Source organism: Mauremys reevesii, linkage group 2 (assembly GCF_016161935.1).
Source record: "Mauremys reevesii isolate NIE-2019 linkage group 2, ASM1616193v1, whole genome shotgun sequence".
Lineage (NCBI taxonomy): Eukaryota > Metazoa > Chordata > Testudines > Geoemydidae > Mauremys > Mauremys reevesii.
The window spans coordinates 208,483,947-208,553,375 of record NC_052624.1 but is presented as its reverse complement, the minus strand read 5'-3'; the positions used below and the strand labels follow the sequence as shown (position 1 = coordinate 208,553,375).

General features: G+C 43.2%; 1 long non-coding RNA gene across 1 annotated transcript; it reads right to left on the bottom strand.

Annotated features, from left to right (window-relative positions):
* Positions 1 to 13,693: 13,693 nt before the first annotated feature.
* On the bottom strand, positions 13,694 to 50,243 carry LOC120399597. The gene is made up of 3 exons (XR_005595246.1): positions 50,194 to 50,243; positions 45,505 to 45,617; positions 13,694 to 14,361 (listed from the first exon to the last, which is right to left on the bottom strand). It is a non-coding gene; the product is annotated as an uncharacterized LOC120399597 (long non-coding RNA).
* Positions 50,244 to 69,429: the final 19,186 nt, after the last annotated feature.

The window sequence follows — 69,429 nt, the reverse complement described above, 5'->3', positions numbered from 1 at the left end:
ATCTCACTATGTTGTCAGCACGTCTATGGTGGCGCTGAAGTCCAGCACCTACACTCGTTGGATAATTGGAACCCGCAGAGGAGGAACACTGAAGAGTCCCTCGATGTCTCAGGGTGGAAGTAGTGAACCGCAACCCTCTGGTGATGTTGTATCCAGGAACAGGAGCAGGTAAGATGGAATATCTTCTTCCCTTTCTCTTCACTTCAGGAACGGTGGTACCCTTCAACAATGCACTGGTGCTGTGAAGGCCTGAACCACGCACGGACAGTCACTGGGATGGACTGTGCCTCTTGTCAGTGGGTTCAGTCCCTTTATGCCTTCAGTGGCGGGAAAATATGGTACAGTGCCAGCAAAGGTGGGAAACAGTCTGAGGTAAAATTGTCCTTGGAGTTGCCAGTGGCGAGAAAAGCCAGTTGGATCCAGTTATGACTGGGCCATGATAACAGTAAACAACAAGATGGCAGTTCAAACTCCATCTTGGATTGCTGCTATATATTTACAAACTACATATTGGATTTAATATATACATATTTTAACAGACTATAACACTATAACAAAACACACCCAACAGTTACAAGCAAATAAAAGTGAAAAACACTTTCTAGAGACTAAGACTTAACAAAAGGTTCAAGGGAAGATTCTGACCACACTACTTACCAGCAAAATGGCTGACCACCCCCATGGTCAGGATCTCCCACAAAGTCCAAAGTGCTTGGTTTCTTTGTCTTTATAGTTGAAAGATAATTCGGGGTTCAGCAGCCATCTCTTTTATAGTCCAGTGACCTTTGAAATGGATTCTTCTGAAGGATATCTCTCCCGCAAAGTAAAGCTCATTCAAGCTGTAAGGAAGGATACACAGAGTCTCATGGTGAAGGAAGTTTCATGCTGGTTTCTCCCTCTTCTGGTGTTTGCTAAAATGCAAACTGGTTCCTGCAATCTCCTCCCCCTGCCATGATGCTGAGTGGTTAGCGTCTCTCCTTTTTATATGGCTAGGTTTAGTTTACTTTTAATGTAAATGCATTCCCATTGTCTCTTAATGTTTCTTGGAAGTACCTTAAAAGTGGCAAAACCACATCCCTTTGGCGAGGGTGGAGTAACATCAGCCCTGCTTGGCAGACACACATTAAGACACACATTAAGAACATTGTTTCCAATATTTTGTAATTTTGCATTTGTCCTCCATACATACACCATGCAATAATATTAATGATCAGTATGATGTTAGCTTTCTATTGATATCTTATATGACACCTTTTAGATACAGGTTACGGCATCCGTGAGTTGGGGTATACTGAACTGGTCAGCCAACTGAAACTCACTATCAGATACCAGTGAAGCCTTTGCCCTCTTGTACTGAGGGGCTGTTAGGGTCACAGTCAGAAAGCTTCTCAGTGCCAGAATATGGCCAATATTTGTGATGAGTAGAATATAGCCTCATTCAGCAGGACAGGGAGTAAATTAAAACTACTTCTCTGAGGTAAGGGAAGAGAACTTGTTCCGCCCCTAGAAACTGCATTAGCTTCCAGACATGGAGGGAATGTCCTTCCCTAAGGAACCAACATAAAAGAGGGTAGGACTAGCTCCTCTCCTTCCCAATGGAAACTGTGAGCTGAAGGCAAAGGGCCAGATGGAGAATTTCTGGCAAGAAAAAAATAAAGGAGAATTCTGTATTATCAGAGGAGCACAAAAACTTTAGAATTCTGATCTGGCCATTTATATTTGTTTTAAGGCAGGGCCAGTCTGTGTCATGATAAAGCCAACACACTGCATGTGAGCACTGTCATGCAGAGTTAATTTAATCTGGCCACATCTTGTGTAGAATGTGGCAACTAGAATGCACCCCACCACAAAATGATGTAAGCAGGGTCTGAATGAATGCTTCCCTGACAGCTATCTGGGTGGGGAAGAGGCATTGGGTGTGTTTATATAAATACAGTTCGCTCCTGCTCTGCTTACATATTCAGCAGATATAGCAATGTTAAAGTGATCAACTTTGGCTGGTGTTGGGTACAAATCACCTTAGTACTGAATTCAGGAATAGTGAAATATGGTTACTAGTGTTGTAATTATTGTAGGAATACAGGAAAGCAGGACTGTGCTTAACCTGTCCCAAAGGAGGGGCCACTCTCAGTTGAAAGAACGTCGTTAAGCCAGGGACTCGAATGTCAGTGCCCTGTGAAAGTAAGACGGGTGGGGACAGGTATCTCAAAAAAAAAATAATAATAATTGCTTGCAGCTTCCAGAGCAGGCCAGTGTTCCGAAAGATGTGTGCGTCATGAACCTTTCTGGATCAGCCTGCATTAATGTCTGTGTGTACTATTGGGTTATCAGGATCCACAGGGACAACTAATAAAGAACAGGGACAGGAGTGAGGTCAAAGGGTCATAAGGAGGGAGCCTGATGGGGACACCGAGCAGAGAACCCGGACAGCGCCCACTGCTCCTCGGGAGCCAGCGGACGCCGCCCAGAGGAACGACAAGGGATCAGCCCCACAGTCGCAGGAGTCTCCGTCGGCCAACCTCCTCTCCCTGGTTGCGTGGATGGCCTTTTTAGCCAGGGCGAGGAGGAGGTTGACCAGGAGGTCCCGCGACTTTGTGGGGCCACGGATAGGGAGCGCATGGATAAGGAGGTGAGGGGAAAAGTGCAGCCAGAAACGTAACAGAATGTCGGTGAGGAGCTGGTATAGGGGCTGCAACCTGGCGCACTCTAGGTAAACATGCGCCAGGGTCTCCCTCACCCCGCAGAAGGGGCAGGTGTCCGGGACAGGGGCCAGGAGGCTACAAACCCTCATCAAGGGTCCTCCCTAGATTGGTTTAACCTGTTCCTTCCCACTGTTCAAAGAATAGAGCTAAATAGACTTCCTTGGGAGCCTCTTTGTTATGTTAAATACCCGATCAGAGCTGAAATCAGTTGTGGTAGGACTGTGTTTCGGCCCTGCCTGCTAAGAGCTGAAAATTACTAAGAGACTGATGTGCAGAGGTCACAGCAGAGAGGCAGGTGGCAGCAGAAGGCGACTGACAGCTAGTGAACAAGTGGCTGTTGCGTTGGAGAGGCACGCTGAGTGGCCAGCAAGGAGGCTGGTGGAGAGATGATGAGTGGCCAACAGGGTGGCTGGCAGAGAGATGCGGAACAAATAAAGTACCTCTTCACCCACTTGGGGGGGAAGGTGAACTCTGCAGATGCACCTATGAACTCTGGGTCTGCATTGACCAAAGACAGCAACTCTGAGTGGGGTACAGAGAAGGGTCAAGCATGTGAAAGGGACTTTGGGGTTGCTGGACTTAAGAACCTGAGGGGAAAAGGACACTGCCTGATCTACTTGGGGGTGGTCTTTTACTCATGGCTTATGTTTATGAACCCTGTTTGCAGTGTTTTCCCAAATTAACTCTGAGTTGCTTCCCTCCTTTTATTAAAAGTTTCTTTTCTACACTCAGACTTTGTGCTTGTGAGTGGGGAAATATTGCCTCTCGGAGGCGCCCAGGGGTGGTGTATAAATTTCCCAGGTTACTGGGTGAAGGCTCGAGACGGTTCTGTGTTGTATCAATGGAAAGGAACCCCTGCATATTGAACCCAGCCCTGGTTGCTGCTGGCTCCCCATGGCAGAAGGGTTACAATATAAACAGGGAAAAGAAGAAACATACTGTCTCCAGTGTTGAAACTGTGGGATGCATTTAAAGTGGGGGAGAATATAGCTACTCAAACTGTAATTTGGTCATGTGACTAGAGCTAACACTTCTACCCTTATGAAATATGCCATGGGCTCCTTAATGACCACAAGTGGTCAGGCTCTCTGTTTTGTGTCTCTTCTTAGACAGATATAACAGCCATTATAGATCTAGATACAACTAACTGCTAACAAAAGCTGAAACTTTTATATTTAATGAAGCTGAAGATCTAAGAGCAAATAGCAACTATTGAACTTGTTATGGCCAAACCTAAAGTCTGATTAAGTCCATTGGGGTATTCAGTCAAAAAAGAAACCCATTGGGCTTTACAAATCAACTCTCCTTGGCTATTATAGGAATCACTAAGTTCTGTGTGGTCCGTCAACACAAAAGTACTTGGTCTGTGTACTAAGAACAGGGGAATGAGTGGTTAAATTGAGGCAATGCTCTCTTGTCCATGTGCTTCTACCCAGTAAAGAAATGTCTATGGAACTGAATACTCTAGAACTGGATTCTGACATCCAGGTCACACCATGGCTTGAAACAAAGACTCTGCGATCAAATAGCTCTCATATCATCATCATTCGCAATTTGTAGAGTGCTTTGGGATCTTTCCATGAAGGGTATTATGAATTAAATTTTCCAAAGTGACTAGTGATGTTTGGATGCCCAGGTTGGGATACATTAAAAGGGCCTGATTTTCAGAGGATGGTTACTCAGCACTTTCTGACAATCAGGCTTCTTTGAGGTGTCTCGCGCTGGGCACCACAAAATCACTTTGGAAAATGTAGGCCTCTATAAATATCACTTATTGTTATTCCAACATATACATTTCAGTTCAGGAAGGGAGAGAGGTCATTCAATATAGGTTTTAATACACATTATGCATGAGCTGGCCATTTTATCTACCTCAGCTTAAATTTGGCCTTCTGCCAGAGGAGTAAGGTGTGTCTTGGCCCACAATTTGTTTTGCCTTTTCATGGTGGCTTAGGAGCTCCTCCTTCATTATCAAGGAAGCCAGTGCTGTAACTTCCAATGTGTCTTTTGGGACCTACCAATGCAAGTATGGCAAGTCAAACATTCTACGTTTCTTTTGTCCAGGGAAATCAGGTTGCAAGGAGTAAGGGTTGTATCTTTTGGGCTCATTTCCCATTGTCAGAGCAGTGTGTGTGTTTTCCCTACGCTGGGACTTTGTAGCTCTTTGTTCTGCAAGTCTTTGGGTTTCCCACTGAATTAAGTCTTCTTATGCTGCATTGAGTTTTCTACTAATGGCATTTCCAAGCAGTGAAGGTGTTTGAGAGTCCCTGTGTCACAATGTGGTCATTTTATCACTTTCTGGAGCCTCTATGTAAAGTTTCTCAGTTTATTAAAACTGACAAGGTCAGAAGAACAGTGAGCTATAGGGGACTTGCATAAGCCTCATCTCTTGTGAGGGGATTCTGCAGGGTGCAGTATCTGAGATATCCACATGGCTTCTCAAGGAAACCACAGGATGCTCATTCCAGACACCTTTTGGCCAGAGTCTGACTGCTTCAACAGTTTATCCTGGCGCTGGAAACCATACCCAAAGGGTGAGTGGTTGTTCATTGGTGGAAACTTGAATCTGGGTGATCTGACTCACTGATGTAGAAGAGAAAATTACAACATTTTGAATAGTTTAATCCAAGCTTGGAGTCCTTAACAATTCTCTCCTCCTTTTGGGACTAAAAAGGCTGACTGTTGGCAATTTCCCCAGGTTTCAGGAGTGTTAACCAGAGATTGCCTCCTATGTGACATGCATCTCAGTGATGAGCCTTCCTATAGCAATAGGGAAAGAAAAAACTACTGGGGTTTTGTTTAATACAATTCAGTTTTATAGTAATTTTCTATATATGCAAGTGTTTTTTCTTCTGTATTTGTGTTCCATTCTGGTTTATCGTCTCTATTTCTAGAGCAGGCATACTTGTTATGGCTATATAATATAGATTGATCTATCTCAGTTTAGACCATTCAGACAGATAATCACTGGGACATATTCTGATCTAAATAATACCAGTGCAAATGAGGAATAACATCATGGGGGCCATGAGTAACAGTTCATAGCAAAGGCTGGGTCTCAGCCCCTGTACCTAAATATGGATTTAGGCACCTTGTTTTAGGCACCCACATTTAAAAATGTCAGTCTTAACTTCACTGTGCTTCAGTTTCCCCATCGATAAAACAGGGATATTAACCCTTTCCCACTTTTACAAAACATGTTCAGATCTAGTCATTGAAAATCACTATGGAAGTGTTAAGTATTATTATTAATAATAAACAATAATGGTGTTGGCCTTGGGAACAGACCCTTGTTCAGTCTTCCTCATTCAGAAAGATGGTCTTTGTGACAGAGACTCTTGAGAGAGCGAGAACTAAAGCAGTGGTAATAAATGGGGAGAACCTCAAACCTGTATTGGGGAGCCGGATGGAGCTTTGTTTTTTCCCTCTGTTGGTGGTGTCCCTTTAGAAAAAATAAAAAGGTTTTTGCCTAAATAAAAGTTTTACAGACAGGTTCCCTGTCATATAAATACTGCACCATTATATTAGGCACAAGATTTACTCTTCCCCTCATATGTATATAGTAGCACTGGATCTAAACGTCTGTAGATAGGCTCATTGTATATGGTAGACAAAGAAGGGCTGTTTCTACTCAGCAGCATGACAGACATCAGGCAATTGTGTAATGTTTTATATAGGCCACGATCTTTTTTAACCAGTGTGTATTGTTAAATAGGCAGCATACAGACAGCATACATATTTTAATATTATTGTACTGGTTGTGTTAGCCCCTATAGCAGTTCAGTCTCAGTAGATTAATTCCTTCAGTGTCCTCTGGAGGTACAAAGTGCAAAGTGGTATCCATATGGATGTATAACATACATCCTTCTCATGTATACAAATTAATGGCACTGCATTAGCATGGGCTGCTCTTTGGTGCTGATTTCTTCCTGCACTCCAGGGATTAAAGGTGCCTCACGCTATCCAGATGTTCAGTGGCTCCTGTAAATGAGAGATTAGCTATTTTTGCTACTGCTGCTCTTTCCTCTGCTCCCTTTTTAAAGCTGATATTTTCCTTAGGAACTTGCTTAGTGTCTGAGTCAGAGGAATCTCTTCCCTGAGGTATATCAATCAATAAGCTGCACAAGAAGAGAATCAAAGTGTAGAGGAGGTAAACCTGGGTTGTATTAATTTGTTTACAGGACTTGCCTTCCAGGGACTGATGCATTCATCCCATGGTTTCACTTTATCCTGTGAAATACAGATCAAACACAGTGGTATTTTTCAGTGTAATAATAATAATAAAGAAATCCATGTTCTTGCAAACGTGTCTTTTCTTAATGCTAGACAAAAGTGTCCCCTTTATTTTCAAGCTGGCCTTTAAGCAAGAGGTGCAGGTATCAGAAACAGGACTGTATCTAACTCCCAGATGCCACCAACAATGACTTCCCAGGAGAGAAATAAGAAGAGTAGCCAAAATGGATTCCAATAAATGAATGCCAGTTTAACATCTACCAGGCCTGTCTTTTGTATACATAGGTGTACTCAGGATCCTGCTGTTCCAAGAGCTGTTCAAGCATAGAATAAGTAGAGTTCCAATGAGACGAAACCTTCTGCCTCAGCTGGCATTTAACAAGCTGTTTTCTTGCTACAACTCAGTCAGGATTGTTCTAACCTTCACTGAATCGCTAGATTTCACATCCTACCCTAATACATACATTTCCAATGCTCTGGTTATCACACGGGCATTAAATGATGAACCAACTTAAGCAGAAAGCAATGTCAGGTATCTATTACTAGAGCTGCTACCATCTTTCATGACAAAGGGGAAAGAGACTGAAAGTAAGCCAGGCACCATGCTGCTGCTGCTGCATTTCTTCTGTGGTCTTTCCTGGAGCATAATCTTTTGCAAATCCTGAAATCTACCACACTGTAGGCCAAATTCTTCCTAGTGTAACTCCAGGTAGATATTTGGCACTCCATATTTTGTGTTATTGACTATATTGGATATGTTGGTGATTGAATCAATCATCAGTAGCCCAACAGGCTATAGACTTAAACCTGAAAAGATTTGATTTTTATTTGTTGTTTATTTTGATGGATAATACTCTCTATTTTATTTGATTTTTATCTTTTTAAGTTCTCTCACCAACAGGCAATTAAAAACTTTCAGACCAGTGGTGGACAACCTGCAGCCCATCCAGGTAATCCACTAGTGTACTGCCAGACTGTTGGTTTACATTTGCACGGCCACCCGCAGCTCCCAGTGGCCGTGGTTTTCTGTTCCTGGCCAATGGGATCTGCGGGAAGTGGCGCGGGCCACAGGAACCTGATTACCTGGATTACCCTGATGGGCCGCGTGCGGCTCACGGGCCGCAGGTTGCCCACCACTGCTTTGGACGCCCTGTGAACCAGTGCTGTGGAGCTCCAGGACAGGTTGGGGAATATAGATCTCCAGCTTGTCCTTGGAGGATTCTGTCCTTCTGTCTCCCCCAGACAGGATTAAAGGAGACTATTGTAATCCTAGAGCTACAGGTGAGGTGAGAGAGAAAGATGCCTGTGAAACAATGCTTTTGGCTGGGGGACTTTAAAAGCATGTGTGATAGCCTCCATCTTGGCTAACACCAAGGATTTAACTGGAGACCACCAGAGCTCAATGCATAAGTCTCTACAGCTTGAGCTAGAGAGCCAGGCTCTGTAGCTGGGGGCCATAACAAACTCTTATCCTCTGTGGACCAGGCACAGAGAGGGACATGTAACATACACTCACCAGTGGGTTATACTTCCACCCCTTCTCATCGCCGATTGTCCTGGGGGTGAAATATTATTTACCCTGATGAGCCCATTGTTTCCTGATGACAACTCCATTTTGGACCTCAGGGACCCTAGGCCATGCTTTAGTGAAGAAATATATATCTCAGAGCAAACAGGTAAAATGCTGATCTCCATAAGAAATTCTCAAATCCCTTCCAACCTGCATGCAATATAATAAGATCATCCTCTCTGTACTTATAATGGCTGCTATTTCCTTGCTTTTCCCATGACACTGGAACCTGGGGATGGAGTGGGAGCAAGAGAGAGTGCACAAGGTGCTGCAGGTAGATTCATCAGAGTACGAATCATTTAGGGCATGTCTGTACTTCAATATGAGGGTGTAATCCCCAGCTGGAGGAGACATACTCATGCTAGTTTTGATTAAAATAGAATGCTAAAAGTACAGTGTAGCCGCAGCAGCACAAGCAATGAGAGGGGCTAGTTGTACCCATTCAACACACGAGGAAGGAACTTGGGGCAGCTAGCCCCTCACGCTGATGTGGCTACACTCTATTTTTAGCATGCTAGCTCAGTCAGAGCTACAGCAGGTATGTCTCCTTGAGCTGGAAATTATATCTCCAGTTAGAAATGCAGACATACCCTAAGTGTAGAATAGCTGATCTCTAAGAGCCTCCCGTAGCCTCTGTCCATCCCAGTATGCTTTTCTTCCATTTCCATTACAATTTATGCACATTTGTTTTATACTGAGGTATACAGTTCTAAATCTGATATGTTTACACCATTAATTGTCTAATATTAATATTTGGAGATCAAGAGTCAACAAATCAAAATACTTAGGATTCAAGTGGATGCGTTTTTTTCTACAAACCAATTCTGAATCAGGAAGACATCACATACCTAAGTGAACAAAGGAAAAAGCCTAGAAGCGGGTAGGAACAAATATCAGTGGTGAGCTAGCATGTCACTTTGTTGCAGCGGCCAATACAGTACTACAAATCCCCCAAACTCTTTTGTAAAACAAGCTCTGTTGAGGTTAGAGGAGCCTCAAAAGCAGATGAAAAGACTTCTGGTTCTGATCTCAGGAACAGCAGTACATGTGTGGAAGAAGGACAATAGTAAGCCATGGTGAAAAGCACCAAGAACAACAAGGAAAGTTAATGATCAACCCAAGAAATCCCAGCCTCCCACAATTTATTTTTAATTTAATTTCACCTTTTGGTGCTAACAAAGCCTAACAAACATAGGGTGTGGGCTTTGTAGTGCAAAATTGGAAATTGGGTTATCTGACTGAAGAACCATCCGTACCTCGATTTCATTCAGGAACTATAAGCCATAGTGACTAGGAACTCCTCTGGATCTTGTGGATCTCTCCTGTGTTAACCCCAGATGCCTACAGGATGTAGAATCAATAGTTGGACAAAAAAAAATCACTATCATTTTCTGCCACCACATCAAAAGCATGATGGTCTGTCAAAATGGTATTCTCCCCCACAGCTCTTTGGAAGCTCACAAGTTCCATTGGATTCCGAGGATACACCATTAAAACAGGTCTCTCACCCTCATAGGAAAGATGTACTGTGATCCCCAACTAACAGCCAATGATAAAGGAGTAACCTTTACACCCTCCACAATCTCCAGTCCCCACCAGAATACCAGGTTACAGTTTGACCAGCTAGATGTTGAGCCATATGCTTCTTGGGCAGTGCCATGCTTGTCATGACACCCATACAATCTTGAATTAGCCTGGAAGAATTCTCTTCTACAGGGATACTGAAGTCACTAAGAAACAACACAACCTCACTTTCTCCCTGATCTGACACTTCTCTCTCTCTCTCTCTCTCTCTCTCTCTTTCTATATATAATTATATAGTAAATCCTTCTCCCTCCAAGTCCCTTCTATACTATCAGCCTTTTCTTCCCACTTCCCAACCCAGCCCACAATCCCGCACCAAACTCCATCTTCCTCTCTCTGTCACCTAAAATATCATTGGACACTCCTCAGGGCTGAAACCACGTCTTCCTCAGTGTTTGGAGAGTGCCTACCACATCATGGGTGCTACCACAGCATGGGTGCTACCACAATTTAGGCAATAAATTACAGTAAAAATCACCTTGATTCTCATCAGCCTCTCCTTGAACTCCAGTGGCTCCTTGTTTTTTGAAATACTGTATCACAGAAGGGTGATCTCAGATGTAGCATTTTCTCCTCTGGGCTCCAGCCAGCTGTTCTGCTCTGCTGCATTTTTCTTCATTGGCAATTTATTGGCTACCCTACACCTATTTTATTTTTTCTCTTAAATTCCTCTGTATATTAAGAATTGTATCCCCTCTGGGCAAGCCTTATATCTGACTCACCTGACAATATATTTCTGCTGTACTTCAGCAGGAATCGGTCAATGGATAAGAATCTCTTCTTCCCTAAACCTGCTTCATTGTTAACAGCTGTGTGTGTTAACATCAAAATATAATGTTCTTGGGAAATGAAACTGCTTTTCCATTTCAGTGCTGCATCTATAGCTGGCTTATCTAGATCATCTCAGAAGGCTTAGGAGAATGATCTCAAACACTCCTTCCTCCCCACTCACCAATGGCTTCTCCTTCCCCTGTTTCCCAATTACCGTCATTATACCTAGCAGCTCCTATCAGTATTCATTTCTATGCTTGGCTTTGTAAAGCAGGTTTAATGCATGTTACATTTAAATGAGCAATGGGGCCAGAATGTTTGGTTTATGACTAAAAACAACTGTGTCACAACTGATTTCTTTTGCTTTGAAATTTAGAGCTAGATTAAGGAAGGATGGAGCTTCCCCTCTTTTTCCCTCTTCATTCCATCTTTTAGTTAATCCTTGCAGCTAACAGTACAGGAGTAGCTTTCTTTATTTGCAAATTGTCCATTCCTAGGACTAATCAAAACTGGCCACAGGATGTCACTATTACTCCACACACATACAGTAAACGAGATGTTTGTTTATAGAAGGGCAGTGTCTGATTTTCTCAACTTTCATCATGGAATTTCAGGACAGACACTTAGATGTTAGTTTCCAAAAGCCATAGCCCTATTCACTAGAGCTGTGCAGAATTCAGAGAAATTTGGCTGACAGGGTTAATGTGAGGATTTTTGCCTGGGTTCAAACCACCCTTGGGGATATCACTGAACTCAGCTAAATATGATGTTGTTTCAGGTCAAAGTTATGGAAAGCCTCTGAGTATCAAATAGTTCCCATATACAACACCAAATCAGCCCAGGTCCCTTCAAACTCAACTCAGATTTATAAACCATGTGGCAAAATAGAGTTTCAAGTTTGTAGCAAAACCCAAAGGCAGGCTACAGATTCATGTTTTGGATTTACTTAAGAACGGCCATACTGGATCAGACAAATGGTCCCTCTAGCCCAGTATCCTGTCTTCTGGCAATGGCCAATGCCCAGATGCTTCAAAGGGAATAAACAGGGCAATCATCCCCTGTCATGCAGTCCCACATCTGGCAGTCGGAGGCATGGGGACACCCAGAGCATGTAGTTGCATCCCTGACCATCCTGGCTAATAGCCATTGATGGACTTGTCTTCCAGGAATTTACTTAATTCTTTTTTTTAATCCAGTTAAACTTTTGGCCTTCACTACATCCCCTGGCAATGAGTTCCCCAGGTTAATTGTGCCTTGTATGAAGAAGTGCTTCCTTTTGTTTGTTCTTAATCTGCTGCCTATTAATTTCATTGGGTGACCCCTGGTTTGTGTGTTATGTGAAGGGGCAAATAGCACTTTGTGTTATTCATGATTTTATAGACCTCTATCATATCCCCCCTTAGTCATATCTCTTCCAAGATGAATAGTCCCAGTCTTTTTAATCTCTCCTCATATGGAACCTGATTCATACCCTTAATCATTTTTGTTGCTCTTCTCTGTACCTTTTAGATTTCTAGTATATCTTTTTGAGGTGAGGTGATCAGACCTGCACACCGTATTCAAGATGTGGGTGTATCATAGATTTATATAGTGGCATTATGATTTTTTTGTTTTATTATCTATTCCTTTCCTAATGGTTCCTAAAACTGTGTTAGCTTTTTTGACTGCTGCTGCACACTGAGCAGATGTTTTCAGAGAACTATCTTTGAAGACTCCAAGATCTCTTTCTTGAGTGGTAACAGTTAATTTAGAGTCCATCATTTTGTATGTATAGCTGGGATTATGTTTTCCAACGTGCCCTGCTTTGCATTTATTACCATTGAGTGTAATCTGCCATTTTGTTGCCTAATCATCCAGTTTAGTTACTTTGTAACTCTTTGCCGTCTCCTTTGGACTTAACTATCTTGAGTAATTTTTATCATCAGCAAACTTTGCCACATCATAGTTTACTCCATTTTCCAGATCATTTATAAATATGTTGAACAGTACTGGTTCCAGTACAGATCCCTGGCAGACACCTCTATTTACCTCTCTCCATTCTGAAAACTGACCATTTATTCCCACTCTTTGTTTTCTGCCTTTTAACCAGTTACTGATCCACGAGAGGACCTTCCTTCTTATCCCGTGACTGCTTACTTTGCTTAAGAGCCTTTGGTGAGGGACCTTGTGAAAGGCTTTTTGGCAGTCCAAATATACTATATACACTGGATTACCCTTGCCCACATTTGTTGACCGCTTCAGAGAATCCTAATAGATTGGGGAGGCATCATTTCCCTTTACAAAAGCCATGTTGGCTCTTCCTCAACAAATCCTGTTCATCTGTGTGTCTGAATATTCTGTTCTTAACTATAGTTTCAATCAATTTGTCTGATACTGAAGTTAGATTTACTGGCCAGTAATTGCCAGGATGACCTCTGGAGCTTTTTAAAAAAATTGGCATCACATTAGCTATCCTCCAGTCACCTGGTAGAGAAGCTGATTTAAGCAATGGGTTTAAGCGGTAGGTTTATTCTGAATGTTTTGCCTAGTTCTGCTCAATGTAGGGTCCCACAAACTAAAGAGAGAAAAGCATTTTTAATTTAATTTTTCCATTTACAATATTGCAGCCTCAGAAAAAAGAGTAAGCATGTGACTGTAAACTGGGGCTGAGCAAAAGTCAAACAGTACAGCAACAGGCAAGAATGTCTGTTTATCATGGGAGAATCTTCATAAATACATATCAAAACAAGATAACATAATAAGCAAAAAGAGTAAAAAGCATACTTCTCTGGCCTGGGGAATCCACCCTCAGAGCCAGGGTAAGGGAACCTTGCTTTTCCCTGAAAATTCTCCTCTGCTGAACCCATTCAATATCCCATCTTCTTCTTTTTCTGAGGATTTATGGTCTGATATGCCTTAATTCTGATGTCTTCCAGGATTCTCCATCTTTCTTCCACACTAGTAAATTTAACATTCCCACCATCTCGTCTCACTCACTCACTAGATTTCTTAATTCCCCAAACTATGCCTTCCTGAAATCTATTATCCTTGCACTGCTGCATCCTGTGAACTTATTCTTTACTATGCTAAATTCAAAAAGCTCATGGCCACTGGTACCCTATTACCTTTCTCACATGGGTGCTGTAAGGCTGAATGCATTAATGCTTGCCAAGAGATTGGAGAGGCTCCGATGGAAAGCACTACAGAAGTGCAAATATTACTGTGTTCTTTATCAATGCCTCCTTATGGGTAAGTAGAAGATCCAGGATGGCTTCCCCACTGGTTGAATTCTCTATTGTCAAGATCACAAAGGGGTTGTCGTCTTTATAATTTAGGAACCTTTTCAATATGTATTTAGCTTTATCTGTTAACCAGTAGATTAGAAGATGCACTAAAATCCCTGAAGAAAATGATGTCCTGTGGTTTCAAGTACCTCCGGGGGTAGTGCAGGTGAATTAATTTTTGTTCTCTCTCCTCCAGTGCTGTTGCTGCCATGGCAATAGAAGTAAAGGATCAACTGGCCTATAAATGGAAAAACTGTTAAAAGAAGCTTATGGCCTCATGACCTAAGCTAACAGCATCACAATTACCCACCTGCCTTTGATCATAATTGAGTTTCCTTTTCCTTTCCCACCTCTTCTGTCTTGTCTGTGTTTGGTCAGGGAAATTTACTTGTCTTGCCTGCAGCTGTTAGTTTTGTCTTCACAATTTGCCTTAAGAGGCAACACATAATAGCTGCATTGCCCCAGGAGATAACCAGAGAGGAAATTGTGACCCTAAGGGTATGTCTGCTGGAGCAGGAGGTGTAATTCCCAACTCAGGTTGACATACCCATACTAGCTCTGATTGAGCTTGAATACTAAAAATAGGCACATAGTCATGGCAGTGCAATGGGATGAGCTAACTGCCTGAGTAGGTACATAGTTTTCTGATGGGATTGTACTCAGGTAAGTAGCCCATCCTGCTGCTCATGCTGGGGTGCCTGCACTTCTATTTTCAGCACGCTGGTTCAATCAGAGCTAGCACGGGTATGTCTATCTGAGTGGAAATTACACCTCTAGTTCCAGTGTAGCCATCATAAGAACGGCCGTACCGGGTCAGACCAAAGGTCCATCTAGCCCAGTATCTGTCTACCGACAGTGGCCAATGCCAGGTGCCCCAGAGGGAGTGAACCTAACAGGCAATGATCAAGTGATCTCTCTCCTGCCATCCATCTCCATCCTCTGACGAACAGAGGCTAGGGACACCATTCTTACCCATCCTAGCTAATAGCCATTTATGGACTTAGCCACCATGAATTTATCCAGTCCCCTTTTAAACATTGTTATAGTCCTAACCTTCACAACCTCCTCAGGTAAGGAGTTCCACAAGTTGACTGTGCGCTGCGTGAAGAACTTCCTTTTATTTGTTTTAAACCTGCTGCCTATTAATTTCATTTGGTGACCCCTAGTTCTTGTATTATGGGAATAAGTAAATAACTTTTCCTTATCCACTTTCTCAACATCACTCATGATTTTATATACCTCTATCATATCCCCCCTTAGCCTTCTCTTTTCCAAGCTGAAGAGTCCTAGCCTCTTTAATCTTTCCTCGTATGGGACCCTCTCTAAACCCCTAATCATTTTAGTTGCCCTTTTCTGAACCTTTTCTAGTGCTAGAATATCTTTTTTGAGGTGAGGAGACCACATCTGTACACAGTATTCGAGATGTGGGCGTACCATAGATTTATATAAGGGCAATAATATATTCTCAGTCTTATTCTCTATCCCCTTTTTAATGATTCCTAACATCCTGTTTGCTTTTTTGACCACCTCTGCACACTGTGTGGACATCTTCAGAGAACTATCCACGATGACTCCAAGATCTTTTTCCTGACTCGTTGTAGCTAAATTAGCCCCCATCATGTTGTATGTATAGTTGGGGTTATTTTTTCCAATGTGCATTACTTTACATTTATCCACATTAAATTTCATTTGCCATTTTGTTACCCAATCACTTAGTTTTGTGAGATCTTTTTGAAGTTCTTCACAATCTGCTTTGGTCTTAACTATCTTGAGCAGTTTAGTATCATCTGCAAACTTTGCCACCTCACTGTTTACCCCTTTCTCCAGATCATTTATGAATAAATTGAATAGGATTGGTCCTAGGACTGACCCTTGGGGAACACCACTAGTTACTCCTCTCCATTCGGAGAATTTACCATTAATTCCTACCCTTTGTTCCCTGTCCTTTAACCAGTTCTCAATCCATGAAAGGACCTTCCCTTTTATCCCATGACAGCTTAATTTACATAAGAGCCTTTGGTGAGGGACCTTGTCAAAGGCTTTCTGGAAATCTAAGTACACTATCTCCACTGGATCCCCCTTGTCCACATGTTTGTTGACCCCTTCAAAGAACTCTAATAGATTAGTAAGACACGATTTCCCTTTACAGAAACCATGTTGACTATTGCTCAACAGTTTATGTTTTCCTATGTGTCTGACAATTTTATTCTTAACTATTGTTTCAACTAATTTGCGCGGTACCGACGTTAGACTTACCGGTCTGTAATCACAGTTCTCTCCCTAATTGCCCCTGTGTTCTGGGGATGAAGCCATTGGCTACTGGTCTATATTGGTAGCAATTAACTTCCCCCTCTATGCCAGTTCCACATACTGGGGAGGAGGGTAAAGTCAAGACTCGCCCTCTCCCCACCCACCTGCATGGGAGCAGTAGCAGCAGTCCCATAGAGGCTGCTTCCCCCCATTCCATTCTGGAATTTGCCATGCATGTGGGACAGGAACAATCTTGCCTTTAGTGTGTAGGCTGAAAATACTTAGGCCTGGTCTACACTAGGCGTTTAAATCGGTTTTACGAGCGTAAAACCGATTTAACGCCACAACCGTCCACACTAGGAGACACCTTATATCGATTTTAATGGCTCTTTAAATCGGTTTCTGTACTCCTGCCCGACGAGAGGAGTAGCGCTAATATCGGTATTAACATATCGGAATAGGGTTAGTGTGGCCGCAATCGACGGTATTGGCCTCCGGGAGCTATCCCACAGTGCACCACTGACCGCTCTGGACAGCATTCTCAACTCGGATGCACTGGCCAGGTAGACAGGAAAAGCCCCGCGAACTTTTGAAATTCATTTCCTGCTTCGACAGCGTGGAGAGCTCATCATCACAGGTGACCACGCACAGCTCATCAGCACAGTTAACAATGCAGTCTCCTGAGAATCGAAAAAGAGCCCCAGCATGGACCGCTCGGGAGGTACTGGATCTGATCGCTATATGGGGAGAGGATTCAGTGCTAACAGAACTGCGTTCCAAAAGACGAAATGAAAAAGTATTTGAAAGAATTTCTAAGGCTATGACTGCTAAAGGCCACAGCAGGGACTCCGTGCAGTGCAGAGTGAAAGTTAAGGAGCTCAGACAAGCCTACCAGAAAACCAAAGAAGCAAATGGAAGGTCCGGGGCAGGTCGAAAAACATGCCGCTTCTATGATGAGCTGCATGCAATTTTAGGGGGCTGCGCCACAAGTACCCCACCCCTGACCGTGGATTCCGAGGTGGGGGTTGTAATCTCTGCCATGTCTGAGGATTATGCAGACGGGGAAGATGAAGAGGAAGAAGAAGAGGAAGACCTCGCAGAGAGCACACAGCACTCCGTGACCCCCAGCAGCCAGGAGCTTTTTATCACCCTGACGGAATTACCCTGCTCCCAGCCCTCACAAGCAACTATTGCAGAGAATGATGCCCTGGAAGGGAGCTCTGGTGAGTGTACCTTTGCAAATAGCAAACAGTGTTTTTTAAGCAAGCCTTTTTTAATGATTGATTTGCCCTGAGGACTTGGGATGCATTCGCAGACAGTATAGTTACTTAGAAAAGTTTGTTAACATGTCCGGGGATTGAGAGGAAATCCTCCAGGGACATCTCGATGAAGCGCTCCTGTAGGTACTCCAGAAGCCTTTGCAGAAGGTTTCTGGGCAAGGCATCCTTGTTCCGCCCACCATGGTAGGACACTTTACCATGCCATGCATGTAGCAAGTAATCAGGTATCATTGCGTGGCAAAGCATCGCAGCGTATGGTCCCAGGGACTGCTGGCATTCAAGAAGCATCCGCTCTTTATCTTGTTCTGTTATCCTCAGCAAAGTGATATCGTTCAGGATAACCTGGTTAAAAATCAGGAATTTAAGTAAGGGGGGTGGCCATTTTTCTACTGGGTTCGTGGAATGCAGCAGCTTAAAAAAAACACTTTCCTGCACGTAGCGAGCGGGGAGGGAGGGTGAAATGCCGATGATCTTTTCTGTTTGGTCACCGGCGGCGATCTTCCCAAGCTACCGGACAAGCAGTGGGTGGGGGAGGAAGGTTGTTGATTAGCAGGAGCTAGCGTGGTATTAGCCATGCGTTGGGGGAGGGTAAATCACTGAGACAGTGGCTTACCATGGCCGCATGCAAGCTGAATCCTGATGCCTGGACCTGTGTCTGTGAGATCTGTAACCCCAGAGATGCAAGCAGTCACTATTAAGATGAAAAATGCGACCTTGTAGGGAAATCACATGTGCTATGTAAGGTGAATAGTGCTTTTCACTGTGAAAGAGTATAACCATTGTTCTGTAAAATGTATCTTTCTAAATATTTATCTCCCTCATGCAGCTGCAAATTTTTCAAGCGTCCCTCCTCCTTCCCAAAGGCTATCAAATTTAAGGAGGAGGAAATATAAGTAGCGAGTTGAGATTTTCTCGGATATTATGGAAGTTACACGCAATGAAAGAGCTCATCTGAATGAGTGGAAGGATGTGGTTTCAAATTACAGGAAAGAGGCCAGTGAACGTGAGGACAGGAGGGATGAACGTGAGGACAGGAGGGACAACCGAGATGAGAGGTGGCGGCAGGAAGACCGGCAGGAAAATCAGCGGTGGCGGCAGGAAGATCAGCGGTGGCGGGATGCAACTCTGGGGCTGCTGCGTGATCAAACTGACATGCTCCGGCGTCTTGTGGAGCTTCAGGAACGGCAGCAGGATCACAGAGTGCCGCTGCAGCCCCTGTATAACCACCCTCCCCTCACCATGTTCCTTAGCCTCCTCACCCAGACGTGTAAGAACGCGTGGGGGGAGGCTCCGTGCACCCGCCCACTCCACCCCGTGGACAGCCCAACCAGAAGGATGCCGTTACTCTGAATTTTTTTTTAATGGCCTTCTCCATCCCTCCTTTCCTCCTCCCAAAGCACACCCTTACTTCTCTCCCTCTTTTTATAATGAAAAATAAAGAATTCATGCTTTTAAATGAGAGTGACTTTATTTGCATAAGTAAGCTGTACTCGAAGGGGAGGGGAGTTGCTTACAGGGACTGAGTCAATCAAGGGGTTGGGTGTTCATCAACAAACACAGCAGTCACACTGTACCCTGGCCATTGATGAAGCTCGTTTTCAAAGCGTCTCTGATGCACTGCTTCCTGGTGTGCTCTTCTAATCTCCCTGGTGTCTGGCTGCGCGTAATCAGCGGCCAGGTGATTTGCCTCAGCCTCCCACCCTGCCATAAAGGTCTCCCCCTTACTCTCACAGAGATTGTGGAGAATACAGCAAGCAGCAATAACATAGGGGACATTGGTTTGGCTGAGGTCTGAGCGAGTCAGTAATGTGCGCCAGCGAGCCTTTAAACGGCCAAATGCACATTCCACCACCATTCTGCACTTGCTCAGCCTGTAATTGAACAGATCCTGACCACTGTCCAGGCTGCCTGTGTATGGCTTCATGAGCCATGGCATCAAGGGGTAGGCTGGGTCCCCCAGGATAACGACAGGCATTTCAACATCCCCAACTGTTATTTTCTGGTCTGGGAAGTAAGTCCCTTGCTGCAGCCGTTTAAACAGAGTAGTGCTTCTGAATACGCGAGCGTCATGAACCCTCCCTGGCCATCCCGCGTGGATGTTTGTGAAACGTCCCTTGTGATCCACCAGTGCTTGCAGCACCATTGAAAAGTACCCCTTCCGGTTTACGTACTGGGTGCCCTGGTGCTGCGGTGCCAAGATAGGGATATGGGTTCCATCTATCGCCCCCCCACAGTTAGGGAATCCCATTGCAGCAAAGCCATCCACTATGGCCTGCACGTTTCCCAGAGTCACAACCTTTCGTAGCAGCAGCTTAGTGATTGCTTTGGCTACTTGCATCACAGCAGCCCCCACAGTAGATTTTCCAACTCCAAATTGATTCCCGACTGACCGGTAGCTGTCTGGCGTTGCAAGCTTCCACAGGGCTATCGCCACTCGCTTCTCTACTGTGAGGGCTGCTCTCATCTTGGTATTATGGCGTTTCAGGGCAGGGGCAAGCAAGTCACAAAGTTCCATGAAAGTGCCCTTACGCATGCGAAAGTTTCGCAGCCACTGGGAATCGTCCCACACCTGCAACACAATGCGGTCCCACCAGTCAGTGCTTGTTTCCCGGGCCCAAAATCGGCGTTCAATGGATAGAATCTGCCCCATTACCATCAGGATCTCCAAAGCGCCGGGGCCCGCGGTTTGAGATAATTCTGTGTCCACGTCCTCATCACTGTCATCGCCGCGCTGCCGTATCCGCCTCTTACTCGCCTCGGTTCGAAGGTCCTGGTTCAGCATATACTGCACGAGAGTGCGCGAGGTGTTTAAAACATCCACGATTGCGGTATGGAGCTGAGCAGGGTCCATGCTTGCTGTGCTATGGCGTCTGCACGGTTCACCAAGCAAAAAGGGCGCGAAACGGTTGTCTGCCGCTGTCAGGGAGGGAGGGAGGGGTGAGGCTGTACCCAGAACCACCCGCGAAAATGATTTTTGCCCCATCAGGCACTGGGATCTCAACCCGGAAATGCCAAGGGGCGGGGGAGGCTGCGGGAACTATGGGATAGCTACGGAGTAGCTACCCACAGTGCAACGCTCCAGAAATCGACGCTAGCCTCGGACCGTGGACGCACACCACCGATTTAATGTGTTTAGTGTGGCCACGCACACTCGATTTTATAAAATCTGTTTTACAAAACCGGTTTATGCAAATTCGGAATAGTCCCGTAGTGTAGACGTACCCTTAGTTGCAATCAGTTAATATTTCCAATCACTTATAAAGAAAGAAATTCCTGCACAGTTGTATTCCTGCACCATTAGTAAAATGGATTTACATCGCGTGTGGGGTTATGAAGGAGTTCACCTTTGACAATGAACAAAGGACCTTGAAGTCTGTATCCAGCTAACCACAGGAAGCACAAAAATACCAGCTATTTAATCCTTAAGCCATGACAGTTCTCTGAGGCAGATGCCCACTGTCATTGCTCCTTTGTTTTCCATTCCTGTAATGGGCTGGCTTTCCCCTTTAAGGGTTAGAGGCCTGGAGCCAGCCAGCCTAGTTACTAAGCAGCCAAACCTGAGTGGGGACCAGGAGATTCCTCTATAAGAGCTGCAGGGAGGCTTAGGGAGTGATAACTAAAGGAAGCTGTAGCAGAGACTTTAGAAGAGCTGCTGTGAGCAGGAGTTTATATGTGTCTCCTGCAAGAACCTGGACTGGGTTTGGCCTGAAACCCAGATCCAGAGGGCTGCTAAAGGCTGAGGGCCAGGGAGAGCAGACTCCCTGTGAGTATAAAAGACTCCAACCAGAGAGGTTGAAGAAGGCTGAGGGCCAAGAAGAGCAGTGTGTGTGTGTGTGTGTGTGTGTGTGTGTGTGTGTGTGTGAGAGAGAGAGAGAGAGCGCGCCACTCGGCCGGCACCGGGGCCAGAGCCACAGGTCCCGAGCTGAGCTGGGTTGGAGCCGCTCAGCTGGGACCAGCCCGAGCCGGGGGTGCTTGGCTGGGACCGGGCTGGGGCACTCAGCTGGGGCCAGGGGGAGCCGCTCAGGTGGAGCCGGACTGGGCCGCATGCGCCGTCCCGCCCCGCCTGGCTTACCTGCCTGCTGCTTGTTTCAGGCTTCCCGTGAACATTTGATTTGCAGGAAGCAGGGGAAGGGGAGGAGAAGGAGGGCGGAGAATTCAGGGGAGAGGGGGAGGTGAGCTGGGGCTGGGGGCCGGGTGGACAACTGCCCGAGCCTTTGTTAAATTTAAAAGCTTTTTAGAACTGGTTGTCCTGGAACAACCGGTTCTAAAAAGGCTTCTAAATTTAACAACCGGTTCTTGTGAACCGGTGCGAACCGGCTGGAGCTCACCACTGCTCAGCACTGCAACATCCAAGTTCCTTTGTGGATCCCACCTTAGATCTCCAGTGTTATTGTTCCTTAACTTATGCTTGGCACTAGAAGGATTAGCACTGCTCCCACCTTCAGCTCACTTCCCAAGTCTCTTAAAGGGAAAATGCAGACGAAAAAAATGGGCTAATTAGTTTTTTTCCTTGTTATTCCTTTTGTACCAAGAAAGCCCAATTGGATTGGAGGGGTTGTTTTTGTTTGGGCGGGGGGCATGTTTTTAACATGAGAAATTTCGGAAATTTGGAGAACTCAAAAATTGAAGAACGAATGAAATGATGCATCACAAAAGCAAAGGACAGGAAAGCGGAACAGTTTAGGGGAAGGGATTTCTAAGCACATTGCTTTTAGTTATTGTATTGTATCGTATTTAACTACAATTTCTAATTAACATTTTGGAGAAAGTAGTATTTGTTAAAGAGTCAATTAACGTGGAAGAGCTAACAACATAAATCCTCTGAGATACCTAACGTGTCCTCCAGCAAAATGAGAGAGGTAAGCAGAACCTCAAACTTCTTTTATACCATAAAGGAACAAAAAAGGTCACACACCCAGTGTTTTAAAAAGTTCTTTGCAGTATACCTTGAAGGGATTATTATACATCAAAACTGCCTTCATGGCTTTCATTTGGTCTTACATGAACTAGAGCCTACAGGAAATCCCAGCATTCTTCAGGATATCTGGTAGCCTCTTTGGGGCTTCTGAGAAGTACCATATATACCTGATTTGGTTTTTCATTGGACCCCAGGTGCCTAGGACAATATTTTTCATTATAGTAATTAATCAGGATGACTTCCATCTTCTTTCTTTCTCTTTGCTTCCTTTCAGTGCTTGCTTCTTTGTCACAAGTTCAACTGCTGTTCTTCCAGCAAACTGCTTCCTGAGTCTCATCCTTCTATTTTATCAAGGATGGAATACCTATTGTGCACACCAAAATTAAATAGCTCCATAGACACTTCCACCTCCGTAGTGCTCCCTTAGTGTCACATGCCTCCACCTTCCCTCATATTCCACCTCTCTCTCTGAGGACCCCATTCAGCAAGGTACTTACACAAGTGAGTGATTCCACTGAAGTCAGTGGGACTGCTCCTGTTCTTAAACTTCTGCAGGTACTTACGTACCTTGCTGAACTGGGGGCTAAACCAATAAGTGAGCACTCAACAATCAGAAGCAAAGGGCAACGGTGGAGAAATTGTGTGTGATTATCTGAGTGCTGGAGGGGCACAAGGTTAGGAAAAAAGTAGGAAGACCTGCATAAAGGTATTCATCCATTTTAAATTAAATCTAAGCGGTCAACAGGCCCAGGCTGATAGGGTGGCAATAGATGACTGAAGGCTATCCAAATCAAGGCATTGCACATATCCCTAACACTTTATTTTTAGCTCCTATATTTACATAGCAATCTGACATCAGGACCCTTCTCTGATTTATAAAAGCAATACAGTTAATGCTGAATTTAGTGTTTTAGATGTTAAACACCTTTCAGATATTAATTAATAGCAAGCCACCTGTCTCCTGGTATAGAACCCAGAGAGGAAGAAGAGCCCCTGGCCAATATATTGTGACCTGCTTAGTCTCCATTAGCTTAAGTACTAACTGAGTTGCCTGTAGGTACCAGCAGAAAACACAGCGAGTATTTTTAGAAATTATTTTTGAACGCATAAAAATTCAGAATGCTTTCAGCTGACACTTTGTCATGTAGTGTCCTAATAGATTTTCTTTGGCTTCCTTTACTATTTATCCACTAGATGGTACCCTAGCCTTATCTTTTCCACTTTACCAGTTGCACCAGGGCACTGTCTATTGTGATCAATGATCCATTTCAAGAATCCTCTAGCTCACTTTCTTAGTGTCAGATTCTACTGTCAGGGAAATATTTACACTTAATTTACAACATTCAGTGGATGTCAGCATTTAAGCGGGGAGGTACAACTTCTAAAAATTCCTCCCTATCTGAAACCTGTATGCCCCCTTCTCAGATCCACCTTTGGAAAAGGTTAATAGATCCTTCAGAAATATACAGCCGGTGTAACCAATATGGATCCCTGCTTCTGGGGCTACATGAAAGCATGTTCTGCTTGTTCATTATTCCTTGTTCTGGAAGCAAAATACAAAACAGCTTCTTCAAGCATATTCATTAATCATTAAATTAAGATCCTTCTAATGTGGCACAGCATTTTCTGTATCGTGTTTAGCCTTTAACTGAAAGGCCAGATACCCAGTAGAAAATCTAACACAACCCTGGACAATATTTTCCAAATATATAATCAAAAGTAAGACAAATATTATGTAATTCCTTCATTGAGCTCTCCTGTGACTCTTCTAAAAGGGATCAGGATGATCATGAACTTAAGCACCTTTTGAGTAAACCCGTTTCCTTGACCTAGCTTTCCTACAAATACACAGAAAAGAAAAAGAAAGAAATATATATTTTATATACACATCATAATCTTGGTAGGTGTTCAACTACCATAGTGATGGGAACCATATACCAATATAGATAAATACCATCCCCAAGATTTTAGAAAGTAGGAAACATTAATGATTGCGATATTTTGTGGTGTGTGGCATGCACTTAGTTGAAGTAAAAGCATGTCACACAGCTGCTTTTTATTTTTCTGTGTGTGCTCCAATCTCTGCCCTAGCACTGCCACCTGGCAGGAGGGCACAGACAGCAGCAGGTGACTGCCAGATCTTTCACTTTAATGATATGCACTTGAGGTACCACAAATGCTGCAGCTCTCTCCAGTTAGCTTCATAAACATTTTCTATTTTTATATCTATCCCTTTCCATAAAATCCACTCCAAGACAGATCCACCAATCCCTGCTAGGGACTGCAGATGTCTCCCCAAAAGCCTCATGATCAAGAGATTTAAAGGCAGCTCACAGATCTCAGATACTGAAGACAAAGGAACTCAGGCACCACACTGATAGGCATAGTATTAAAACCTAGATAGATAAGATCTCAGAGAGTCAGCATGGACAACTGATTTTCACCCTGCATCACGAGGAGATCCTCAACAACGTAGCTAGCACAGTTAGCGATACTCAGGCTTGAAACCAGATTGAATGGAGTCAAGGATATTTCCAGAGCTGTCTCACAAACTTCTCACCCTATTTTCCTAGAAAAAAGGAGATTGAATAGAAACCTAACTGGAAAGATTCTTTGTGTGGATCTGATAGTACTTGTACACTTTAGATTATTTTTACACAGAAACTGAAAATGCTTCCGTAGTGTCTGCATCCCTTTTGTGTGATACACAGTTGTTAAGAGAACACTTAGAGTTATTACAGTGCTCATTCCATACTGCCTTTGCCATTTTTATATTATACGATGGGGAATGAAGCTCACTTATGCAACACAAAAGCCCTTCAGAGTTCTAACTAGTATAATATGGCTCGTGTAATATGATTTCATAGCATGTGCTTTGAGTGAATAATATATGTAATATATGTAAATAAATTCATAATAGAATTTAAACTTGTGATTGGGTCAATTTGCACAGATCTAGGCCAGATAGAAAGGAAATGTATTGGAAGGTTATGTACGTCTTTCTGCATTCACCAGCAGCAAAGCATGGTTAAATATTGCAGACTTATGCTAATAGTGTTTAAGTGCTATCTAGATTTGTATCACACCGAATTAAACTCTAACTATGACTTTTCTGTGCTTAGGGAAACTGATGCTTGTAGTTACATCTGTTAGCCTTTAAAGGATCCCTACCTGCTTTTCTGCTTATGTTTCCCTGACCCATTCACTCCGTGTTGCTACCCTGGGCTAAATCACAAGCACTGTCCCGCTGCATTCCTACATGCCATCATGATGACTAGGATTAGAGGGGGAATTGCAGTCAATTACAAAAAGCCTTCATCAATTGTCAAAATTCAAATACTAACGTGTATTAACAGAGAATGCATGATGTCGTGGTGTGGTGTACCTTTTTTATTGGCATGTATTTGAGGTGGCTGTGCTATTCACAAGTGTCGAAGCAACTAAATTAACTGTAAAAAGAATGAGTCCTTGTGGCACCTTAGAGACTAACACATTTATTTGGACATAAGCTTTCGTGGGCTAAAACCCACTTCATCGGATGCAACTGTAACTGCTTAGGAGAAATATCCAGGCATTATTGCTGAACATTCAGTGCAAACCTCTGCTCAGTGTCTAGTGGCAGTCAAACATCTCCCCCCCCCCCCAACCCCCCACACAAAAAAACAAAAAAACCTCTTAGGGTTTTTAAAGAATGGAATAAAAAATACTGAACATGTAATGCCATTATAGAAATCAATGATATGTTCTCATGTGGAGTACTGTGTTCAGTTCAAAAAGGATACAGCAGAGGCAGGAAGCAAAATGAGTGGCGGTATGAGAGGGAATCAAAAGATGGTTTGGAAACAAAAGGAAATGAAGACTGGACACGATAGGTGTATGAAAAATAATATAATATAACATAATTATAATTAATTGGGTGCTCATATTTATCCTTTGTGATAAAACAAGAACAAGAGATCATTCAATCATTTAAGGCAATACATTTAATACTGATAAGAGGAGATACTTTTTAAAAAAAGATATAATGTAATAACCTTATGGTAACAAAATATCTTTATTAATATTCTGGATGATGGGATGAATTGCACCCTCACCAAGTTTGCAGATTACACTAAACTGGGAGGAGTGGTAGATACACTGGAGGGTAAGGATAGGTCCAGAGCAGGGGTCGGCAAACTACGGCACGCGTGCCAAAAGTGGCATGCGAGACGATTTTTCATGGCACGCGGGGCGGGCTGAGCTGCTCAGCCCGCCGCCGCTCTGGGGTTCCCGCTGCTGGCCCCTTGCCAGCCGGGGTCCCACTCAGCACCCGCTGCTGGCCTGGGGGAAGGAACCCCAGGCTGGCAGTGGTTTGAGACCCCAGCTGGCAGGAGCCGGTGGTGGAAACCCCAGAGCGGTGGCAGGCTGAGCTGCTCAGCCCACTGCAGCTCTAGGGCAGGGGTGGCTCTAGGTATTTGGCCGCCCCAAGCACGGCAGGCAGGCTGCCTTCGGCGGCTTGCCTGCAGGAGGTCCCCGGTCCCACGGATTCGGCGGCAGCCTGCGGGAGGTCCCCTGAAGCTGCGGTACCAGCAGACCCTCCGCAGGCATGCTGCCGAAGGCAACCTGCCTGCCGCCCTCGTGGCGACTGGCAGAGCGCCCCCCGTGGCTTGCCGCCCCAGGTACGCGCTTAGCGTGCTGGTGCCTGGAGCCACCCCTGCTCTGGGGTTCCTGCTGCTGGCCCCTTGCCAGCCGGGGTCCCACCCAGCACCCACTGCTGGCCTGGGGGAAGGAACCCCAGGCTGGTAGTGGGCTGAGACCCCAGCTGGCGGGAGCTGGTGGTGGAAACCCCAGAGCTCTGGCGGTCAGCCCCCGCTGCTCTGGGGTTCTGGCTGCTGGCCCTTTACCAGCAGGGGTCCCCGCAGCCCCATTCACCTTGCTTCCAGTTGAAGTTCCAGCGCAGGCCCCCTGCCAGACAGGGTCCAGGCCTCCAGCCCTGCTCAGCCCTACCAGCCGCCAGCTCCACTCGCCTCAGCTGCGGATCAGGGGTTCCAGCTGCTGACCTCCTGCCAGTTGGTTATCAACTTATAACTCAGAAGCCTGTGTGCAGCTTAAAGTATCTAAATAGGTGCCACCAGACACTGGAAAATTCAGCAAGGAAAAGCAAGGGCAAGGATCACACTAAACTAATAAGATCTGAATTTTAATTTAATTTTAAATAAAGCTTCTGAAACATTTTGAAAACCTTGTTTACTTTAGATATAACAGTAGTTTGGTTATATATTATAGACTTATAGAGAGACCATCTAAAAAACGTTCACATGTATTACCGGCACTCGAAGCCTTAAATTAGAGTGTATACATGAAGACTCGGCACACTGCTGCTGAAAGGTTGCCGACCCCTGGTCCAGAGTGACCTAGACAAATTGGAGGATTGGGCCAAAAGAAATCTGATGAGGTTCAACAAGGACAAGTACAGAGTCCTGCACTTAGGAAGGAAGAATCCCATGCACCGCTACAGGCTAGGAACCAACTGGCTAAGCAGCAGTTCTGCAGAAAAGGACCTGGGGATTACAGTGGACGAGAAGCTGGATAGGAGTCAGCAGAGTGCCCTTGTTGCCAAGAAGGCCAATGGTATATTGGGCTGTATTAGTAGGAGATTGCCAGCAGATCAAGGGAAGTGATTATTCCCCTCTATTTGGCATGGTGAGGCCACACCTGGAGTATTGTGCCCAGTTTTGGTCCCCCCACTACAGAAGGGATGTGGACAAATTGGAGAGAGTCCAACAGAGGTAATGAAAATGATTAGGGGGCTGGGGCACATGACTTACGAGAAGAGACTGAGGGAACTGGGGTTATTTAGTCTGCAGAAGAGAAGGGGAGGGATTTGATAGCAGCCTTCAACTACCTGAAGAGGGGTCCAAAGAGGATGGAGCTAGGCTGTTCTCAGTGGTGGCAGATGACAGAACAAGAAGCAATGGTCTCAAGTTGCAGTGGGGGAGGTCTAGGTTGGATATTAGGAGGGTGGTGAAGCACTGGAATGGGTTACCTAAGGAGGTGGTGGAATCTCCATCCTTAGAGGTTTTTAAGGCCCGGCTTGATAAATGATTTGGTTGGTGTTGGTCCTGCTTTGAGCAGGGGATTGGACTAGATGACCTCCTGAGGTCTCTTCCAACCCTAATATTCTATGATTCTATACAATTTAGACTAAATTCTTAAAAGCAGCAAAGAATCCTGTGGCACCTTATAGACTAACAGACGTTTTGCAGCATGAGCTTTCGTGGGTGAATACCCACTTCGTTGCACCCACGAAAGCTCATGCTGCAAAACGTCTGTTAGTCTATAAGGTGCCACAGGATTCTTTGCTGCTTTTACAGAACCAGACTAACACGGCTACCCCTCTGATACTAAATTCTTAGTACAATTCAAAAGAGGATATTTTAGAGTGTTTAGATTCTAAATCTGGATCTAAATCTTGTGGTTTGAGCTCCATAGATCTACCATATCTATATCTGACAATATAGTAGGCTAGTTGAAAATGGCTTTAACATATTAAAAAGATTACTATGTTAACATCATTTTCAACTAGTCCATTAGATTGTGAGTAACCTGGATTAGATGTAATATGTCTGAAATCATATGCTATGGCAAATCTTTTAAACTCTTGAGTGATGATGGACCTCAATTTCACATCATGACTGTATTGGGAATGCCATGCCTCGCAAACATTGATTTACTTTTATTAATGACTTGTTTGGCACATGTGTTTTCTAGTATGGATATTTCAGGAATAATGAAAAAAATAATCAAGAACTATAACATATGTAATCTACCAAAGTCTTCCATTTTTAAAACAGATATTTATTACATGGAAAAGTGCCCTCTTTATTATGTGTTAATATTTGTTTCATCCACTTTGCTGTATTGTGCACCAGGCACATGATTACAAATTACACACCTAATGTGTTGTCACATAATAGCTAAGTCTGAGAAAACAGTGGCATTTAAAAAAAAACTGTCACATGGGGCAGCAGCAGCTGTTAAGGGTCAAGGGCTCATCTATGCATAGAGTTATTCAGGAATAGCAGTTCTAGTTTAAATTCACACCCTACCTTAATCCTAATTAACTTTGCAGTGTAGACAAGCCCTAAGAGATAGTCCACACTGGGGATTTTGCACCAGTGTAGTAGCTACACTGATGTGACTTCACCAGCCCAACCCCTATTATAGATGTGCTGTAGCAGTGTAAAAAGTGACTCATGCTGGCACAATGTATCAACACTAGTAGGTTACATCAGTATAGCTATAGTGGGGCAAGACTCCTTATCTAAGACAAGCCCAACATGAATTCTGTGAGGCAATTTAAATATTCCAGGATATTTTATTGTCAAGGCAGGTCAATCACATTGTAATTTATTCTAATTAGCACTGTTAAATTCTTCCCGTGCAGCCAGCTGCTAGATTCTTCCCCTGCAGCTGTGTTATATTAAAAAAAAGTACAAAAATCTTTTCTGCTTTATGAAAATTTAAAATAAAATTATTTCTAAACTGGTCTTTACAGTCAGAAGCTCCAGTCACTGATCATTAGAATGAAGGACAAACAGTCTAGCACAGTGGTGGGCACTCTGTAGCCCATCAGAGTAATCTGCTGGCGGGCCGCAAGACAGTTTGTTTACATAGACTGTCCACAGGCACAGCCGCCCACAGTTCCCAGTGGCCATGGTTTGCCGTTCCCGGCCAATGGAAGCTGCGGGAAATGGCGCAGGCCACAGGGACGTGCTGGCCACTGCTTCCCACAGCTCCCATTGACTGGGAACAGCAAACTACAGCCACTGGGAGCTGCAGACGGTCGTGCCTGCGGATGGTCAATGTAAACAAACTGTCTCGTGGCCCACCAGTGGATTACCCTGATGGGCCACGTGCGGCCTGAACGCTGCAGGTTGCCCACCACTGCTGTAGCATCTACGCCAGCTGGATTTTAGAAAGTAAAATCTGATCCCTGGAACCTAAAATAATTAAATAATGCCAACTCCCATTGCAGTGAATAATCCCCCTGCAACCAGACTGCAGCAATGTGCACATCACACCATGATGTGACTATTGGATTCTTGCAGTCTGAGTGCTATTCCACCCATTTTAGGTACTTACGTGCCACCACCCTCCCACCAGATTATCTGAGCACCTCACACTATTTAATATATTTTCCCTCACAACACCTCCCAGGTAGTAGGAAGTATTGTTATCCTCATTTCACAGATGGGTGGAATGAAGCACTGAGGCGCAGATCCTCAAAAGGTATTTAGGATTGAAATCTCTGGAAGTTAGGAGCCTAAATACTTTTGAGGATCTGGCCCAGAGTGACTAAGGGACTTAGGCCAGGTCTACACTAAAAAGTTAGGTTGACCCAGCTACGTAGTTAAGTCAACCTAACCCTGGGTGTAGACCTAGCTACCTCCTCTCTGGGAGGGGAATTAATTACAGCAACAGAAGAATCCTTCCCATCACTGTAGTGAGAGTCTACACTGAAACACCACAGCAGCACAACTCGGCACTTTTAGCCCAGTGATGTGAGCTCTCAGTTGGGATGTGGGAGACCCACTCTGTCTGATATGGAAAAGGGATTTGAACTTTGGTTTCCTCCCAGAGGAGGGCCTGAACCACAGGACTATAGAGTCATTCTTGCTCTCTCTCTGGCCCATGAATCAAATTTCTGAAGCTATTGAGTAGAGCTGGTTGAAATTTTGCCATCAAAACTTTTTTTAAAAAAAACCCTAAAAATGGCTTTTTTATCAAAATGAAAAATGCTCCCTGAAAATGTTTGGAAGAGGAAGAGAGAGGTATTATGAGGAGGAAGAGAGGTGTGGGAATGGTCGGAAAGGTCTCCTTTACACTTGTGACACTAGTTCTTGCTGTGACTGGACCCAAGAGAGTTTCTATGCGGTACCAGCATGGCATGAAATGTTGGCACTTCAAAGGTGACACACCTGCTACTTCGTGCAGCCCTGGAGAGCTGCATCTGAGAGACATACATAGAGCTCTCCCTCCAGAGCTTCTGCAAGACCACTGCCTACATTCTGTAAGAGCTCTCTGAGAAGCCCCGGGAAACAAGGAGATCCCTGAGGACCCCTGTGGCTGCAGGTGAGGCCAGGGCTGCTGGGCAAGCTGAGGGGGAGCAACAAGATACCCTATGAGGATATTTTGCCCATTGAGCATGGACCAGCAGAGAAGCAATTAACTGATCAGGTCCTGAAGCTTAAAGGAAGGGGTTCACAATCCAGATCAGTTCAGAAACAGAGATGAGGTTCAAACTTACTTTTATGCTATAAGAGCTACTTTGTCCCTTTCACTATTTACTAATCGTCAGCTACATAGTGACATGCTAACTCTCCTTTGGGATAACAACCATATAGATTTTTCTGACAAAACAATGAAATGAAAAAAATTATTGATTTGACAGGAACTCCAAGATATCAAATCCAGATACAGATGCAAAATTTTGCTGGCAAAAACCACAGTTTGACAGAAACTCAGACAACTCCATCAATAGTGAGTGACATGATTGTACATCCAGAGGGAGTGTACAAAGTAATAAACAGCTTTTTGGGGGTTTTGAGGAAATGCCCCATGAGAAACACAGGTGATAAAATTGTACTGGATTTTCAAACTAGACTCTAAACTTGAATGTGCATGGAAACCAATTAATTGTGAATCTGACTATTTTATTTGCAAGCACAAATATTTGCTTGTCTGTTCAAATGAGTGTGCATGTGAAATTTGCCTATGGAAATTTGCGAGCCAGTTTGAAAATGTGGCATAATGGCAATAAGGATTTTCATGTAATTTATGAATAAATAGTTGAACCTTCTGGACTGTGATTAGCTGAAGTCCTTATCTTGTTGAAAACTTGTAAAACATGTACATGATAGATCCATTATTATTAATCATAGTATTGTTATAATTTACTGTTTACCCTCTACAAGAACTCATATGCCCCAATCAAGATCAAGTCCAGTGAACAGGCAATGTAGGAGCATAATATAGAAAACAGCCCCCGCCCCAAAGAGCTTAGAATCCAGGGGCTCAATTATGAGTAGCCTTACACACCTATGAAAGATAGTTAGGGGCAATAAAATCCCACCCCTCTTCATCTCCTGTGTGGGCTATCTGCATCACCAGTCAACACTGGGAAGGGAGAGCAGCCTCCATTGGGTCACGATTCTCCATCCTGAGCAGGTGGGCATGCAGTGGCTGAGCAGGAGCTCCATCCCACCAACACTCCAGTCAGTGCAACTGAGCTAGAGCATAGGGACATATCATATGACGTGAGTCAGGTGTAAGGCTGGTTTAGATTATTTCCCTCTTGGAACAAGCAGGGAACCAAGGGCCAGTTTTGATCTCTGTGTCCTAATCTGTTCCAGGCTACTCCTGGGGCAGTGCCATTATGTGCTGTTAGCATAGAACATAGCTGAGGAAGGGGGCAGCCATAGGAACACAAGATTACCTAGATCTGAGAAGTATAGGCATCGTATTTTTATTTTATTTTTAAATATCTTAGGTGAACAAGACATTAATCAACCACCAACAGACAACTTGTCTAGCAATTAATATTGCTAGAGGTTAACAGGTCAGAAATCTGCCTTTCAAAAATGGTCCCTAAATATGGATTTAACACAAGCCTCCGACAATTCTAACATAGCTATAACTACTGGGAAAACAAATATATATTTACAAAAATGCCTGACTGTTTACATAGTTGTCTGAAGTGGCTTGGAAGTGGAGATTCTTCAAATAAGGTGATGCTGGTTATGGGTTACTCATGGTGAAGATATGACAGAGCCAACATAGAGTAGAAAATCATACTGGAACAATGCTGATTTTGTTGTACCAAATAAATGGTTTTCACAGCTAAAACATTTTTTGTGTATAAAAATAAATATCTATTTTAAAATGTATTGTCATTAATAAGCATTTATAAACCCCTGTATAGTATTATGTACCTGGCACTTTACTAAAAAGAGAGAAAGACCTGGCCCCCATCCCAGAGAGCTCAAGATCTAGCACTTACAAGAGACAAGGGAGGGTGTGGAGAGATCACTGGGGAGGAAACTAATATAGGGCCCTGGTTTCTGAGCATCTGAGGTTGGACTTCTGGAATGGGCTAAATCCTCACTGAGAGAGAAATGTGTGGCCTCGAACCCAGCATCTTGTATTCTAATCCATTAATAAGCTTTTAGGCCCAGATGCTCAAAGAGGTTTAGGTGCTTAACTCCCATTGTTTTCAACGGACGTTAGGCACCCAATCCCATTGAGGATTTGGGCCTTAGATCCAGGTTCTGCAAAGCACTTCAGCATATAGTTACGTCCCATTGACTTCAATGGAACTTCACGTCATTCCTTGATAGTGTGCCTAACATGTAATATAGTGGGTAAACAGCTGAATCTCCAGACTTCTTTTGATCTGGTGTTTGTTGCAAACATGTCTTCTTTGGGTAATGTGTTTGTTCAACAGAAGTTTTGAGCACAGGCAGCTATTAATTGTTATTTCAGTTTCTCTCCACAGAAGTTTGGTAGAATTCATGGTAGATGAAGTTTTTTACCTGCAAGAATGCCTTAAAATGTAGGGGGATCAGAAGAGTACTAATAAAATGCCATTTTTTATTTTATGTTTAGGAGGGAGCAGTGGGCTGGTGGATAGGGCCCTAGACTAGGAATCAGGATACCAGGGTTGTGTTCCCTGCTTGGCCACAGACCTACTATGTGATCTTAGGCAAGTTATGCTGCCTATCTTTCCTCTCACATATTTTGTCTGACTTGTTTATTTAGACAGTAAGTGTTTGGGGCAGGGACTCGTTCTCCCTATGTATTTGTACTCTGGCTAGCACCTGATTTTTGGTTGGGGCCCCCAGATGGCTAAAGTAACACAAAGCAACTAGAAAACTATGCAACAGATTATACGTGAATAGATCAGAGATAGAATATGCAGTAGGTAATTAAAGTAAACTAGAGGTAAAATTGTGTACAAGATCACTTGTAATAGGAATACTCCTGACCCCAGTATACTACTAGACTTAGGGTTAAAATGTGTCATTTAGTGTCAGCTTGTGTTGGGGGGATGACCCCCATGCGCACTTTCACAATTCCTCCCCCGTGGGAAGGGGAATACCCTGTCTTCCCCGTTCCTTAGCACTGTACAACACGCCCCCTTCCCAGTGTGTCCAACCCTCTGGCTTTTTTTTTTTTATTAGAGAAAAAGGTGAGTAGGATGCTGAAAAATAGTTTGATCTATAGAATTCCCTCCCAACAATTTTCTGAATTAGTAGAAGTCAATCATGGTCCTTGGGTCTAGCCAGTAACAAATGAATCTAAACGGTGTCATTAGATGGATGGCAACAAGCAAATAAATGCCTTTATATGTCGAACACTTTCCTATTGCTACTGTTGTGCAATGTAACATTTATATATAGTAACTGGAAGATTAGCAATCGAGTGTTGTTCTCTACCCTGGAGAGTGGGAAAACGACAATTCATGAAGCACGCAGATGGCTTTTCATCTGTAGGGAAAAATCAAGCAACTCTCTTTGCACCAGCCTCTGATGCTGCTAATGCTCATAATTACTATATGTTTTCATAACAACATATTAAGTTTTTGCCCATTTGAGTGTTTCCATTAGATTTTGTTTACATCCTAAAAAAACCTTAGTCCTTGGCCACACTTCCTGAAGTTTCCTTTACATTTTTAGTTACAACTGGACTGACTGATTTTAAAGCTAAATGTATTTCTTCTACTGAATAGCATCTAATTGCTGCACAACCAGAGGACCCAACTCTTTAAATTTATACAACAGGTGTAGTGCTTACTGTAATCAGACTGCAATAGGACACCTGACAAAAGAAAGCATGTCCCTGCCCTCGTAGGAAGTGGGCCCAAAGGTTGCAGCAGTGGGCCCAAAGATTGTGTTTGTATGAAAAAGTCTTCTCCGAACTTCCACTTGTTGGTGTCTAGACTAGTTTGTTTAGAAAAAGAAATTAAAAATTGAAAATCGTTTCTCCTTTCTGGGGACATCTAAACAGAGGATGAATTCAAGTCCTTTTCCTTAGACCGTCAAGAAACAGCCGATAGAATAACAGACTTACTTTATGCACAAATAAGCAAAGTCTCAAGAGAAATGCAAACCCAGGAGCTTACATATGAAAGTGGCAGGAATGCACAGAAAGACAATGTTTCAACCCATCAGTCTTGATAAAGGCCCAGATGTGTAGAAATGTCAGCTTTATGTGTGTTCCAGCCACTCTCAATCAATCTACTTTCCTATGTGGGTTACTTGAGTGCATCTTCCCCAAAGCCTTTAAGGCTCTAAATCTTGTGCCCAGAGTGATGCCATTATTTTCATGATAGAATTGATCCAGGCAGCCATCAACATTCATTTTCATGGTACCAGACTGGTGGGATTGTACTTTTCAGCTCAGTGGTTCTGCAAATATTCATTGTAGTTGAGATGTATTAAATAGTGCAGTGGGCTTGATTCTCTTTTACTTGATATCAACAAATCTATATTACTAGGTTGTTGTAGGGTTTTTACACATTATTCATTTGATATAATTTATTGCTTAAAAGCAGAAGACAACCTATAACTATAAATATAACTAATTATAAGTCTCAAATAGGGTTTTTACGATGATGTGGATTGGGCAGACAGACTATATTGATCATTACATACATTTAGTTATTAAAAGTGATGTAGCACTTGGGCAAGGTTCACTGCTGTGCTACTTCAATTTTGCATCAGCATAACAATGAAGTTATTCCCAGTGGTGAACCAGGTCCCCTGTCTAAGGGCCATGGGATGCCTTAACATCCAGATCCAAACCCAAACTTTCCCAGAGTTCATAGGAGTTCAGATCTGGGCCCATCACTAGTTAAAATGAAATTTCTTTTCCCAGCATTTTCTCAGTCAGCAATATGCTAGATGGCACTTTAACATTATGGTATTATTTGATTGGGAAGCCACCATTTTAGATGGCAGGGAAGTATCATCAGGTGTCTACTTCAAACACCTGTTGGTATTCAAGATGATTTTCGGACCGTACTGTATTTGAGATAAGTGGTATAGACTGGGACAGGAAGATACTAGTAAGAGTAAAAGGGAACGTCTATAATGCAGCCAGATATGCTCAAAGTAACACTCGTAAACAAAAAAAAAATGAGAGAGTGTAGACTCAGATGGCTTGGGTATGTAAAGCGCAGTCCTGAGACCTATGAGGGTAAGAGAATCCAACAAATCTAGAATGAAAGGGAAAGACAGAGAAAACAATCAAAGAAGAAATGGTGGGATGTCATAAAGGAAGACATGTTACCATTTGTTGTGATAGAGGATAAGGCATTGAACAGAGTGCTGTGGAGAGAAAGGACCCATTTGATGGGATTACACCAAGGAAAAAGATGGTATTGGAAAGCCCAAAATCTTAAGTACTGTATACAGTAGATTTATTAATAAGGAAACTGCGTGTTCCAACTATAGATGAATCTACAAGTTTAGATCAAATTAAAATTTGTTCTAACTTTTCTATGACTCACCCTGAACTTAATCATGGAGGCCTCAATTCAGAAGAGCACTTAAGCATATATTTAACTCCCATTCAAGTTAATGGGACTTTAGCATATGCTTAAGTGCTAGCTCACTCTCGGCCTTAGTTACCTAGTGTTCATTGTTCCCACATCTCTGTTTTGGTTGAGAAGAGAAAAGCTGCCTGAATACGCTGAAGATGATAGGTTCTGGAGGTATTTCTGCCTAACCAGAAACAGGAAATACTAGAGGTCTCATGAAAGAACCTGTTCTCATAAAGGCCTTGATCCAAAGCCCACTGAAGTAAGTGGAGGGACTCACATTGACTCAAATGTGCTTTTAGCCCAGATCCAAGAAGTACAGTTCAATTTTGCAGACACAGGAGATTCAGATCCAGCAGTTCTCAAACTGTAGGTCGGGACCCCAAAGCGGAGCTTAGACTTTCTGGGCCTGAGACCAAAGCTGAAGCCCAAATCCCACTGCCCAGGGCCAAAGCTTGAGGGTTCAGCCTGGGGTGGTGGGGCTTAGGTTACAGGCCTATCACCTGGGGCTGAAGCCCTTGGGCTTTGGCTTTACTCTCCCTCCATGGGACAGGGGGTTTGTCTTCCCACCCCGCATTCGCTCCACCCTCCTGGGGGTCATGTAGTAATTTTTGTTGTCAGAAGGGTCTCAAGGCGCAACAAAGTTTGAGAACCCCTGAGGTAATCTAAAGTAAGAATTTGAAGATTTGCGGGGAAGGAAAGTGGGACCTAATGCAAATTGAACAAAACCATTTGAAGGTGACTATCACTACATCCAGCCCTGTACCAGTGGCATTTACCAGTAGTGTCATAGATTTCCCAAAGTACCCTTTTTCTCTGCATAAAAATGTACAGAAGCAAATACTGAATCAGCTTGTTGTATAATAAAGGGGTGGGGGGAAATGTGCAGTTTTTACCACTGTGACTAGATATTCCTTTATTTCCTTTCAATTTAATATTCAGAGAGTGTGGTTTTCAAACAGAAAGCCGTTTTCTTAAGGGATAGCAACACTGCAGGGTTTGGAGTTATACAATTGTGTAAGAACATTGAAAAGGCTGCATATGTTTCCCAGTCAAATAGTCTTTCGAGTAACCATAATGGATAACTCATCACAGTCCCCTAACCCAACTTGAGGTGAATGTAGTATTCAGAAAGCACTATTGTCTGCAGCACTGTTGCAATAACAACATTTATTTATAAAGATTTAACATTTTCTCCACAACACTCTCAAATTCTGACTTTACTCCGTGTATCAGTAGGGCATCATTTTAACACAGATGAAGTACAGAAGCATGCTACCATTTAAATACTAGCAAAAAATGGTTGGTTGCACCATTTCATCTGTTATACTACATAGCATTTTGAAGGGTATCTTAGGAATCAAACCACATTTCCTCAATTTTTCCCTTAAAGGTCGACGGTTTGAATTGGGTCAGTATGTGCTGACATTTCCCCTCAACCAGAGCCACTGCCCAGCAGTGTGAGAGTACTGTTTAAGATGCTCCTAGGTCTGCTAAGGAAGTGATCTGATTGGCACATTGTTCAGTTTACCAAGGTCTATCTGAAACAGGATTTACAGTACTGTTCTCTGCTATATCAGGCACTGAGGAAACAGGCATGGTGGCAGGGGAGAACATGAGATAAAGATTCCAGGAACATACACGCCAAGACATCATTCAGCATGCACACCAACACCTGAGAACCACAAACACAGGCTAGAGAGAGCCACAAGGAAGATGTGAGGAGGGGGAAAAACAGCAAGAGAGGAGGTGTTCCTCCCCCTTGAAAACATAGAGTCACTCTTTCAACCCAGCACCTGAGAGGGAATGAAGTATCCTAGTTGTGCTGGTTATGAGGTGAGCACCATCTTCCTTCTTGTCTCCATGTATTGCGGGGACACATCTCAAGGTGGTGAATAATGTTAAGAAATTTGGGGTCACTTGCCATTCCAAAGAAAAACGTATGTTGGAGGAAAGGTTTTGCTCCATTTACACAGGCTGTGCTCTTTATTCTGCACAGACTTTGCACAAGCAACAAGCACAGGGCTCAGTTATTGTAATTCCCCTTTCTCAGGTCTCAAAGCATGACTTCTCTGTCGCTCACTGTTTATTCAGAATGCAACAGTGCACGTACTCACTGGCTTGAGCTTCCATCATCATATTAAGCCCACTCTGTGTTCTCTGCATTGCCTGCGTATAGAGTGGCAGACTGCTTTTGTTATTAACTATTATTTCTTATATTGTGCTAGCACATAAGGTCTAGCGGAAATCAGGGCCCCACTGTGATAGGCACTGTTATTGTTCAAAGCCCTGCATGGTAAAACAGGTGAAGAAACAATAACTTTTTCTGAGAAAACATTCCACCTGCTTTGTTAAGTGGAGTTGGTCCTGGATGCATTCAAACTCTCCTCCTGAAGATCATGTTAAGGACTACTTGAGTTTTGACACTGCTCACCATTTACAGGTTTCACCCTGAGCCTCAGGTTATCTGGCTATCATGCCCTTGTTCTAGTGGGACCTAGAGTGTGGAACTTGCTCTCCCCTTAATATCCATCACAGCCCATTCTTCTCCACCTTCGAAGAGTACTACAGGTGGGATTTTCCAAAGCCCTCAGCACTGCCCTATCTCTGCTCCCCACTGAAGTCAGTAGCAATTTTGATGACAGCAGAGATAGGCTGATGCTGAACCTATCATTTTGCTTACTCATTCTCTGTTGCAAATCTTTTCTCCTCCTGCTATATCGCCACTGTGGTCTCCATATTTATTAACTCCCCTTATTTCTTTTTTCTCTTCATTTTAATGAGAGAGATTTTTATTATAGTCATATTTTATGTTGTTCAGCACCCCAACTGCCTTAGCAGGAGAGTGGGGGATACTGTGCACTTTATAAATTCATTATTATTAAATAGGAAGGCTTTATTAATACAAATATAGTTAAAGTCCACATAATCTCTGGGGTATGTCTGCAGTATGATTACAGACCTCATACTTATACAAAGCTATTGATTTTTCTTATGTCCTCTATTCTCAAATAGCTTAATCTGTTGCACATAGGTGCTATTTTAACATGTTCCTCTTCATTATGCTCAAGTTTTGAATAAAATTGTATCTAGGGGGAGAAGAATCCTGCATATTTTCTCAATCATCAATAGAAACTTATTTCCTGGAAAATTCTTGTCCTTTTGGGAAGCAGTAAAATGACACTTACACTTGGTTTTTGTTACGTGCTCTACATTATGTGCCATTTCACTTCCACCCAAGCTGATGATGACATAAATGAACCTTGCAAGCAAAGAAGAGATTTTCATCCCTAGATGAATTCATAAGAATGCTGTGGGTATTTTTAAACAAGGTCTGCTTTATCCATTGTTATCACTTCAACAATAGCTTTGGGCTGTTGGGAGTTTATGCTCTATGATTTATTTGAAAGTTACTCATGAACCCTTCATTTTTGTGGCTTCCACTCCCCACCCCCTTCCAATTTTTTAAAATAGTTCTTGTGCATTTGGAGATTGGAGTATTTCTCCTAGAATAATGGGTTCAAGCAACTATGAACAAATCATTTCCCTTTCTCTGCTGCACAGGGCTTGAACCTCAAAAGGTTCTGCTGCATCAAGATAATTCACAGCCACAGTCTTCAAAGAGGTTTTGGAATTCCTCAAATCCATGTTCATAGTGAGTAAAACTATTAAAGGAAGGGTTAACTAAGACCCAAAAGGGGCATGGTGTAGTGAGCCACCCTGCAAAATACAGGCAGAATAGTGGCCATATCCCCTCTGCACCAGTTATACAATATGCTGGGACCACTGGATATGTATAAAGGTGGATTTGCAGACCTTGCCCTTGTACTGCTCCAGCTCACCCCTTGTGAACTTTTACACTGGATTATGTGGAGCTGGCATGGAAACACTTTCCACAATACATAAGGGGCATAGGATCCCTGTGCAGATGCTCTGCTTGCAGAGTCTCAGCACAATTCACATGCTGTGGAGAAACTACTGTAATGGTTCTCTGTGCTATGGGTTGATTTCACCATATCACCATTTTTGGTTTCAAATGGTTTGCTGTGTCTCAGATGGTGGTGGAAGAACCACTTGTGGTTCAGCAGATTAATTTGGTGAAGCAATTCACACAAACAAGTTTATCCAAACCTCATTGCTCCACTTATAATTTAAACTTGGTTTTACAATCCAAAGCTACATCAGACTGTATAGACACTGATGAGAGGGATGTTTTAATTTGTAGATTCACAACTGTAGAAATACATTAGAAAAGCCAAAGATTGGCACTGATTCCTATGAAAAATGATCCAACATGATAACATCCAAGGACAGAATCTTCTCCTTATACAAGGGCATGAGTGCCATTAACCTTACTGACAATTATGCGTGCACTTTGAAAGGAGAATTCATCAGCTCATCTCTATTTCCTTGGAAAGCCTGGAGAGCTCTAAGGTTGGCTAAACAAAATAGTGACCCCATTTACCATTTGTAACACATCTTGTGATTCTCAATGTATTTTAGGAATTATCTTACGTGAGCTGATCTTTCTCTCAATCTGCTGCTGGCTGGCAATTACCAATGACCAAATATGACCTGCCAATTGTGGGGAATGTGTCAGCCCTGTTAGTGTCAGACAAAGAAATTATAATAAATATTTGCTCAGTGATTTTATTTTTTCTAGGTAGTCCGTTTTGATTGTTTAGCACACTACCTCTGACCTAACGTCGTGGCTGTACAGTAAAGTAAATGCCATTGATTCAAATGGGGTTGATCATTATTTCAAAAGAAATCTTGCAGCTTATCATACTCCGTTATCTTTGTGTTTGGACTGAGGATTATATTCTGAAGCATGGTCTAGCAAGGCTAATATTGTACACTATGTTCTCACCTTCACATATACTTTGAATACCTTCAAACTCCAATGCAAATTCATGTCTGAATTGTCCTAATCACCTGAGCGCAGGCCGTATAGCTGAACAAATTTTTACTTTGAACCGTACAAAATCTAATATTGTCACTTGAGGCCATGTCTGCTTTCTTTATCATACTGCAGTACATAGTTTTCTTTGTCTACTCTACAACCACACTGAGACAAAAATAACATGCTACTGTTTGGTGTCTCACTGGGCCAGAAAGGCTAAATGTTGCTGAGCATCAGCCAGTGTTGAAATGTGAGTGTAGTAGATCTTCACTTCTCTTTAAAAAAGGAGTCACATGGTACCAGGAGCCTTCATATCTTAGAGATCCTGCTTTTTGGTGTTGGGAGGGGAGTGGCAAATGAGGAGAAGACTGATAATTCACAGTTTAGGCACCACAGACAAAGAAAACAAAGCCATAGATAAGTGATAATGTCTTCTGAGTAAGTGTTCCAGATTCCAGGCCTGGACCACAGGGCCACAGTCAAACCCCCCAAATTCCTTACAAGCAGTGGAAGATCAAGCATAGATTCATTCCTGAGACCTGCTGGCAGGAAACCTAGGGCTGAAGAGAATTTAGATCGACAGATCAATCTGAGGAGAGGGTCAATTGCTGGCGAAGAGTCGACCCAGAAGACGCAGAAATTGGCGATTCGGGGGTTGGCTGGCTGCTCTCTGTTGTCTCTTGTGTTTGAATTTAGTACACCACCAATGTTATGCATTACGAGGTACGATCTGAGAAACCCCATAATGCATTATGTAGGAACATGCTAAAACCAATCACAAGGGGCAGCCAATGAGAGGAGGGCACTGAAACAGCTGCGTCCACCAGAAAATCATCACAAGAAGTGACCGCAGAAGTGTTTCCAGTGCCCTTATCTGAGGGAGGAAAGACCATCCCCATTCCACTGAACTCATCCCTTTGAGTAGTGAGTAAGCACAGCATAAGCCACCGCTGCACAGACCATTCTGTCCTAGCATCCCTTTTCTTCCCAGTCCAACTCTGCTGCAGTGCCTATTTATAAGCCAAGCAGCAGGATCATGAGGAACTGCAGCTGCAACTCCTTTGCAGCACTCGAGCAGGGGAAGCTCCTGACTTGCAATGACCACCTCTGCTACATTTTCATGAATGCTGCAGTAAATGATAAGTAGCTGGTTGTAAAGTGGGGATGTTCGGAGGCTCAAACTTTAAGTTCAGTCCCTAAAATGAATTGGAAGCATCTGGCTGTTTTGCTGTCAGTGGGTAATGATGCAGCCGCGTCACAAACCCAGATGTGATTCTACATTTCTGCAGCTGTTCTGATGGGAGTTCCAGCACCCGAAACATCTGCTATTGGGAATCAGAGACACGATATTCACACAGTGGTTTAGGGCTGTTTTTGTTTTCTTTGAGTTTTTTCCCTTATAAAATGTGTTTTGTCTCTATAATGTATCTTCCTATTTTTTACTGGAAGTGTTAATATCCTCAACAAGAGGTTCTCTCTCTCGCACTCACACACACACAAAACTCCTATGTTTCAGTAGCCTACGACACAAAGGTCAGGAAATTCAGAGTGAAGGCTGCATGTGTGTCACAAATGAGGTTTATGGGGATTGACATGATAGAACATTATGGTCTGTCATGTAAATATATATATGGGGAGCTGTTAAAATGAAGCCATTATTGTCTGTTGCATAAATATGTATTTACACAATTTTAATAATGCAGAGATTGCAGATTTAGAACATGGGTGGAAAAAGCTTTTTGAAAATGAGTCATTGCATAAGGGCCTTTTGTGGAAAAAAAATCAGATGATCTAATTTATCAAAACAAAAGTGAATAGACGATCATACCACAAACTCAGTAACCAAATCTGAGGATTATTCAGGTGGGATGAAAGTGTCTTGAAAATCAGTAAGCCTCAGGGAGTGGGGGGATGGTATATGACTTTATAATGCTCACATTGATTTATTAAAATATGGTGGGGGGATTGCTCTCTGGCTGAGACTTTTGAATGCCAAATTTAATCCTGAAGTGAAAGTTTATGATTGCATTGTATAAACTCATTAAACCCAGAATTTCTTATGGAAATGCTGATTTAGCACAGTAGCATGAGCAGAAAATGTTATAATTCTTTGATTTCCTGTCACTGTGGACAGTTAATAAACTCAAAGTAAATAGGACATGGAAAATCAATATGAGGGACTGTATTATTCCAGCTGCTACCATACTGTTAATTACACTTTATTTTTTATTGAGCAATTCAGCACAGACTTTCTGGTGTCCTGGAGGCCATCTCCTGCTTTGGAAAGTTAATCTCATATTTTAGCAGCAGCAAAGGACATGCTATCCCACTAAGGTTTCTGCATGCTGATCGACTCCCAGACATGCACCACAGTGATACTAATTGTGTCTCAGCTGTGGCTTTTATCTCACGTTATCATAGACACAGAAGGTGCTGTGAGATAGCAGTGGTGGCTGGCATGGCTGGGAAGGGAGGGTCAGTCAATATGAAGGGTGTGAACTGTAGGAACATGAAAGTGTGCTCTCTGCTGTTGCCTCTCGGGCTGAGAGGGTTACTGAAATGAGTGAGAGGTATCAAGGAGAAGGGAGAGACTAAAGCAAAACGGGGAGAAGACAATGAGAATGAAGAGATACAAGGTGGTAGCAGGGATTGAATAGAGAAAGTTCGGAAGATGGGAGAGAAACAGCAGGAAGAGGAGGATAAACAAGACAATATGGAAAGGAAAGAGAGAAAAGCTTGAAGGAAGGAAGAAGGAAATGGAAGACAGGAAACTGAGATGAGAGAAGGGGGGCAGGAAAAGAAAGAAGAGAAAGGCAGAAGAATTTCTTCCCCTAGGAACAGTAGCTCGACTCATCTACTGAGAGCTTATGCTGCCTTGAGAAGAGCCATTTCAAGCTGTGGTGAGATTCATAGGAGGAATTGGGGAGCCCTGAGTTAACCATAAGAAAGCAAAGGAGGAAATGGAATTCAAGTGCAAATATAAGAGGGGAAGAAAAGGGAAAATGGAGAGAAATGGGAGATGTCGTTCTCTTTTTGAGAAGACAGGATGTCCCAGTTTAACTTTACAATGTATTTTTGGACTGTTTTCAGGACAGAAGCCCTTCTTCCATGCTAGATTTCAGGTGAAGCTCTAGCAAAGCAAACTCAGCTCCTTGCTTTGGCATCTCAGTCAGCAGTAATTTATATTGCTGTTCCTCCTTAATAAAATCCATCGTGCACTCCAAAAGAGTAACTAGGACACTTAGTTTTTATTCCACATGCATCTCATTTGTCTTCAGCAGGTTCTTCCATAATCTCATCATTATTGCTATCACCCTCTGAGGACAGCTGACTTGCATTAATCAGCTAGGCCTCTCTCATCCCTCACTAGATTCTTTACAGTTTTACTGTGCCCTTGGGCATCCTAACTTTACTTGAAAAATTAATAAACCTCCCCTCTCTTATCTTACCTTATTAATGTCTGTCTTTGTAACCCATTATCCGTGCATCTCATCAGTGACCATTTGAGGATGTGGTGAGCACCAAAGGATTGCACCCTGGCGATGTAGCACACAAGAGTGCCCTACATAAATACAAAAAAAAAAAAAAAGTTCAAAGACCAGCATAGTTGTTTACTAGTTTGGATGGCTGATGGAATGAAGACATGGGAATTGTTAGGAACCAAATAAAGGCCATAAAGGCCCATCCAATAGTTCCCTCTTGCCTTATCCCTCTTCTCATTTAGCCCCCCTGCCCCTCCAATCCTCTTCCCGCACCCCTTTCTCTCTTGTACACTGTTAAATCTGACTCGTTAGTTTTAAATGTTTTGAAATACTGGTACATTAATCACTTGTGTTTGCACACTGTTTATGTGGGTTGTTGGTCATGGTCTGTAGTTATAGTGGCTGTCTCCCTTGCTTACTTAAAAGTACAATCCAATTGAAAATAAAGATTTTGCAGGTTTGCTCATTTCACACAGTGATAGCAGCTGGTAAGTGTCTTTTGCAATTCATCAGAGGCCTCCCAGACCACCTGCTCTTGGCATCCTGCAAACAGCTGGCTCTGTGTAAGTACCATAAGCTATTATCTTACTCAATAAATAATGAAATAAAGAAAGCAGGACAAAGCCATTTCTTTGTCAATAAAATAAGTCCATCGCCATCCATCCCTTCTCTTCCAGCAAAGAAGCCTTCAAGTTAAGATAATTTGCTGTTTAAGCAACACCGTACATCAAAATATTGAGATAAATCAACACCAAAATCTAATGCACTTTATTTTCTTTATAAAAAATCTGCTGCATTTCTGAAAAGGCCATAGGGAGCTTTTGTGGAATTTCAGCTAATGTCACCAGATGTCCCACTTTTCAGAGGTGACTCTGTTTTCTGAGGACTGCCCCACTTAACTTTTTAACTATGAACTTTTGTCCTCTATTTGTGCTCCCAGCAGTAGACTCCAGGTCACTTCCCCCTCCTGGTGCTGTGCTATACTGCAGCAGTGTCTTCTAGCAGCATGGCGGTGTGCTGCTGCTCCACCAGAGAGGAGATGGGCCACAGACTGCCACTGGGAGCAGAAGAGTCAGGGGCAGCTTGAGCTCAGAACTGGTAATGGTTTGCTGTGATTGGATAGAAGTCACAGAGCTATGAAGGAGAACTAGACAGCAATGTCCCAAAATCTTCCCAAGGATGTGTCTAGAGTTTAACAAGAAAATACTGCATTTTGGAACAAAAAAGAGAGACTTTTAAATCTGGGAATTCCACAAGGTGCATCTAACAGATTTTTGTACTATGAGTAAAAATAACAAATAAATGCAATCTGTTGCATGAATGATTTATACCACCCCATTTTAAGTGTAGGGACTATTTTGTTAATGGCCTCCTGGTTTGTGCTTGCTATAGCTTGAGGTTGCAAGTCATGGTGGTTAGCTATCTAACGACCTGAATTGGGAGGAAACTAGGAAGTTCAGGGTCTTACTATGCTTTGCAAACACAGGGCCACCCTTCCTCATACACAAGGAGACCTGATGCTGCAAGCAGTCCCTTTTTCTTTAATAAAAACAACGAGGAGTACTTGTGTCACCTTAGAGACTAACACATTTATTTGGGCATAAGATTTCATGGGCTATAACCCACTTCATCAGATTTTAGCCCACAAAAGCTTATGCCCAAATAAATGTGTTAGTCTCTAAGGTGACACAAGTACTCGTTGTTTTTGCTGATACAGACTAACACGGCTACCTCTCTGAAAACTTTTTCTTTAATGGCAGCGTTCACGGAGTATGATACTACTCAGTGTCAGCAAGAGTGACAGAATGTGACTTACAGTATTGTGGGCTCAGGATGATAGGAGAGGCTTAAAAAATAGATTTTTAGTGTCTTTTCAAAAAATACTCCAGTTCTGATTTCCATAACATTTTGTTTACACCATGACAGCATCCATGGGGTGAGTTGTTAATAATATTTAACATACCGGCTCCTGGATGCTGGAACAATTTGTACAGTGGGGATGCTGAGAGCCATTGAACCAAACTGTAATAAACCCTGTGTATGATGGAATCCACTTCTAGCTGGGGTGCTGCAGCACCTCTAGTTCCAGCAACTGTGAACTGGCTTGACTGACTAGAACTAGCCCCCTGCACAGGCTACCTGGACACGGAGCCACGCACTCATTAGTAGGTAGCTGTGGACTGAGATGGATGGGATGGGGGACCGGTGGAGCCTTGGCTTTGACCCCAGTGCACCAGCCTGCACAGCTGAACTGAGGTAGAGTGCTGTATTTGCTCCTGGTATAGGTCACTACCCTCCCCACTACCGAAGCAAGGGGGAGGCAGGAGAATGTTGTGCCTCCTGGGGCTATTTTTGGGGTGGTGCTGCTGCTTATGCACTGTCCCTTACTCTGAGCAGAGTCAAAAAGCACAAGCTATCCCATACCGTTTTATAGACAAAAAGTTAGTTTTTCTCACAACCCTTACTGAGGTGTGGAGGGGGGGTATTATCCCCAAGCCGAAGATGGGGAAACAGGTTAGAGAGTCTGAGTGACTTGTCAAGATCACAGAGAAAGTCAATGGCAGAGAGCTGGGACCACAATTCAAGAGTTGCTCCCAGTCCCCCATCCTGTGCTCAGAATTCTAGCGCATTCCTAGAATGGGTCTGTTTGCTGTAAGAGCAAGGACCATTCATAACAGGAACTAGAGAGGGAATGGGGGAAGAGAATGACCTTTGAGGTAATCCACCTAGATGCTCCCATTCTTCCACCCTTCCCCCAATTTATTGCCCCTTGCTCTCCAGGCTTCCTCAGGCAAAGTCTGGCTGGATGCATTTTCCTTTAGCATTTTTAATTGCCGTGTAGATGTAAGCTCAGTGCACTTCTCTCTATGTCTCTCCTGTTCTGCTGTCTTGGACAGGAGGTGCTCAATGTGATGGAGGAGCTGGATGTGGAGCACTGAGCTGCAGGTCAGGAACAGGAGCTCTCCATCAGTCCGGGGGTGGTGGCATCCCATCCCCTTACATATTAGGGGAGCTTGAAGAGAGACAGAAGGGGAAGGACAGGAATGAGTGAGAGGCAGAGACACCTCACTGAGGAGAGGAAGAGAGAGAAGGGGATACAAAGGGAAGAGAGGAGAATCAGAGGGACAGGCAGAAGAAATTCAGAGGGATCAGGGAGACACGGGCAAGCTCAGGAGAGGAGAAATGACGCCCTCCCCACATAAGACACCAGAGGGGGATGGTCCTGTCATTGCCTCCCCCAAAGTATCTTCTGGTGATATGGTAGCAAAGAGGTAACTGTATGGATAAGCCTCAAACAGCTCAGGTGCTTCTGTGAACCCACATAGGCTCCACAACCACCCCAAAGAGACCCTGCCTCCCCGGAAAACAAAAAAACAGAGAAGAGTCAGGGTCTCTTTGGGGTGGCTGTGGAGCCTCTTTAGGTTCATAGAAGCGGCTGAGCTGTTTGAGCCTTACGCAAGCCAGTCACAAATACCAAACACTTTGAGCTTCCCCAGTCATGGTATTTTATGGATAATTTTGCCATTAGGGCAATGAGCATTGCAAATTGGCTACTATGTATTTTGGCAGTGTTAGCACTAGGTTCCTGTGCTCATACTAAACATGGGCCTGAACCAGAACCCCAGTCCCAAGTGTTCCTCTGCTTTGGGTATCAGCTTCCCCCACCTCTCTCTTTAATTTTCACCTTTTTCTCTTTTTTGCCACTTAGCATTTTCTGAAGTGCATGGCTGGAAGCTATGGTTTTATGATATTTTTAATACGCTGCATGCTTATTGAAAGAGCACCTTATAAAACTTCAATCTTCAGTGAACCTCCTATAAACTGGTTCTGTTTTACATCAACAGGCTTCAATTTTTTCCTGGCCATCATCCCCACCCCTTTTAATAAAACAAGGCAATCACCAGTAAGGATTTCTCTTGTGTACGCTGGTGCAGCCTACTCAAAATTCAAGACAGACTGCCTTTATTTTATTATTTCACCGAGACTAAAATCCTCAAGATACTATTTTCAGTTATAAGAGCAGCCCGGGTAAACAGTGAAGTTGGAATTAAGAATGTCGCTCTTGACTCAAAGAAACTTGAATAAAATGAACATGGGACGTAGTATAACCTAGCCAGGAGCACAGAAAATAAGCTAATAAAAGCAAGGAATTCATTACCAGTAGGCCCCAACTAAAACTCTGGCTCCACACACTCAAAAACTGTGACAAAGTTCAAATCTGAATTTTGTTCTGCCCTTATCCATATAATGGGTTGAAACAAACCTCTGGATCTAACTATTGAGCAGTATGGCTTTACAGCGAACCTGTGACTCACTCTCGTGAGGATGTTTGGTTTAAACCATCCTCCAACAGTCTGGATGCCTCTCTGAAACATAACTCAACTGCCCAAAGCATTGTGGTCTGCAAAACTGGGCTGGAATTATTATAACTGGCTTTTTTGTGAGATTTCCAGTCCTTCCTACTTCCAGTCAGGCCAGAAATTCTATAAGAGCACCCTTTCTTGCATTATTTCAGCCCTTCTGTTTCTAGCTGGATACTATTATATCACGTATGTACATTACAGTAGTACCCAGAAACACTAACCAAGATGGGGACCCCAGTGTGCCAGGCACTACACACAGACAGTAAGAGAGTCTTTGCCTTGAAGAACTTACCTTCAATGTCCCCTGTTCAGCAAGGTTTGTAGGCATGTGACCATTCCCATTGACTCAATGGGACTACTCACCTGCTTAGAGTTAAGCAGGTGCTTGCTAAACCAGGGCCCAAATAGACAAGGCAGACAAAGGATATAAGAAAGGAAGTATTATCTCCTACAAGTATTGTTGATGTTATTTTTATTTTTATTATTATTAGAATTACTAAGATGTTAAGTATCATTCTCACTTGTGTAGGCCTTTTAAAGTATCTCCTGAGCTCTATATTCCATGTGAGGGGCTACAGTACTTATCTCCCTTTTCTCGAGTGTTATCATTAACAAGGAAATGTGGCATAGCTGTCTGCAAAAGCAGCTGAAGCCCACATACTTTAGTTAAAAACTGAAAGTAAATGGAGGCTCTGGAATATCAATGGGAGGTAGCACTCCAGCTGCTGGTGCAGCACTGTTAATTACACAATACTTTTTATTGAGCAATTCAGTGGTAATTCTTACTGCTACTCCTCCTTAATAAGATCCATTGTGCACCATAAAATAGTAACTAGGACACAGTTTGTATTCCACATGCATCTCATATCTCTTTAGCAGGTTCTTCCATATCCATAATCTCATCATTATTACTATTACCCTCAGAAGACAGCTGACTTGCATTAATCAGACAGGCTGCCATTCCCTTGCCAGATTTTCTGCAGTTTTATTGTGCTTTTGGACATTTTAATTAACTTGAAAAATTAATTAAAAATCTTACCTTATTAATACCCCCTTCTTGCCACCCCCGTTTTGTAACCTATTATCCCTGTTTATCACTGACCATTTATTCTAGGGTCACCAAAAATGGTGCCAAAATGAGTGACCACACAGGAATGCCTAAGTTAATGGTAAAATGATAAGCTGGTTTGAGAAATGCTAAAAAGGGTTTCTTAGTATTGATTTAAATTATATCAGACCAGGAGAGAAGTTGAAGAGATGACTAGAGATCATTAAAGTTTATTCTAGTTTTCTCTCACTGGCTGTACTGCAATATCCTCAGGTCTTTACTGGAGTTTGTCTGAGTAAGAACTGAGCAAACTGAAGGCCAATTTACTCAGCATGAGTAAGAGTGGACTAGTCGCTAGGCTACATCTATATTTGGAGCTGGGGGTGTGATTCCCAGCTCACATAGACACCACTTGCCCTAGCACTCATAGAGCTAGCATGCTAAAACTGGTAGCGTAGCAGGCATAGCATAGGCAGTGGCACAGACTAGGCATGCCGAGTATGTATCCAGGGGGTTGAGGCGGGTAGCCCATGCCCTTGCAACCCCAACTACACAGCTATTTTTAGTGCGCTAGCTCAATGCAAGCTAGCGCTAGTACATTAATGTGAGCTGGGACTCGCATCCCCAGCTCCAAGTACTGACATACACAAAATCAGGCCCTGAGACTTGGCTATCAGTAACATAAATTAGAGTTTTATGACTTTCCTTATGGAAAAGAAAAATGAAAGAGCGAGTCTATAGAAATGACTCTATAAAACCCTACAGTTACGTTTAACATAGTGCGATCCTTCCTATGGAATTTTTAAATCTGCAGAATTTAATCAAGAATGCTACACAATTCAACAGGGGGGGTTTAAAGATTCTAAAGAAGTGATATAATTCTCTATAACATATATAGCACTATTCCATAACTGGGTTTTTCATGCCTGTCTGCATTGCCTGCCACATTTTTATTAGGAACTCACACTATTCTTATGAGATAGTCAGATTATACTACCCTTACATGGGTTGAACAGTATCACACTCCAAGAGCAGGTCCACTGAAAGCAATAGGATGGCTTTCAGAGTAAGGTACTACTCACCATGAGTAAGAGTGGATCAATCTTGTCCTTGTGATTTACATTATGATAGCAGTCAGATGCACCAATCAGGATCTGGGCCCCATTATGTTAGCTACTGTACATAGGCATATGAAGACATAGTGCTTGGTTTGCAATCAAAGGGCCAGATTTAGTGTTAAAACATGGTCATTTTTTAAACATCCTGCAGATTCTATGGCACATTGGCACCCAGTTCAATGATAAACCTTCCTAGCTGAAATACTTACTAACGGCTAAATGTCAGCCTGTTAAGCACGAGTAGGGGACACATAAACCAGCTCCTCGACTTGGAACAGGTCCACCACTGCTCATTAAAAGGGCAGAAAGCTGCTCAAGGGGGTGAGGAGCTTATTCGCTCTCCTTGCAGCCTGCAGAGGGAGCACTAGGGGGTGCAGTAACCTCTGTGGGTTTCCATAAGGAAAGTGAGAGGGGCAAGAGCAGTTCCCTTAACAGCCCCCTTCAATCATACTTAGTATCTTCTGGGAGGTGGTGGAGGCAGATGGAGATTGGAGGGTCAGGGGATTCTTTATCCTCCTCATTCTTGACTGCCTAGGGCAGTGGTTCTCAATCAGGGATGTGTACCCCCAGGGGTATGCCGAGGTCTTCCAGGGGGTACATCAGCTCATCTGGAAATTTGCCTAGTTTTACAACAGGCTACATAAAAAGCACTAGTGAAGTCAGTACAAACTAACATTTCATACAGACAACAACTTGTTTATACTGCTCTATATACTATACACTGAAAGGTAAGTACAATATTTATATTCCAATTGATTTATTTTATAATTATATGGTAAAATGAGAAAGTCAGCAATGTTTCAGTAATAGTGTGGCTGTGACACTTGTGTATTTTTATGTCTGATTTTGTAAGCAAGTAGTTTTTAAGTGAGGTGAAACTGGGGTACAAAGACAAATCAGACTCCTGAAAGGGGTACCGTAGCTCTGGAAAGGTTGAGAGCCACTGGCTTAGGGCTAGGATTGTTAACAGCCAGGAAGGATGATCTACACTGCAGTTAGACATCCACGGCTGGCCTGTGCCACCTGACTTAAGCTCACGGGGCTTGGGCTGCAGGGCTGTTTAATTGCAGTGTAGACTTCCAGACTTGGGCTGAAGCCTGGGCTCTAGGACCCTGAGGATATGTATACACAGCAAAGAAAAACCCACAGCTGGCCCGTACCAACTGACTTGGGCTCATGGGGATCAGGCTGCGGGGCTATTTCATTGTTGTGTAGGCTTCCGGGTTCAGGGAGTCTAGGATCCTGTGGGGTGGGAGCATCCCAAAGCTCGGGCTCCAGCCCAAGTCCAGAAGTCTAGATAGCAATGAAACAGCCCCGCAGCCCAAGCTCCACGAGCCCGTGTCAGCAGACATGGGCCAGCTGCAGGTATTTAATTACAGTGTAGACATATCCTCTGCCTCAGTTTCCCGTCAGTAGAATGAAGACACTAGCACATTCTGACCTCACCAGGGTGAAGAGAGGAAAAAGATCTTAGACTGTGAGGTGCTCAGATATTATGTTAAAGGAGGTCTTATAACTACCTTAGATAGAACTGTCAGGGCTGCAAAGAGATTTAATATTAAACCTAAAAGACGAAGACAAAGGCTACCCAGAAAACAAAACATATTTACTAAAGTAGCCACAAAATAATTCTAACTCCAATCACACAATGGAAGATTCACAGAACTCCCAGTAAATGGAAGAACATGGGTGAGAGATGTCAAAATAGCCTGTGTTTTTAAATCATTTTAATAGGAGAGACTTGCATTTTGATAGATGTTGGCATTTCATGCATCACAGTCCCCGCCCACCTTTAGATAAGGTTAAACATCCAGATTTCCAGAAGAGAGAGTCACAAGAGTGACCATCTTAGCTTCATAAGGAACAAAAAGGTCTTTGAGGTAGTTAAAAGCTATACATCCTATCACAGCCAAGAGAGAAGGTACTGAATTATTTAGTAATCTCAGACCGCTCCAAAGGAGAAGAAACTCATTGCAGGGCTCCATGGGACTTGGATGAAGTTATGTGGGTAGGAGTATTATATATTTATTCACCATGGACTTTGATCAATTATTTACCTGTTCAACTGCCACTGACAAGATCTCTGAATGGTGAGGTCTCTGCAGTAACCAAATATAAACATTCCTTTAATTATTTACGCAGGTGAGATCCTAACCTTTTAATATAGAAATCTAGTGCTATGTTCCCTAAAGTCACCTGAATAATGAGATAGCCTCGTGTTATATGGACATAACTCAATCTGTTTTCTAGCCACCTTTCTGGGCCTAATCCTACTTGCTTTACATTAAAGTAATGGGATTAATCGTGCGAGCCTGGGCTGCAGGATCTGACCCTCTCTTTGTGTAATGCAGTTAGACCTTTCCCAGGGCTATGAGAGATGGGGGCAAATGTATAGTTTCTGTAGTGCTGTGTTTTTGAATTATTTCACTTCCAGCTGTGAGTACAAAAAGCAACAGTGCTACCCACTAGCCAGCGGCGTTAACTGCATGGAAGCAGAAGTTGTGTGCGTCCCTAAACAGTGTATTCTTCTCATTCTGTTTAAATGAAAGGGCCAGATGCCATCTCTAAACCTTTTATAAGATTCTTCTTTTGTAAAACTCCCTCCCTGCCATAGTTTATCCGGTTGCATTTGTATATTATCAAGCAATAGTGACCTCAAGTGGCCTATGTAGTTGCTCACTGGTATATTTTCCACTGTGTATTCCCAGAGGAAGTTATCCATTGTCACCAATCCATTTTGTAAAGAGAAAGCTGAAATAAATCCAATATTGATCATTTGTCCAGTTAGGTCATATCTAATCAGTGCCTCCACGTCATGATTTAGATTATGTTTATAGATTATAATCTGATTGCCAGTAGATCCTCTAATTTTTCACTGTATGGTAGTTTTAAAATTCTCTAGCAAAAATGTACCTGCATAATCCTATTGTCTGGAACACTTCGGGACCTTATACTCCCATCCAATCTGTAACACAGGGAAGAGCAAAAGAGTCGAGTATTATTTATTATTTGTACTGTGATAGTGCCGAGCAGCTCCAGCTAGGGATCAGGGCCCCATTGTGTCAGACACAGCAAACACATCACAAAGAGATTGTTCATGCCTCAAAGAGCTTGCAGCCTAATATAAAATGAAAACCAACAGGTAGCTATAACAAACAGATGGAAGAGCAGCAGGTAACAATGGGATGATAACAGCATGATAAGTAGTGATCCTAGCCCACCAGCTGCCCAAATGGTAAGTGGGTATAAGCCCCTAAAGAATAAAGGCACATAACCCCTAAGTCTGTGGAATGCAGTCACACTGACAGTACAAAACATTCTTGGTCAAGGGCATTTGGCTGCACAGTGGATTTTCTGAAAATGGATTTGATGTATCCAGATTCTGACCATCATTAGGAAATTCTGAAAAACCTTCTTCTTTGCCTTTCTACCATAAAAAATATGCTCCCGACACTGACACCTCTTTTACTGTTAAACCCTACCAGCTAAATAAATCTTCCAAAAAAGAATGTCAAAACAAAAAATCCTACCTCAAGCAAAGTTTTGACTCCAAGAAGGGAGAGGTATTAGAGACTCCATGAAACTTACTAAGGACTTTACTGTTGCTATTGATGGTACGTGGAAGGCACTCAGATACTATGGTAATGAGCAGCAGAATAAGGTCCAGGAGAGAATACAGCAAGTTTCCTTTTTCTGAGTGTGCTAACTCCACATAGGAAGGGCCTAGAAAGATTTCAGGGAAGTTTATGGTAGAGCTTGTTGAGAAATACAAAATTTGGCTTGCGGACATTTTCACAAATCAACATGGTGTGTTCGCTCCCCTGTTATGTGTCATGTGATTTGTTGCCCTCAAGTATTTGGACAACTGGTGTGTTCATTTATGCAAATGTTTGTGAACCCTAAAAGTTTCAGAGATTTTAGCATGGGCCAGCCATAGGTTTTTAATTGCAGTGTAAACATACCCTCAGTATATGTTATTTCAATACTACCATCTTCTGGAAAGTTAGAAAAAAGCAGAAAAAAGCTGGAGCAGTTTGTCTAACAGAAGACACTCAGATATTACGGGAATGGGCAGCAATATAACACCCTAAGCAGAAACAATGGGGACAAAAGCCTACTTGTTGGAATGTTAACGAATAGGAATAAAAAAAGGGACACAAACATATCTGACCTGGACAGTTGTTTGGCATTCACATAAGTGTCCATGAATCCCATTTTTACTGTATTTAACTAGGTCTAGTGCAGAGGACCTAATTGACACATTGTTGTTGAAACCTGACTGCATTCATGAAAGAGCTGCAAAGTCCTCCAGTTTGTGTACTGTAAAAATTAGTGATTGATGAACAAGTCAGACCTGAAGCAGTTTTCACTAAAAAACATCTACACACTTTGGGCAGTGTTGATAGATGCAACAAGTCTTTCTGGGTAGCACTGGAATGGGTTTCCTAGGGAGGTGGTGGAATCTCCATCATTGGAGGTTTTTAAGGTCCAGCTTGACAAAGCCCTGGCTGGGATGATTTAGTTGGTGTTGGTCCTGCTTTGAGTGGGGGATTGGACTAGATGACCTTCTGAGGTCTCTTCCAGCCCTGATATTCTATAATTTTATGCCCTAAATTGTGCTCCTCACACATGTGTACAAAACCCCTATCTCCAAGGGATGGAGCATATGTTAATATGGCAAAGAGATCAGGTATTCTGTGATTATTTTTTTTGACAGAAACATGCCATATAGAGAAGCTGCTCACTGCCCCCTTTGAGCCCCATCATTTAAAACTGGTCAAATTACTCATGGAGAATGAGTAATCTCACTAATGTAGCCCCTTTTTGTCTGTTTGTGAATTGTTAGTCAACTCATTCTGATTCCTACCAACGTACTGGTTATTCATAAGGATTTGCCAAATAGTTCATGTGCAAAAATACCAGTGTATGTGCTGCTCAACTGTTCACTATGACTATTAGCTATTTGTTATTCATGTTGTGTGACGGGTCACCTAAATCACATGGTATTATTTCTGCTTCCTGATTGGATGACAAACTTTTTAAATGGAAAAATAAGGAGCTGGATTGACTTCTGACAAACAATGATTTAACACTTCCAGAATTAATTTTTGTACGAATAGTCATTTGTCCTGACAGCATATATTAGCAGGAAGCAAAGTGAAAAAGTAGAACCAAAACCCAGATATAAAGGGATTCATAATATCAGGCTTCAGAGGGAACAGTGTTCTTTCCAGCAGTGTGTGCCTTAAGAAGACTGGGTAGGCCATGCAAGATGAATGGCAATGCCCATGCAGATACCATCTGTTATGTTGGCTTATCAGGTTCTGACATATATTCTGGTTCTCTCATGTTAGGTTGCCATGTTTTGTTGAAACCCAGAGATGACATGATCTGAATGGTGATGTAGCCGACAACAAAGATCCCATAAGCCAAACATGACCATTTTTAAAGCTCTGGATATTGATCTAGCACCCCCTCCCCTCTAGCACCCCCTCCCCCATGCCTGGACTGGCATTGCAGGGAGCTTTACCTCTTTCACCCTTTACAGACTATTTCCTTGCCCCTGCAATGGCCTGTCTCTGTCTGAGCCTTCGCCAGCCTGGCCCTCCAGACAGATCATCTCTTCAGTTTAGCCCCCTTCCAAATCTAACAAGAAGTCAAAAATAAACACTCAAGATTAGTTATTCTTCTGCCCCTCTCAGGCTCCACTCAAGTTCTCAGTCCCTTCTCCTGACCCCTGCAAAGCTTCCCCAGGGATTCTGGCAACTGCTGGGCTCTTTGGAGAACCTATCTCGGCCCCCCTTCTCTTTGTCTTTTAGCCTAAGTATCTCCAAGCCTTTCCTATGAAAGACCTCCAACCCCCCTGTGTCTTTTTCCATTAAGTGCACCACCCTGTTTATATGGTCTTTCCCTGACCCTTCCACAGCTGGGGTCAGTAATTATTATGGTTGCCATCAGATGGGGGCTAGCTAGTAGATTACAGGCAAAGCTGAGCCCACCTTGCCTTAAAGGTCCAGCCAGCCTGTGACAGATATATTTTCAGTTCTTTGGATATTATAACAACAATTAGGCCAACCATGTATACAAGGAATATGCATGAGTAGATATGATGGAAGTTCAGAAAATGTCTCCAAAAAGTCTAGAGACCTGCTTAGAAACCTCATGTGTGAGACCTGCAGAATGATCAGAATCTAAAACTGTTGGGTTGTGTCACAGGGCACTGGGAGCCTTCAGTTAATTTGCAGAAACTCCAGTTTAAGGTAAAGAACTATAGCTGCAGTTTTATTAATAGTAGTAATAATGAAAAGCTTACATCAACTTTACCAGGCGGATCCCAAAGTGCTTTACAAACAATTTTTTAGACAGGGGTCATGTGATCCATACCTGTAACATTTTGGGGGGAAAATTATATGGTCCATTTAATTTCCCAACAGAAGTAGTAGTAGGTGGACCTGGGATGTTGAAAACTTTTCCTCCTCCCAATCATTGGTCAAGCTTCGTGTTTAATACCAGTTCAATCAAGCTCAACACTTGGCTCCTTTTATTTTATTTTATTTTGCTTTTGCACAGGAGCCACAATTAGCACTGCAGATAAAGAGAAAATCCCAGGGTTGTGTTTAAAAAATTCCAGATGTAAAGCAAAAATGATGAAAATACTTTTCTACAAAGTAGTAAAATAAAAACCCATCTGATGTTCTTCCATGCAATTTGCCCCAGGCAAAGAGCATTCCACTTAAAAAAGAATACTTTTGGTCAGAGAAAATTAAATGTTCCCATGGAGGAATAGCTAGAGGTCAAAGGTAAATTCACTTTGCTGGCACATGTGTTTCCAATCTGTTTGACCCCTGTGATCAGCAAGATGCGGACATGCAAAGGGAAAGAGGATAAAAAGGGATTGGGAAGACTAAAAAATTTAAAAGAAATACTTAAGAGATCTGCAAAATACAGGTAAACATTTCCTTTATGGGGGCAGGGAGGTGGAAAGCACTGAAGAAGTTTTCTGTTTTTCTTTTTGGGGAAAAAAAAGGAGGAGGATGTGGGTTGTAACAGAGAACAGGGGTTTTCTCAACAGAAGAGAGAAGAAAGAATTAGCCTAGAGCTGCTGTGACAGGGATTTGTTTCTGATGTAATGCCTGATGATGGGCATACCTAAAAAGAATCAGTGAGGAGGGGATCAGCACAATGACAAATAAAAATAATGAGAAAAACCCTTTTTCTACTAAACTGCTGAGTCTGCATGCTCCTTGTCCTACTTCGCTCAGTGAGCACATTCCAGTGAGCTGCCTTTAAACCAGGATCTTCAGACGTGTCCTCTCCTAAGGGAAGTCCTAGGAGTGGAGTCTACAAATAGAAGCTGCCTCATGCCATACATGAGGGTGTATTGCCTCCTTCCACAGTAAGTAGCTATGGCAGGAATTCTCAGCCTTTTTCCTTCTAAGCCCTTCCCCCTCCTCCTCTTCCCCCCCCCCCCAACATGCTGTAAAAACTCCATGGCCCTGTGTCACAATAACTGGTTTTCTTCACATAAAAGCCAAGGCTGGTGTTAGTGGGTAGCAAGCAGGATAGTTACCTGGGCCCCATGCCACAGGGGCCTCCACAAAGCTACATTGCTCAGGGCCCTGGGCTTCAGCCACATGCGGTGGGGCTTCAACTTTCTATCCTGGGCCCCAGTGAGTCTAATCTGGCCCTGTCTGGCAGCCCCCATGAAACCTGCTCGTGGTCCCCCCAGGAGGCCCTGGACCCCTGGTTGAGAACCACTGATCTATGGGACTACAGAGCCTTCTATTGCAAGACTCCATTAGTCTTTTGTAGTTCCTGCTACCATTCCCAATTTCTGTGCGCTGGAAGTCCAGGACAGACTTGCTAAAGAGTGATTCCTTCTCCTATTACCGCTACACTGTGTATTCTCTCAGTAGCCAATTGCCCTTTGCAGTCCAGTTTTCCTTCTGCGCTAACCAGGTTAACATTAACGGATTCCAGTTTAAACAAGTTATAAAGATTGTTGCGTGAATACGGTATAAATGCCTGGGTGTCATGGACAAATGGATATGTTTGGTTTTGTTTCTGTTTCAAAGTTGATCAGTTTACCATTAGGTAACAAAGTCATCCCCTAGCCTCATACTTCAGCCGTATTGTCATGAATGATTGGACCAACTGAGGGGAAAAAATGAATGCTGCTATAATCCTTTTTGTTACAGGTTGTTGCAGAATGACCCATCTGATGACTCTTTCTGCATTTTGTGTTCCTGGTTGCACACTCCTCCTCCCTGTGAAGTCACAACTGTTGTTTGTGCATAACCTGCTCTTCTAGGCTCTCCCTGGGTTTGGCTATGTGTGTCTGATTTGTCTGTGTTGTTTCATGGCCTGGGGATATTTGAGTGGAATTTCCCTGCGTGCTTTGCAGCCTGACTGCTTATATGACATATAATAATGTCTGAATGGTGTGCAATTGTGAGTGAATGCTTCAGGGTCAGATCTGATTTTTGCAGGCAGTGCCTGTGCTAAATCCTTACCAGAAATAACAATTATAAATGTCTTTCAAATGTTCACTCCTACTATTCCTGAAGTCACAGAGAGTCATATCCTCAGCTGGTGTAAATTAGAATAACTCTATGGATTTCAGTGGCACTATATGGATTTACACAAGCTGAGAATCCAGGCCCCAGTGTTCTGCCAATACAGGCTTCCAACAAGTGTTTCAATTACAGCTGGACCCAAACAAAAACCCTTGCCCCAACACACCCAAGCTGTGAGACAGTTTAGAAATTGTCCCCTCTTGCTAATGGGATTGACCAAACCTTTAGATCTGAACAGCCTTGAATTTTTGGGGAAGTTTGCATCAGAAGGGAAGTCAGACTAAAGTCATTCATGAGGGGTAATGAGATTTACCCTTCAAACATATCCAGTTAGAAGCGGTAGCTCTTCCCTTTCCAAAGAGTAATTCAAAGTGGAGGGGTAGGCAGCAGTTGTACTAAAAGCAATGGAAGTTACACTTCCTTATTTGTAGCTTGCTATTCTTAACCCAAATGTATGTTCCAGAAGCTCTGTGGCATCAATTCCAACAGGGTCTCAGTAATAAACCTGGGAAGAGATTTCAGAAAACAGGAGCAAATACAGCAAAAGTGTGTGGAGGGGATACACAAACTGGAGTGTCTACATGGAATCCAGAAGCATATTTTGCTAGTATCTACTTCACTTACTTGGGATTTATACCACTGTTACTCCCCTGAAGTGACTGGATTTACACCAGTATCTCTGAAGGAGAGGGAGCCTTTGACACACTCGTAAAAGATACACTACTCTCTGTAATTAGATGGTGTGATCAGAATCCATTTTACATGCCTCTGGAGTTCTCCTTTCAGCACAATGTCGAGAGTTTGCTCTTTATATTTTTGCATGCGAGATTGAGGATTGATGAGCCCATTCATTTCTCTTTTATCTGTCTGTAAGCTATATCACTAAAGTCTCTGCTTTGCTTGTCTTCTATTCAGTGTGCAGTGCAACTCATCTGCAAGCACAAATTACCTTGCTCAAGTATTCTTCAGAGAAATAATTAGCCACAAGCACCTCCTCTGCAGGCTCTTGCATATGCCTCAGGGGACTAGGGCGCTTGACATAAATCATTTAGTCCTGAACCCTAGCGCGTACCTTTCCCAATGGACTCCATAATTGGCAAAGCAGTTGCCAACTGGGTTTAAAGTGATTTGAAATTGTTTTCCATACAGCCTTGCTGACAGCAAAAGGTTTTCCCTTTACCTCAAGCTTGAGTTACAGTAACATGATTGAATGTAACCAGTTATTCAGTTCAAGCTGTGATTCTGATACAGTATAGACAATATAAATTCCCCGGAGCTCTGTGAGGCCACCTCAATGGTCCATTTAAGTCCAATTCAATTAGGCTCACTATAGTTCTTAGGATTTCTTAGGTATGTTTGCAGCAGCCTTGGGGTTTGAATGTGAGAACAGTATTCATCCAGGACTTTTAAATTAGGTCTCAGGTGTCATCATTCTAAATGAATTATTACAGTGGTGTGTTCATGCACTACAGTTAAGGTTATGTTAGTATCTGCACTCAGCCATTTTAATGCACTGAGGGCTGAGGTTTGGCATGGAAGGTCCTTGCCTAACAGTGACTATTTTAACCCAATTTTTAAGTAATTGGGCTGTCAGGTAAATACTGAGGTATATATTTTTACGTGTAAATAAGTTTTGTACTTTTGGATTTGCAGTGGTATGAATTAAGGAAAAGCATATTGTGCACCTGGCACTACCTTTGTGCTACTGTCAACATCTACACAGACAGCAAGAAGACAAGGTCCCTGTCCCAAATAACATGCAATCAAAATACACCACGAATAGATGGGGGAGGGGCAGATAATGCAAAGTTACTGAGCAATGAACTTTAGCCTGTGTCTTGCGAGGGCCGTGATTTTTGTTGTTGTTGTTCAGACATATTGACTTTTTTTTTAAAGGGCCAGAGCTGAGGGGATAAGATTAGTCTTTATTTTGCATTTCTTCGCACTTGCTAACTAGTATCTCAATTTAATCTTGATAGTATTTAGTGCTAAATTTTCAAAGTACTTTCAATTGGGGCTCTTAACCACACCTGCCCAATTCTGCAGGTCCAAGATTTTTGGTGAAAAAAATCATATTTCCTGCACATGAATGTCACTTGCACGCTCCAGTTAGGTATTACAAATGTCACGTCTGTGGTTAAATCTGAGTTTTTGTGGATTAAAAAGATGCACAATTGGAGACTGTTTTGAACATATGGCCCTTAGACTTCTATTTAAGAAGAGAGTAATTTTTTCTAGCCTTTCATTGTTTATTATTATTATTGTTATTACAGTCCCACCTAGAGGCCCCAACCAAGAAAGGGACCCCCCAGTGGACTAACCACTGTAAAGCAAAATAAGATACATTCCCCTCCCTTGTCTATTTAGAATGTAAACTCTTTGGGAAAACTTTATATGTGGGGAACTGAGACACACAGACCCAGATCCACAAAGATATTCAGGTGCCTAAACCCCAGATTTAGGCACCAGAATCTCAAGTTTTGGCTCCTACGTCCCAATTTTGGCTCCACTGCAATCCACAAAACTCCCACTAGACCCCGTAGGCACCTAATCTCACTCACTCCCTGAGTTTTCAGAGTAAAAGTTCCCTAGGTGCCTACGTTTCAACCTCAATGGTGGGTGCCCTAACCACTGGGCTACGGAGTCATTTTCTCTCTCTCTCCCAATGACTATTTCAGTATTTATCCACAGTGGAAAAGTAATTGGCCCAGAGACAGTGGTACACTGGGAAGGGAGTGGATTCATAGACTATGAGGTCACAAAGAACCATTAGATTATCAGTGTGACCTCCTGTATATTGCAGGGAGTAGTTGGTGTCATTTGAGCAGCAGTGCCTGGAGCATCAGGGGCTGCTCCAGGCACCAGCACGCCAAGCGCATGCTTGGGGCAGCAAGTCACGGGGCGCTCTGCTGGTCACCATGAGGGCGGCAGGCAGGTTGCCTTCGGTGGCATGCCTGCGGAAGGTCTGTTGGTCCCACAGCTTCAGGGACCAGCAGACCTCCCTCAGGCTGCCGCCGAATTCGCGGGACCGGGGACCTCCCGCAGGCAAGCCACCAAAGGCAGCCTGCCTGCCGTGCTTGGAGCAGCAATATGCCTAGAGCCGCCCCTGGACATCATGCTTGTGAAAATCATGGTACCTTCAGGAGTGCTAGGGGTAGTACTCGGAGGAGTGGCACTTGCTGTACCTTTTTATAAGATGCTGCCTGTGCAGCTCCAGAGCTGTCTTGCCAATGTGCAATCAGCCTACTCTCACCCAGACCTGTTTCTTGTGCAGATGGCACCATGAGCCAGCCAGGCAACATCCACTCCTCCGAGTGCTACCCCTAGCACCCCTGAAGGTACCAGCCAGCATTCTAAATATTGATATTGTAAAAATAAATGTCTGATATCACAAATTAATTTTCTTTTAGCCAGTTCATCCATTTATTCCTATTTTTGACTCCTCACACTACCCTGGCCCCCTCTTCTTCCTCCTTAATATAGCTACCATACAAGTACAATCAAGGTCACTTCAAAGTGTTACTGACATTCAGGGGAAGTCTCTTCTCTTTTGCAAGAACTCAGAGGAATTTAATTCAGTTTGCTTAAAATTAACCATGTTTTTAAGTACCTTGTTGAATCAGAGCCATAGTGCAGGAGAAAAGGGGAATGCAGAACTATATACAAAAGGTAGAATGACTATCTCCTGAGACTAGGATAACTTTTAGCCACTTTCTTAGACAAGCTGAAATTATTTTGATCAATGTTTTTGTTTTGTTTCAGATGTGGAAAAATTCTGTGATTTTACTGAAAAGTCAGGTTTTAGTTCTGATTGTATAGAAATGTTTGTCAGTATTTTAACTATCCTCTTTTTGCTAGGCAACACTTTTGGAAGTTTCTGCATCAACTGGATAATTAAGTTTAGTGAGTCTACAACAGACACCCCTTTCATGCATTGTGAAGGGCATGGAAATCCATGTGAGGCCAAATCTTGCAGTCCCTATAGCGTTAGCATAAAAACATATTGGTAACTAGAAGTGAAAAAACTTTCACTAAAGCTACACAGTCCTAAAGCCTGAAAACATTGTGTGGGATTCTCAGAGTTAGAAATTGATCCTCATCTGCACAACACTCATGTGAAGCACAGGTGATGGGGGGGGTGGTGATAAAAGAAACCAAGATGGGTCTAAGCCATCTTTCCGCTTCCTCCATCCTGGGGCTGGTTAGGGCTCAGAGTAAATTTGAGTAGCCACTGGGCTGCTTGAACTTTCAACAGCTGATGACCCTCTCCACTGGTCCAGCATTACTGGAGCTCATTGTGCTATGGGCAGAGTCTCTTTTCACCCCCAGTAGGGAGGGATTAAGTGATACAAAGTTGGCTGCATAGTAAGATTACCCAGCTGTCCCTTTAGGGAAGCTTTAAATGCCCTTAGAGTGCCACAGATGGGACTCAGTTTGGCCCAAAGGTCTGGTCCCTAGATCCTGAGTTATTTTTGTCTGTTTAAAATGTGCAGGTGGATGCCAAATACCTGCATGGCTCAGCTGAACCAATTCCCAGCACAAACTTACCTTCCCATACCTGGGCATAACTTTGTCTTCCTTTCCCTACTGTAACCCACCTGAAGTTATTGTTTGTGCCCAGTGTTGTTAATGAGTTAAATTCTGGAATAGGCTTCCAAGGGAGGTTGTGGAATCCCTGTCACTGGATGTTTTTAAGAACTGGTTGGACAAACACTTGTCAGGGATGGTCTAGGCTAGATGATATAGTACCACAGGGTGCTAGACTCAATGATCTCTCAAGGTCCCTTCCAACCCTACAGATCTATGATTCGGTGTTTTTTTTTTAAAAAGTTCTCAGAAAAGAGAGAAACAGCTGTGCCCTCAATATTGCAGCAGTGTGGGCACACTATCAAAAGATGTCTGTCACTTGTAAAATATGCAGTGCAGATGTCATGTTGGTCCCAGGATATTAGAGAGACAAAGGTGGGTGAGGTAAGATCTTTTATTGGACCAACTTCTGTTGGTGAGAGAGACAAGCTTTCAACCCACACAGAGCTCTTCTTCAGAAACCCACAGATTACCACTCCTACCTTCATAGATCCAGTATCCATCCCAAACGCACTGAGAAATCTGTTATCTACAGCCAGGCACTTGGCTACCACAGAGTATGCTCTGAGAAGAAAGTCTGGGATATATACCTTAATACACTCACAACTGCCTTCATCAAACAAGGACACTGCACCAGAGAAGTAGATTGTATCATGGACTGGACCACCCAAATACCCTGAGAAATTATGCTTCAATACAGAAATAAAACACCTTCTGACCGCACACCCCTATTGTTACCTATCTCTCCACACTGGAACCCATATGGGGTATCATCTATCTACAACCCATACTCAACAGGGACCCTATCATGAAAGAAATCTTTCCTGAACCCCCACTACCCTTCTGGCCTTCAGCCAATCCCCCAACCTCTCCAAGCTCATCATCAGAAGTAAGTTCCCCACAGACTAGGACACACCACCCAGACCCTGCCAGAGCAACTGATGCAAAACCTGCAGACATATACCCACTGCTATAATGATCAACACCCCCACAACACACCTTTCAAGATCCATGGATCCTAGATATGCCTATCACAACGTGTGGTGTAACTTATCCAGTGCGCTATGTGCATGAAACCAGACAATCACTATGCTCTCAAATGAACCCGCACAAGAAAATGATAAAAGACAAAAACACCCTGTCACTTGTGGGTGAACACTTTTCACAAAGTGATCACTCTATGCCTGACCTATCAGTCCTCATCCTCAAAGGAAACCCGCACAACACTTTCAAAAGATGAGCCTGGGAGCTTAAATTCATTACTCTGCTAGATGCCAAAAATCATGGACTGAACAGAGACACCGGATTTATGGCTTATTACAACAATCTGGAATCCACTAACCCCTCTTTTTGTCCTGTGACTGCAAAGGGTGTTAGGCCACTCTACCTTGAAAGGTCCCTTACAATATGTGCTAACTGCTTATGCTAAGCAATCTGCTCCACCTTGCATTTTGCTGTGATGCTGGGAGATCCTTTCCCAAACCTGAAGAAGAACTCGGTGTGGCTTAAAAGTCTCTCTCTCACCAACAGAAATTGGTCCAATAAAAGATATTCCCTCCCCCACTCTTGTAAAATATGATACTCACAACATCTACATGGAGCTTTTTCATGTACATGACTTGTCAGGTCTACTTAATGCAACAGCATCTACACATAGGCCATGGGTTGCTGTAATAAAACCCTGCGTGCCTAATATAATGTACAGCTATAGTTCTGTGGAACAACAGTGACACCCAGTGGTCAGTTAGGACAAGTCAAAATGTGCATTTCATGTAACAGGAGTTTCCCAGGGGAAAGTGCATCTCCTACTTGACCTTTCTTGTGTAAAGACAACAGTTAAAATACTAATAAGTATGTGACACATCAAAATCACTAGTCACTTCTGAAAAGTCGGGCCTCTCTTTTTAACTGGAAAACCTCGCTATAATACAGTAAACTACATCTATATATGAGAAATTCAGTAATCGAGTAAGGCCAAGAATGAGAAGCTTTGGAAGTAGTGCAAATTGAAAATATTTCAAGGGGATGGATAAACCACATCTTTTGAGGAGGTATGGTCTCATTGTAAGCCCCAAACCTCAGTATTTCCAACCTCAAGTGCTCCAAAGTCATGTCAGCCCTTCCTCACTGCCCCATCAGGTGAGCTTTTGTAAATTGAGTTCTTTTTCTTTGCCTTGTGTTTTCTGAGCCTTAAGATTAGTCAGGTCACATTTTCAAGCTTTTCTCCACAAGCACAAGGGCTATAAAATGACTTTTTAAAAAAAATGAAAGCCAAGATTCTCATATTATCAGGTAATTCCAGGAGCTGGGTTTTAAGGAAAACACTAAATATTGTGAGACTCACAAAAAAAAATCATGCGAGTCAGCAACACAGAAACCTCTTTTGCTTTTCTCTTTTTACCTGAAGGCCCAGTCTTTCCATGTTCATGAATTAAAATGACTGTAAAAGGAGGAGTTCCTGGAAAAATAGACCTGAGGCCTAGTGTACAAGAGACATTTTTGCCAGTATAGCAATGTCAGTTAGAGGGGTGGGAGAGTTCTTAATTACATATTTTACCAGCAAAAGCTTTAGTGTAGATGCAGTTACACCAGCATAAAAATGCTTATTTTATTCAGGGAACTGGTATAAGCTATACTGGCAAAAACATTCTTTTGCCAGTGTAAACTGTATCTATACTAGGAGAGTTTTCCAGTATTTCTATGCCAGCAAAGCTCTTCTAGTGTAGAATAGGCCTAAATCAGCCCTAATTTACCATTCCCACGTGTTCAAATTGTCAAAAATTGCTAGGATTCCCCAGAAAAGGGAATATTTTGCCAATGGAAGGTTATGGTCCTTGGCCTCTGCTTTGGCCTTTTCCTAAAATCTGAGAGTAAAAAGGCTTATCTACTTAAAGGAAAATTTCACTGCAGCAGAGCCAGAAGGGCACCCCAGGCTACCTATCTGAGCCACAGTACATTTGTTAAAGCTCTTGAGGATTGTGGTAAATACATCATAATCCAGTTTCTCAATTTAAACTTTGTGGGCTTTCCTCTGGATGTCATAGCTCTAACATTAACAAAAAAAAATGTAAATGGGCACAAAGAGAATCCATAACAAACTAGCAGGGGCAGCTCCAGGCACCAGCATGCCAAGCGCGTGCCTGGGGCGGCAAGCCACGGGGGGCAGTCTGCTGGTCGCCGCGAGGGCGGCAGGCAGGTTGCCTTCGGCGGCTTGCCTGTGGAGGGTCCGCTGGTCCCGCGGCTTCGGCGGACCTCCCGCAGGCTGCCACCGAATCTGCGGGACTGGGGATCTCCCGCAGGCAGGGGCGGCTCTAGGAATTGTGCAGCCCCAAGCAGGGCGGCACGCCACGGGGGGCACTCTGGCGGTCGCCAGTCCCGCTGCTCTGGTGGACCTCCTGCAGACGTGCCTGCGGAGGGTCTGCTGGTCCCGCGGCTCCGGTGGACCTCCCGCAGGCACACCTGCGGATGCTCCACCGGAGCCGCGGGACCAGCGGACCGTCCGCAGGCATGCCTGCGGGAGGTCCACCACAGCAGCCTGCCGCCCTCCTGCGGCACGCCGCCCCAAGCGCGCGCTTGGCATGCTGGGGTCTGGAGCCGGCCCTGCCTGCAGGCAAGCCGCCGAAGGCAGCCTGCCTGCCATGCTTGGGGTGGCAAAATACCTAGAGCCGCCCCTGCAAACAAGTGTCAAGAAGTGATGTCCTAACTCCTGACAGGAAAGGAAATTAGCAAGTTTATTGGGGTCACTAGTAGATTTACTCCTTGCTTTTCCAGTGGCCAGAGTTATCCACTGGCTGAAAGAAAATTAATAACTAATTGAGAAGCAAGCATTACAAATGTCACAAGCCACTTGTCTAGACCTCCTCCTACAGTAGAGGTTAAAAGCTAATACTATGAGAATCCTATTCCTTCCTAGACTTATCCCTTTCAAAAAGCCTGGAAAGAGATTTCTCATAGTCAGTCTTCTTCAGTTGCTAACATTAAGTGGGATATAGGACATATCAGAAACCCTACTAAAGTATAAGCAATCAGGGTTGCATTGAGTGTGGAAAGCTCTTAGCGAGCTAGTGATAACTCAGGAGATTCTGCACACGTGGCATTTTTTTAAACATTTCAAGTGGAAACTTTTAAAGATGAATGTGTAGAAAAAATTCAATGCAATACATTCCCTTGATCTTATGAAGAAAGAACTAAAATTGCTT